Genomic DNA, 71921 nt, shown 5'->3' with positions numbered 1-71921 from the left:
TGTGTTCATGAGGTACAGATGTCCTTCTTTGTTTTAACTAACTGGGATCATATGAGACGCATGTGCTTGGCAGTTGGCTTTTTCCATTAGCGATATAGTTAACTCCTCCCTGTTGATAGATATCGAGGTTGTTTCCATTTTTTAAGCCTTCAAATCATCTAATACCATAACGAATATCCTTGTTATAGAAACTTTAGACCTGTACGTGTATATCTTTAAATCCCTACATTCTGGTGTTTGTTCCACAACTCTGGTAATAGTTTTAAAAACTGGAAACAGAGTCTGGTGGCAAAAATAAAGGGTACGACATATCCCTAGAATTGTCCTCTTTAGTCTCTGTCCTTAACTGCTATAAGTAATTGAAAGCTGAGTATAGGAAAAAAAGAGAAGTGGAAAATAAATACATTTAGGAAATACGGACAAAGTTTTCTTGGATGCCCTGAGGTTCAGCTCTTAAGAGATATGTGACTTGGTACTTTTCATTTGGTAAACTAAAAAAAGTGATTTCATTTGTCACAAAATGAGTTATTTTTATTTTCTTCTTCAAGTGTCTCCGCTGAAGGTTTACCTGTCATCTCAGCCCCACTTTTGCTCCTTCTAAGGAATGCCTGGGATGCTTATTACTCGTCCTGTAAATTTGATATGCGATGTATTTAGCCTTACATGTTTATCTTCTAATGCTATGTGTTCTGACGTGCTCATGTTATAAACATTTTGATGGCAAGCTTTCTATCTCTGTATACTTTGTAGCACCTCCAGGGTAACGTGCAGTGCTTTGGAAATGATAGTGAACACTTACTCACTTTACAAATTGATTTCTCTGGACTCCAGTCCTACCTTATTCTCTGTTAACACCAGCAGATGAATAAGGGACATTTTTTCGCCCCATAGCTCCTTCCTAAGGTGGACCAATGCTTGACATCTCATTTGAGTTTCCCAACCTGTGTTTCTAGGGTCTGGGTGGACCACAACATTTGGTAGACATTTTGGTAGACAATGACCATGAACCCATGAACCCATGAACCTTTGTTTTGTTTCTTTTCACAGGTCAGGCGGCCTTGGCTGGCACAGAAGTAGAAACAGATGTTGAGAAGGGCAAGGAGGTATGTGGTGCCAGTGTCTCAGTTCTGGGAAAAGGAAGCACTTCACAGGGAGTAGGTGCCACCCATAGGGGTTGTCGGCTGCCAAGCGAAACCAGTTTGGCTGAGATAGCTAAAAATAATTCCCAAGGGCATAAGGTGATGTTTGTTTATACATGTAATTGAATGAAGGGGTGTATGTGTGTACGTGTCTCTTTCTGTGTGTGTACTTGGTCCATGCTCCACTCCGGCGGAGCCTATTGACCTATTTATGAATCCCAAGTGCAGAATTGTTTTTAATTTAATGTTTGACCTGTTCAGAAGACTAGAGTTGTTAAATCTGTTATTAACAGGCAGAGAAGGAAGAATTTGAAATTTCCTTTGGTTTTCAACTATCTCACTGAGATTTGTTAAGCTTTCCAAAAAGGACTTGGGGCTTTGAAGAACTATGCAACTCCACAGAATGGTTGTTACCTAATTCCTCCTCCTAGCAGAGTTACGTTACATTTGGGGGATTCGTTATGCCCAAGACCATTAGATGCAGTTTCGTGCACAAGCTGTGTCTCTTTGGATAATTTACTAAACTTATTTGTGCCTCAGTTTTGTCATCTGTAAAATGGGTACCGTAGTGGTACATAACTCACGGGGTTATTGAGAAGAGTGAATGTTCTAAGAAAGTCTCAGTAAGTAGCACCTAGGAAGTTATCTGCTACTGTTACTATTTTACGACCATACAAATGCCGCTGCTATGACTACCACCACCACTCCATCCCTTCATCTTTCTCTCTCTCCCTTTTCTCCTTTAATTCACAAGGCTCTTCAATAGTTTAATTTAATTGTGACATTCCACTGAAATTTGTGAAACATCCTTGATAATGGGAATCTATAATTTTTTCTTTTTCTTTTTTAAAAGTTTATTTATTTATTTGGAGAGAGAGAGACAGAGTGAGAATCCCAAGCAGGCTCTGTGCTGTCAGCACTGAGCCTGAAGTGGGGCTCTAACTCACAAACTGTGAGATCATGACCTGAGCTGAAATCAAGAGCTGGACGCTTAACTGACTGAGACAGCCAGGCTTCCTTCCCATTTTTTTTTTTTTTTTGAAAGAGAGAGAGAGAGAGAGAGAGAGAGAGAGAGAGAGAGAGAGAGAACATGTGGGTGTGTGAGCCAAGGAAGGCCAGAGAGAAAGGGAGAGAGAGAATATCAAGCAGGCTCCATGCTCAATGTGCAGCCCAAAGCAGGGCTTGATCTCACAACCATGAGATCATGACCTGAGCTGAAATCAAAAGTTGGATGCTTAACCAACTGAGCCACCCAGGTGCCCCTATAATTTTTTTGATGTTGACATTTAACTCATGAGTCCAGATATCATGGAAAGATCACTATATTAGAAGCCCAGGGACTTATGGATTTAGTTCTAGCCTGGCTACTTACCAGCTTAGTCACTCTGGGAAAGTTACCTTATTTTTCTAAGCTTCTGCTTCCTCAACTGTAAAATGAGGGTGGGTGAATGAATGAGATGATTTCAAAAGGTCCCTTCTGAGAGAAACGAGGAGGTCTTGGACTATGTTTTAAGATCAAGATGTGGAAAAGCATTGTAATATTTTATACTAAAAGCAGAACTCAACTGTTAATTTATTTTGCAGAAGGAAAGTTAAAATGATCTATTACAAATGAAACGGCCTATTAGAATTGAACAAAATATTTTCTAAAATTAATAAACAAGACTAAAGATAAGGACACCAGACTATAAAATCTTCAATGGCAAGGAAAATGCAATATATATGTATTCTTGTTATCTCTAGGAGCTAACAGAGGGCTTGGTACATGGTATGTATTCAAACAAAATTTGTCAAAATGAATCAAGCAGAACTTAGAGTCATTGCGGCTTGTGAACTAAATAATATTCTGTTTAGATTGAACCCAGGGTTTAAATTGGAGAAAGCTTGAAATTTCTAATGTTGGAGGCTTTACATTAAAACAGGAATTCTCTTGTGGTTGCTGGACCAGCATCATCATGATCACCCAGGAGCTCGTTAGAAATGCAGATTCTTGGGCTCTACCTCAAACTTACTGCATGAGAAACTGAGATGGAGTTTAACAACCTGTGTTTTCATTGTCAGTTTTTAAATGGATTTTATTTTTACAAATGCATAAACAAACAAAAAGCAGAATCAAACCTATAAATACGGAGAACAAAGTGATGGTGGTTAGAGGGGAAGAGGGTGGGGGATGGACAAAATAGGTGAAGGGAAGTGGCAGATACAGGCTTCCAGTTATGGAATGGAGAAGTCATGGGGATAAAAGGTAACAACATACAGAATACAGTTAATGGTATAAAATAACATTGTGTGGTGACAGATGGCAGCTGCACTTGTGATGAGCATAGCATAACGTATGAGTTGTTGAGTCATTAGGTTGTACAACTGAAAGTAACGTCACGTTGTGGGTCAACTACACTCAAATTAAAAAAAGATAGATTTTTTTTAAACAGCAGTTTTAGGTTCACACTAAATTGAGCAGAAAGTAGAGGTCCCATATACCCCCCACTTCCATGCGCAGCTTCCCCCACTATCAACCTCCCAGCCAGCCATTTGTCACAAATGGCAAACATTGACACATCATTACTATCCAAACTTCCTAGTTCACATTAGGGCAGCACTTTTGGTGTTGTATGTTGGATGGGTCTTGACAAATGTATGCCATGTATCCACCGTTATAGGACCATGCAGAATTTTTTTACTGACCTAAACAGTCTCTGTTTTAAGAGGTCCTTCAAGTGATTCTCATGCATGTTAATATTTGACAACCATTGCATTATATGATAATATATATGATAGAATTTGTTAAGCCATTGCATTATATATGATAGGATATCATATATATATAATAGAATAAATATATATAATATAGAATATATTATAGAATAATATATTATTATTTTAGATAGAATAATATAGAATATAATATAGAGTGTATATATATATATATATATATATATATGATAGAATGTGTTAAAGCTAGTTGAAATAGCCAAGCAATTAAGACTGTCTTAAGTCGCACATCTACATTGAAGTTATAATTGATTTATCCTACTCTCCTCTCAGTACATATTTGGATACTAATGACCAGTCCAGTCTTTAAAAGAATTGGGAACTCTCAGTGTCTAAGCCTCTGCTTCCCTCTTTGCTCAAATTTTAGGACACCCTCCTCTCTCAGCATACTAACTGGAAAGTAGGATAGAGCTGTGGAAAGGACACTGATTTATTTTTAAGAGGAAATATTGTATTATTGAAAATTTCATACATGTACCAAAGAGCAGAGACAAGTGTAACAAATCCCCATATACCTATTGCTAAACTTATTATAATAATTATCAACTTGCAGCCTATCTTCTTTTATTTACATTCACATTCATCCCTCCCTCTATCCCAAATTAATTTTGAGTATCTAAGATAATAATACCATTTCACTTGTAAATATAAATGATACAGAAAAATAGAAGAAAAGGGAACACTTCCCAACTAATTTTATAAGACTACCATTACCATGATAATAAAACCAGAGAAAGATATTCCAAGGAAAGTAAACTATAGACCAGTGTTCCTCTTGAACATGGATTAAAAAAATCCTTAACAAAATAATTTCAAATCATAGCTAGCCAAATGTAAAAAAATAGCACATCATATCCAAGTGGAATGCAAGGTTGGTTCAACATTAAAAAATCAATCAATGCAATTTGCCAGTACAATCATATGATTATCTTAAATAGATTCAGGAAAAGCATTTGACAAAATTCAACATCCATTCATAATAATTTCCAATAAATTATGAATAGAGGGGAACTTCCTTGGCTCTATAAAAGGAATCTATGAAAAATTTATAACATTATAGTTAATAATAAAAGACTGTGCTTTTTTCCTCATGTATGGATATGAGGTAAAGATGCCCTCTTCCATCATTTCTATTTGACATTACATAGGAGATGCTAGCCTAGGTAATAAGGCCAACAAATAAAAGCAGAAACGTAGAAATAAAACTGTCTTTATTCACAGAAACATGATTATCATAGAAAATTCCAAAGAACTTACCAGAAAGCTACTGAAACTAACATGTGAATCTAGCAAGGGCAGAGGTTACAAGGAAAATATAAACATTAATTGCACTTTTTATATAGTAGCACAAAATAATTATATATTAAAACTTAATAGTATTATTTACAATGGCATCAAAGAACATGAAATCCTTTGGGATAAATCTATCAAAATATGATCAAGATTTGGATGCTGAAAACTATAAAGCACTGATGAGAGAAACGATACTCAAATCCATGATGATCCCCAATGACCTTGATCTCCTGATATTCAAGCCCTGGTATTAATGTCCTCCCACAGTGAATAGGGCCAAACTACGTAACTAGTAGGATAGTGTGCACATGACAGTGTATGACTTCCAGTTCTAGATCATAAAACACACTGTGGCTTCCACCTTGCTATCTTGGATCTCTTGCTCTAGGAAAGCCGACTTCCATGTCATGAGGACACTTCTGTAACCCTATGGAGACTGCCAACATTCTTCATACTGAAGAGTCCTTCTTCAGTAGTCATGTGAGTGAGTCACATTAGAAATGGATTCTTCAGCCCTAGTCAGACCTTCCCAGGACGGTATCCCTGGCTGACATCTTGACTGCAACCTCTTTAAAATCCCGGAACTAGAACCACTCAGCTAAACTACTCCCCAACTCGTGAACCACACTCATGAACAACAGAAACTTTGCAATAATGAATGCTTATTGTTTGAAGCCACTAGACTTTGGAGTAATTTGTCACGCACTGATAGAAAACTAAAACAGCTTTTGGTGCCTAGAAGTGAGGTGCTGCCATAATAAATATTTTAAAATGTGCAAGTGCCTTTTGAACGGGATGGTCAGAAGAGGCTGTCGGGACTTTGAGAAGTATATTAGTGAAAGCCTAAAGAATATTGAAGACATGATCCTTCATTCTGTTAATGTGGTGCACCATTTTTTTTTTTTTGTATTGATTTTTTGTATGTTGCAACATCCTTGAGTCCCAGGGATAAATCCCACTTGGTCATGCCGTATAATCCTTTTAACGTGCGGTTGAATTCAGTTTGCAAAATGAATTTCACTTTGTTGAGGATTTGTGCATCAATACTCATCAGGGATACTGGGCTGTAGTTTTCTTTTCTTGTGGTATCTTTGTTTGGCTTTGAGATTCTATCTTGGTTCATCTGGCACCAAAGCTCCCGGTCCCTCCACTATAGTACTATACTTCCCTTTTAAACAAATATGGAAGACTGGAAAGAGAAAAATGTCTTTAGGACTGGCCATTCAAGACTAAATATTCCTATGTTGCTCCTATAAGAAATTAATTAAACAAGTATTATTGGCAGCCTTTACATGTAAGTTAATGTGAATCCCCTATATATTTTGAGGAAACTCCTCCCTTCAAAGTCATGCAGAATATATTTTAAGGAATTTCCCCCCTTTCCAGTCATGGGGATAGTTATTTAGGAGCTTATAATGAATAAAGGACCTATGCTGAAGAATTGAACAGGCATCAATAAAAAAAAATTGCAACCAATCAGCCAATATAAAATAAAAAATATAATATAGACCAAACCTTATATATTGAAGCTTTCCCACGTAAAATTTTTGTTAAACCATTAAAATATATACATGTAGGAAGAATTGTATTTTTTTTTTTAAAAAAGGAATATTGATGACATTGGAACAAAAGCTTACTGGCATTTGAGAATGCTGTCAATGTGAGCCTAAAGGAAAATATTGCTGGACATTAGAGGCAGAAAGTTTAGCAGAAAGATCTAAGATGTCTCAGAGCTTATTCAGTCAAACTACTGAGCTTCTGGGGCACCTGGGTAGCTGAGTTGGTTGAACATCTGACTCTTGATTTCCGTCCAGGTAATGATCCCAGGGTTGTGGGATGAAGCCCCATGTTGGGCTCCAGGTTAGAGGTGGAGCCTGCTTAAGATTCTCTCTCTCTCTCTCTCTCTCTCTCTCCCTCTGCCCCTCTCTCCCACTTGTGCTCTCTCTCTAAAACAAATTAAAAAAATTTTTTTAAATAATTCAAATAATGATCATAAAACAGAACAACAACAACTGAGCTTCTAAGAAACTTCAAGGCTATTATTTCCCAGCAATCTCAACAGAAGCCCAAGGTAGAGAAATATTCACCTCAAAGAGATTCGTGGATGTGGATTTTGACGAATAGAGTGAATCTCAAGAAGCGTTGTAGGAGAACTACACAGTGTTTAAGAAAATTATGTCGGCAGAAATATTGCCAACTTAGAAAGATATCCAGTTACTATTCAAAATTCTTGATTGTTTCGTAATTTTAATTTCTGTCCACTTAAGGACACAGATTTGTGAAGCCAAAAGATATAGATTTAAATCCCAGTTCTTCCACTTACCAGTGATGTTGGCTGTCAAAGATGCTTAAATTTTCTGAGCCTCATAGGATTGTTTTGAAGAGAAAATACAATAGTATATTTTTAAATTTTTTTTTTAACGTTTATTTATTTTTGAGACAGAGAGAGACAGAGCATGAACAGGGGAGGGGCAGAGAGAGAGGGAGACACAGAATCTGAAACAGGCTCCAGGCTCTGAGCGGTCAGCACAGAGCCTGACGCGGGGCTCGAACCCACGGACCGTGAGATCATGACCTGAGCCGAAGTCGGACGCCCAACCGACCGAGCCACCCAGGCGCCCCAAAAATACAGTAGTATATAAAAAAAAGTTTGTACAGCAGGAGCATGATACATTTTAACTTTTAAAGTGAATTACTAATGATAATTTATGAGTCCTCTGAGGTCAAGATTCTGCTTCGGCATTACCATGGAACACAGGAGGAAAGAGAGAGAACTATTCCATTCCCTGTAGGCATAAGACCTTGCGCTTATGTTCACATTCTCTTACCCACCTGGGCAAATGGAATGTTAATAAAGACACTTGCAGATTAGAGAGGATGAGTATGGTCTTAGGCCGCTTTTTAAAAATTCAGAATTTATTATCAAGTTTATTGTTACTTCAATTATAATGTAAAATTACAGGGGCGCCTGGGTGGCTCATTCAGTTAAGCATCTGACTCTTGATTTCGGCTCAGATTCGTGGCTTCAAACCCGGCGTTGGGCTCCATGCTGATGGTGCAAAGCCTGCTTGGGATTCTCTCTTTCCCTCTCTCTCTGTCCCTCTCCCACTCGTACCCACCATACGGCCATACACATGCTCTCTCTCTCTCTCAAAATAAATACACTTAAAAAACTAAAAAAAAAAAATAACTTACCAATGAAAATATTCATAAAGTGTAAGAGTTTAGTGTAACAAATGAAATCTCTTCTCTGCCCCCATCGTCATCCTGGTCCTCAGGGGTAATTATTTTCAAGTTTCATGTGTGGCCTTCAGGACTTCTATGCATACATGTATGAAAAGGATTATGTGATTCTTGAAGAAAATATAAATCATCCATATTTTTCTTACTGAGGAATAATCACTGTGAAAACATGATGTGTAATTTTTTGTCTGTTTGCACACAAGCACGCACATACAGACATTTTAAAACTTGTTTTTGGACATTTTAAAACTTTTTGAAACACAAGCTCAAAAAGAATTTTAAAGATTGTTGTAGTCTGAGGTTCTCATTTTAGACCCTGGAGAATTCTTGTAACTGGATGTAAGAGCCAGCACTACAGATCGCTCCCATTCATTGGGATTTAGCTTTTGACTTTAGGAGCTAGGCAGGGGGAGCTACATTGCATTTAGCAGTGTTTCTAGATCAGAGAGTCTGATTGGAATGATTCATCTTTGTTAAAACTCAGTTTTGGTGTCTGCCTCCCTCCCAACCTCCCCCAAGCAGTTCTTTCATTCAGTATAGCTTTAACAAAAAACATAACTCAGAAAAAATGGGAGAATTGCTTTGGCAAATGTAAAAAGCTTATCTTCTGTTTGAAGCTAAGACCCGGAGAGTTGTAATTCTTTCTATCAAAATGAATTGTTCTTACCAGACTGTTGACTTCAGACCCCCACTTTCTTGGTATTTTCTTCAGCCATAGATAGGACCATTTCATGTAGTAAATATATTGAATTGTAATGTGAAATATTCAAGGGTGTTTTAAGACTTTCTAGTATTGTGGATATTCTTACTTTCGGAAGCTTCATGCTGGATCATGGCCGACACATTAAAATGCACTTACATTTCACATTAAATATATATATATTTTTGCTACGTTTAGCTATTTTCTGTAGTTAGTTTTTTGTTGAATATTTTTAAAAATTATTTTGAGTTTGCTAAGAATAAGTTATTTTGTCCTGAGTCATACCTTTACAATTTCTCACATATTTTTGGTACTCTTTAGAAAGCTCCCTGTGACGATAGGATTCAATGGCTGAGGTGTTCTGGAGCTATAATGTTTTTGCTTCTAAGTTGCGGAAGAATATTTTCTGTCCTCACGAACAAGAGTTTAACAAGATGAGAATGATTAGAATCACATTCGAACACACAAAACAGTCTGTTGGCCAGGTTTTCCTCGTAGAGATTCTGATTCATTTGATGTAGGATAGTGCCAGGTACCAGTTTTTTCAAAGCTCCCTGGCCTCAGGAGATTCTAAGGTGAAGTCAGGATTGAGAACTCCTGGTTTGACATTGATAAATAGCCTAAGAAATGAATTAAGAAACAACATTTTGAAATAAAAATAAAATATATTACGTAAGTATATAAATAAATGTAAAAAATATAACATAAATAACACATAAATATATAATTGTATACAAAAAAATGTAAATATATACCATGTAAATGGTACATTTACTGTATACAAATAAATGTAAATGCATACCGGGCAAAACCTCCCGGTATGGACATCTTGGGAAGACTCTGTCACAGTCACATGCTAGAAGAAATTCTGTGTTGCCCAGTGTGGCTGTGGAGAAGCACATGGCTCAAGACGCACATACAAATCTCTCTTTAAAAGTTCATGACTCATTGACTGAAGATAGGAGACTGGGTTGTATAATCTCTTGAGGGCCCCCATTGCTCTATGAGTTTCATCTCACAAGATGAATGGCATTAAGGAGTCAACTGACACACTGTCCCATGAGAATTATTGTTAGAAGGAACTCCAAATATGACCCAGCATTATTTCCTCATGGTTCTAATCTCTCATGGTTATGAGATGAAAGACATGAAACATTTGATATTGGACACTATGTCAGGAAGAAGAGTCTTGACGCACAGAGGATAGTTTGGGGTGAACATCTGAGATTGATTGATCCTCAAATATATTTTTCTAGAAGCCTAGTCAAGAGATGGTCAAAACTTAGATGGTCGATTTAATATAAGAACAAACTAGAAAGAACAGATATGTTAGAAAAGAGTAATCGACAAGAGTGTGAGATGTTCTGAATGGGGGAGTTGAAAGACAGGAAGTAGCTTTTGTGACTACCCAGGAGGTGTTTTATTGAGTGATGAACAAGTGTAAGAGTCTTCTCTTATGTGTAACTTTGGATTCATTCTGCTCTCACTCAAGCCCTGGTTCTACCACACAAGCTACATGGTATTGGGCAAGTTACTTAACCTCTCTGAGCCTTACTTTCCATATCTATGAAATAAAGAGAGTAATAGTACCTACCTTGTAGGTTGGTGGTGAGGATTAAATGAGTCAACACATATAAAGTGCTTACAACAAGGCTGACACATGGTAACTTAGTAAATGTTGATTATTGCTATGATAATACCATTGGATGAGGGGGATGTATTTCAGTGCAAGAATGAAAAGTCATGTCTTCAATTAATTGGAAGTTTAGAGAAAACAATTATGAAAACTGCACTAAGCCTGACCTCTATCTCACAATATGTTGGGGAAGACAAGACACACATAACCCAAATAAATCTGATGTAAAGTAGAGTATCACATACGCTACAACAGATACTGAATAATGGGTTCTTGGAGCATGAGGAACATTGTCATTGGTTGGTTGTCTCCTTAACAACCATTCCCCCTTGCTCTTTAAAAATCCTTGAGATTTTTCTTTCAGAAATAATCCCTTCTCCATTTCAATGATATGTTTTGATGTTATCAACCCCACTCTGAATTGCAGGGGTGGACTCTAATTGATCTAAGCCTACTGGCATTCTTCCTGCCTCCTCCGACCTGAATGTTCAGGTCCTCCCATCCCTCCATATCCATAAGTTGAAATTCTTACTTCCAAAGTTGACGGTATTGGTAGGTGGGGTCTTTTAGGGGTGATTAAGTCATGGGGGTGGAGCTCTCATGAATGGGATTAGTGTTTTTATAAAAAAGATCCCAGAGGGCCCTCTCAACCTCTTCCACCCTGTGAGGTTGTAGCAAGAAGATAGTTCCGTATGAAGCAGGAAGTGGGCCCTCAACAGACATCAGCATCTAGAACTGTGAGAAATAAGTTTCTGTTGATTAAGAACAACCCAGTTTATGGCGTCTTGTTCTAATAGCCTGAATGGGCTAAGACATGGCCCCTGGTAACTGGTGTAGGGATGTAGGCAAATAAGATGCACGGAGACACTTGCTGAAGACAAAGAGTCTTCCTCAGTATTTCTCAAGCACTTCCGGCAAAGAACTTTCTCTTTCTACAGACAGTGTGTTGTGAGGATGTGCAACCTTTTTTTTTTTTTTTTTTTTTTCGCAACTATGACGAGACTCTGAGAGTAGGATTGAGAAAATCACAGAAAAATGGCAGGATGACACGCTGAGACTCTGGAAAAAGTATCTGAAGCCACTCTAACTTAATGCGACATGATCCTATACATTTAAGCTAGCTCAGGTTGGCTTCTCTGTTGCTTGCAACCCAAGAAGTCTTACTGTTTAGGCAAAGAGACAGTAATTCACATGGGCAGGACAGGAAAGGAAGGAATGGAGGAAACTTTCAGGGCCTGGTTTTGAAGGGATGCCAGCCTCCTATGGGCAGATACCGGAATGCAGTACATTCCAAGCAAAGAGAACACCTTGGGCATAAGCCTGGTGGAGATAAGAGACTATAAGACATTTTCTGGAAGTAGTCAGTGGACCCTGTCTGGCTGGAATATACAATATGTATGTGGTATACTGGAAGGTAACCTGGAAAAACAGGAAGCAGACAAAGAATGAAGCCTTTGAACACCAGGCTTAGGGTTTGGGGCTTTATGCTGTGTGTAAATGCCAACTGTCAAAGATAAAAGACAGCTAAACCTTGTGTTTTAGAAAGATAACTCTGGCAGCAGAGTGATGGATGGATTGGAATATTCCAGGACAAAGAAAAAATGGTCATGAATTCATGAATCAGGGCAGTCTGATGAACAAAAAGTGGGGGTGGAATATGAGAGACGTAAAGAATGCAGACCAGATTGAATTTGGGTGGAAGGGGAAAGGCAGGGGAATATTCATGCCTGCAAGATATGAAGTATAAGTGTCTAGAAGGACTCTGCACTTGAGAAAGCTGGAGTAGAGAGACAAAGAGTTCAGTTTTAATACATTGAATTTTAGAGACCGGTGGAACATCCACTTGGAGATGTGTAGGAAGGGTTGGAGATGAGAGTCTGGAGTTACAGCAGGAAATCAGAGCTGGAAAACATAATTTTGCAAGTGATTCCCACAAAGGAGATAACTGATGGCACAAAGGAGGATGAGATCCCTGAGAAAGTCATGGAAAAGCACACAGGACAATGACCGAAGTAGATATGGAGATTCCCTATGTTTAGGGTGGAGCAAAGGAGCCCACTTCCCTGAAGGGGGTTGGATGGAGAGGTAGGCATGTACAGTATTAGGAACGTCCAACAAAAGCGGAGCTTCAGCAGGGGGTGGACAGGGGAATGGGTGGTGTGTAGATGCTGGGCAAGGTCAAGACCTAGAAGAAGCTATTGTGCTTGAGAAGAGAAGGTGAAGGATGACCTCTGCTCTTTCAAGAGCTTCTCTGATGAAGGCAAGGTAAAAGTAATAGACCACAAAGTAGCTTTAGAGAAAAACAGGGTCAAGCTGTCTTAGGGTAAGAAAATGTATGTGTTTTTGTATACAATCCAAAGACCATTTTAATGTCTAATATTTTCGATGTGTTGCTTTGTTACTAGACTCATTTTCTCCACATCTGGAACTTCTATTTATATTATGTGGTCAGATGCATGAAATGACTCCCTTATGGCCTTTCATCTGCCTATAACCAGCCTGACCAATTTTTGGATGATTATCAGTTAGATCTGAGTTTGTATTTTTTATCTTATTTAAAAATTTCCCTCTGTGTGAGGTTTTCCTTGGTGAGTTGTTTCTTTCTTTCCTTCTTTTCCTTCCTTCCTTCTTTTTCCTTCTTTCTTTCTTTCTTTCTTTCTTTCTTTCTTTCTCTTCCTTCCTCCCTCCCTCCCTCTATTCTTTCTTTTTCTTTCTTTCTTTCTTTCTTTCTTTCTTTCTTTCTTTCTTTCTTTCTCTTTTATGTATACCAAGGTAGTGAAGAATTAGAAATGAACATTCAGAAACACTGCTCAGAGAATTTTTATTTGTGTCTCAAGGGACTACTCACCAATGTTTTGGAAAGTCTAGAGACTATATTTATATACAAAGAACATAAAACTTTTCTGCTGTCATTGACTAGCTCTTAATGCTGGTGAGGTGACATTACTGGGAAACACTCTCTTCTGTCAACATGTGAATAGGATTTTTCACGTTTGCAAACACATATAACTAGGTTGGAAGTGTATACATTTTTCCTGTGAAGGATGAGTGACTTGTAACAATTCTCTGGGAAACAAAGGCTTTTTTTTTTTTAAATTCACTCTTCAGTTCTTGAAAATTTCGATAAGCTTTCAAAGGGTGAGATGGTCTTAATTCACTGGAAAATGGTTACAATCTGCAAAAGGCACAGACGTGAAATTCAAATCACACATTTCTTGCACAGAACATGCAAATCTAATAAACACTTTTTTTCTTTCCCTCATTACTCAAAATCAAAAACGAAACTCCAGTCACCACGGCTTAATAAATTAAGACCTTTTTCATTCTGTTTGTGTCTATGCTGCCGTTGTAGAGTTCTCCTTATGTCAACGACTCACTCTCTGTAAAGATAACTGTGATGGATACCCAAGAGGCATGCGATTCTAGGGAGGAAAGCAAAGCAGAAACAAAGACCACCAGAAAAGAAAATGACAAAAATTATTTGGAATTTGTCCACGTTATGAGAAGTGAGTATGCACAGACTCTGTTAGGTGCTGACAATGCAAAATGAATTTGATCTAATTTCTGCTTTTGAGGGAGAATCATTCATATAAACATATGACTATATTATGTATGATATATCATATCATATAAGTGCTGTGTGTACATAGGACAAGGAAAGAAATTTCCTAGCTCTGTGAATAACAAAATATTATTTTGTCTAGGACAAAGTATAAACTCAGTATAGCTCTGGATATATTTATTAAATGTATGACCATTATTTAAATGTGAATTTAAGGGGCACCTGGGTGGCTCAGTCGGTTAAGCGTCTGACTTCAGCTCTGGTCACGATCTCACGGTTCATGAGTTTGAGCCCCGCATCGGGGCTCTGTGCTGACAGCTCAGGAGCTGCTTCGGATTCTGTGTCTCCTCTCTCTGCCCCTCCCCCACTCATGCTCTGTCTCTCTCTCTCTCTCTCAAAAATAAATAAACATTAAAAAAATAAAAAAAATAAATGTGAATTTAAGAATGATCATGTAAGATACATACTACATACATAGCTAGCACATATAATTTTCACCCCATAGTTTCTTTGACAATAGCTCTATTTAATTAGACATATCAGCGTAAGTCTGTAGTAGACAAGATATATTTTATTAAATAAGCATCATCATCATGGATTTCACCATTCTTATTAAAACTTAGCAACCATTCTTTTAAAGTTTTATTTTTAAGCTTATTTATTTATTTTTGAGAGAGATAGAGTGTGTGCACATGAGCGAGCAGGGTAGGGGCAGAGAGAGAGAGGAGAGAGAGAATCCCAAGCAGGCTCTGTACTGTCACAGAGCCCAACGTCGGTCTTGAACCCACGAAACCATGAGATCATGATCCGAGCTGCTTAATAGGCTGAGCCACCCAGGAGCTTCTTAACAACCATCCTTTTAAACTCAACTACCTGCTCAGGTAAGATTTAAACCCTGCCTATTTCTTCTGGGAAGATTTCAATCAAAGAAAACAGCTGAACAAAATACTAAAACATACCACTTGGGAAGGACATTTGAGCTGCGTAATGAAGGTTGAATAAAAGTTTCCTAGGAGACTAAAGGATAAAAAAATCCATGATGGAAAAGAAATGCCCCAAATGCACAAATGGTTATGTATATAGGAATAGCTGCTACCTTTCTTTAGAGGAAAAGATCAGTGGTACAGAGGTTGGGTAGAAAGTGAAGATCAGTCAAGCTGGGACTCCTGGGGTGGGTGATGGGGAGATCTAATTACCTGCCTTTCATTCTTTCTTGGTCATTTGTCTGAGAGTGATTCTCTAAGTCACCCTTGGCTTCCCATCTGCTCAGGAAAATGGAAGTGATCATCCTAGAGAGGCTGAGGAAGCCACTGGTGTTGACTGACTCAGTGTCATCCCTTGGAAGGGACCTGCCCTCAGTAAGAAGCTGTATCTATGTGCTTGGAGGGGTCTGCCTTAAATGTTTAATACCTCTCTGCCTTTCAGTTCTGATTCTACCATTTGTTGTCAAATTACAGAAGAGTTAAACCTCGTGAATCTCACTCCTCGCCCCTGCCACAAGCCACTATGAGAATAATTACAGCATCTTCTACATTGAGATGGCCTTCTTACTGTGAACATTAAAGTAAGATAATCCAAGGAAAGTACCTGGCACATAATAAGTGTTCCCCAAATCTCTTTCTCTTTCTCTTTCTCTTCTTTTTAAAAAAAAAATTTTTTTTTACGTTTATTCACCCTTGAGAGACAGACATGGCAAGAGTGCTGGAGAGGCAGAGAGAGAGGGGGACACAGAATCTGAAGCAGGCTTTAGGCTCTGAGCTGTCGACATAGAGCCTGATGTGGGGCTCGAACTCATGACCTGAACTGAAGTTGGACATGCAATTGACTGAACCACCCAGGCGCCCCTCCTACTTTAAAAGCCCAAAAAACATCTTGACTTTTATCAGGTCATTAACTAATGGTGAGCAAACTATGCATCAATTGTTTGCAAACAAATAAGACAACTTTTTTGGCAAGACTTTTAGGAAGGCAAAGGAATACTCAAGTAGTTAAAAATAAATGATTTCTTGTTTTTACTTTTCTTCTTCACTAAGAATTGCTAATAGTGCTTGCTGCCCTCTTGGGAAGTTGTAAGGATAAAGCAAGGGATGAAGTATTCAGAACAGTGCCTGCTCAAAGGATGTGCTCAATGAGTGTTGTCAACTTTTGTTATTTTCTAACTTCTGTCTCCGTGCTGTGTGAATTTTCAGTTAATTATTTGAATTCCCTGCATGCTTTCTACATGTAAAAAAAGTGTATTAATCCTTATGTAAGATCTAATAAAAAACTATATGGGATAGTTTCAGGAGTGCACATAGACATCTATATTTAACTGGCATTTTTCCTTTGCAGGTGACAACTAATGAAATTCTGTTTCATGTTTCACAAAAAGGATGAGGAGTTTGCTTTATTTTATTAGGATGTAAGACTTTACGAATAAAGCCAACCAGTGATAGGAATATGCAATAGGATATGGCATATTGCATATTGCATATGCATATTGCATATCCACTGATAGGAATAGCCTGCTTTGTGGTGCCATAGCCTTTTTCCCTCGAACATACAAATTTATTTTGAGTTTAAGTTAAAGATATAAGTCACAGAGACGGTGAAATAAATATAAGTGTGTAATGAAGGTGAATGAGAGATGAAGGGTATGATAGTCATGAGTACTGACAAGCTATGAAATCAAGCCAACATCTGGCAAGGTCGTCACAGGCTCTGGTAAGTTACAGCATAAATGAATATTGGAAACAAATTAAATGAAGTAAACACGAGAAAGTGTTATGCAAATATGTAATCAACAAATGGCAGTATTTGAAAATAGAACATAGAGTTGATCTTGATTTATATTTTTTATCTGTAAAAGTAACACTTTCTCCTTTTGACAAAGTGTTATAGAAACATACGAAGTAAAAAGTGCAAATTCTCATCCATCTGCCTCTTTGCCTCAACCGTTTCCTAGAAGTAATGTCAAGACACCGACAGTGGAAAAGTTAGTGATAATGTAATAGATCAGGCATCAATTTGGTTATAGCTACTTAAAACAAATTTTTTTTTATCACAGCAAATTTTAAATATGTAAAAGTAAAGGCAAGAGTAAAATGAACCCATACATACTTGGCATCCAACTTCCACAATTATTAAACTTTGGTAGTCTTACTTTAACATATGAAGTCCAAAATACTTGTGGTGCCAGAACCAAATTTGGCATCACAGAGTATAATTTATGTAGGGTGCTCTGGTGATACGAACAATGTATATTCTGTGTACACAAAACCCAAAGAAGTGGCTGGAATACAGAGCACTCCGTGATTAAGTTAAATTTGCCCTGGATGGAGCTACGTGATGACCGCTCATTTATGCTCATATTGCCTTTATTTTCACCATTGTCACTCTAGTCTCTATTATAGTGCTAGCACATAGTAGGTGCTCAAAAATGGCCATTGCAGATTAATGAGCCTTATTTGCAGTGTAGAGCTCTGTAGCATGATGGAGGCCACGCTCTGTGGTATGACTGACCTTCACAGACTGCTTCCCACTGTATCAGATGCTGACTATGTGCTAGGTCTGGGCTCACCAGCTGTTAGGTCCTATTCTAAGTGCCTTACATGCAGTAACTCATTGAATTCTTACCAAAAAAACCAACAAAGAAGGTACTATTATCATCCTTCATGTTTCATAGGTAGGCAACCAGTAAGTGGGTCAAGATCACATGGATAGTAAGGGGGCTTAAGTCCAGTTAGTGTGGCCCCAGGGTCTGCACTTAGTGACGCTCTGCTGCCTCACTCCCAAATGTGTCCGAATCCCATCTAGGAGCACTGAATACACTTGGGCACTTTGATAGGGGGGTGGGTGTACCTGTACTGCAGGATTAACTCACAAAATCACTCCAGTGGTACCACATAATGGGAGGGTGTTGCCCAATGACTAGACCTTTTTCAAAAAAAAAAAAAAAAAGAGAGAGAAACAAAAAAACAGACTTTGTCATTTTTCATGAACATAAGGCACTTCTAAGTACTGTGTGGGAGGGAATGTGGTAGACTGATTTCATTGCAACCCTGCCAAATTCTGGTCTTGTGACCATCAAAGACGCATCATTTCCTCTAAGACTGCTAAAGGGGGCTATTACCATGGGCCTGCAGGTTCTGGTTTGCATTGGGAGGAGACACTATCTTCCTAAGTGAGACCTGGAAGAGGAAGTGTCATGAATTGTAAATAAGCCTGAGCCTAAAGAATTGTTTGGAGATAGAAATGGAAAGAAATGGCCTCCTTCAAACCAGTTTCCACCCCCCCTCCCCTTGCCCTCCCCCCACCCCCATCCAGCTTTGTCAGGTCCTGCTTTATTTGCTAAGTTTACTAGCAGGAAGGGAGGGGATTCTTTAAGGATACTCCTGACTCTGACAAATATAATTACCTCCTAGATTAAATATGAGTACATCTCTACAGTGGAGCATCGTGTCACTATTAAAAAGAATAAAATGGAACCTTATGGGTCAATGTAGAGTGAGCTTCAAGTTCTAATTTAAAGTGAAAGATGTCAACATGGTATTTATACCAGGGCCACCCTTGGCGATACACCTATACCTATATGTGCATAACATTTGCTTGGGAAAAAATAAAAAGGTGAAAGGCTTGCCTCTGCTGAAGAAGGGCTTTTCAGTCTCAACTGTTTCATATGATAAGAAATCTTAAGCATAGACATTCATTGTATTTCAGAATTAAAGTGTTTCAGTTGTTGAGCCTGCAAAGCAGAAGAGTAACTACAGCAAATATAAACATAGAAGAAGAAAAGCAACACTTCACGGTGTATATTTCAGGAAGCAGGGTTTGGCCTAGATGCAGAAATAATAATTCTACCTCTCCATCTCTCCTGAAGGATGGTGCCTTAAGACAGAGGGATCTGCAAGATCCCTATTTAATGAAGTTGGGGGTTGTTCCATGTCACTTGCTAAGTATGGGGAGGCATGGAGAGAAAAGAAGGGAAAAAAATGTCTAAAGGAATCTGCCTTCTCCAAACAGCTCCACAAGGAGTCGACACATGCAGAGAGAGTCGTGTGAGGAGAGGTTTGGTAAGCTGTTCTGGATGCCCCGGGTCTGGGACCAGGGAGCATTCTCTTCATTGCTTCAGTGAAGCCGGCCTTCTTCTCCTGGGCCTATGGGTATCTTGGCTAGGAGCTCTGTTCTGGAAAGGGGCCTGCTCAAAAGCCCAGGAAGAGTCATGTAGTCCTTGTCAGGTAACACGGTGGACAAAAGCCCTTTCTCAAGGAGAACGTCACTCACTCACTCACGGGTGGGTGGCTCTCATGCCACGATGCTAGGGCCCTGGCTACCGACAGCTCCCTGGAGTCCTGATGCAGGTTTTTGGTGAAAGCCAGGGTCTCAAATTTAAATGCCTTTGGGGGCTAGGCTGGTAACTTAAAAACATTTGAAGCTGCCAGGTATAAGAGGAAATAGGGGGAACTTTGGAGAACTGAGCATGTGTATATTCTGACTACAGACATTCAGATTCAGATTTTTAAACTACAATTTTGCTGGCCAAGCAAAACACTCAGTACTGGCTGGAGTCACTGCCTGCCGGTTTGCGATCCTGCATTCGCCTGGGTTCTGTATCTGCTTTTCCCTGGTTGCTTCAACCTGCTGCTGCTGATCCACAGCCTGTCGCCCAGTCACTACGGGAACGCGCGGGCGCTGAAGACGGTCCCAAATTCTGGCGCGCCTCCTGAAGGCTCGGTGTCCCTCGCCTGCGCTCACGGCGCTGTCCCCTCCTTCTGCACCCCTACCCTCATCTCGGAGGGCCTCAACCTACTGAAGCTTGGAGTTTCTCAGAAGCCATTACGGGCTACATTTTATCTCTACGGAGATAAACAACGGAGTTGTTGCACCTGGGACGTTCTGCCTCGGGCGACCCGGGGCCAGATGCAGTCCCAGGCCAGCGGGGAGACGGGGAGATGCAGTGGGCAAGGGGAGCCGGGGATCCAGGCCCGGTACCCGGCTGAGAGGCGGGACCTGCGGCAGAGGGGAGCCCCGCCCCGGCCCCGCCCCTCAAGACCCCGCCCCCAAGCTCTAGAGTTTCGGCCTCCGCTCCCACCCGGCACTGAGTCCCGGGACCCCGGGAGAGCAGGCGGTGGATGGTTGTGTTTCCTCTGCCCGCGCGGGGCATCACTTGCGCGCAGAAAGCCCAGAGCTGTAGCGCAGCCGGGATTTCCTCTCCTCCTGGCACCCGCAGACGCCCCTGCAAGTCGTGGCCGGAGCCAGAGCACCCTCCCCTTTGCGCCTCACAGTCCTGCGCTGCGGCGCGCGTTCCACCTCCGCGCCTTCTTCGCCCGGCAGGCCCGGGGAGAAAGAACCGGCGCCCGAGTTCTGGGCAGGGCGCTCGGCGCGAGGTGCGGGATGGAGAGCAAGGCGCTGCTGGCCGTCGTTCTGTGGTTCTGCGTGGAGACCCGGGCTGCCTCTGTGGGTAAGGAGCCCACTCCCCAGAAGGAAGACGGAGAGGTCGGGTGCGGGCGGAGAGATGGGGATGCGGAGAGGTCCTGGAGGCCGGATCTAACTCAGACTCAGAGAGCTGGAGAGTTGGAAGTGACTTGACACTTTGTGGTTTTTCATTTACCAATGAGGAAACTGAGGCTCTGGTGGGCCCAAGATGATCCAGAGAGCCGGTAGTCTCCGGAGCGCAGTTCCTTTTCCACGACTTTGGTCTGCGACAGGGGCCTCGGCTGGAGCAAGTCCTGCGGAGCCGACACACCCTCGGGCTTTCGGGAGGCGGGGGTGGGAAGGCGGGCGCCCGGGGCTGGCAGGGGAGAGGTGTTCCCGCAGGCGGGAGCAGGCTCTGGAACGCTGTCCGGCTGGGCGCACCGCACTAGCCCGGACTCGGGGAAGGAAGCCTTGCAGGGAGCGCAAGCCGGTTCGCTCGGATCTAATCGTGCACTAGGCTCTGCCTCTGTAGGAGTTGAGCAGGGACCCTGGTGTGCCGTTCCCTTCTGGCTGGAACCCACAAACACACCCACTGTATGAGCTGCATTTCGGGGAGGGAAACTTTTTTTCCTTGCTTGGTGCGGGATGCCGCTCTCCTTGCAGAGAGAAGGTGAAATTGGGCTCGGACTCGGGATTGTGACAGCTTCCCAAAGTGTCTCCAAGAAACACTCACCTTTTTATGTAAAAGAGTGACATCTTTTAAAGCTTTGGTCTTTGGGATAAGCGCATGATCAGAAGTTCACGATCTGAAAACTTACTCTGCGGGACTCCGTACCTGGATACAGCGCCACTCGCCACTTTCCTTGCCACCTAAAATTTCAGTCCCCTTCAGGATTAGGAACACACATGCTCTTGGTGCAATGAATGTCTGTCTTTCTCTCTTCGCGTTCCCCGTCATCCCTGCCCGCTCTCTTCTCGTATCTCTTTTCTGTACCCACAGTTTGCGGATTTCCAGATTACCACTCTTTGGAGGGTGAGAAAGGAGAGAGGGTGGAGAAAAGGAAAAAAAAGAAAAAGGTCAAATGATTCAGGGAAAGTTCCTTATATTGAAATAAAAGAGTCTTAAAAAAGACACACTCGTACACTGTTAAGATCATCTGTCTATAGTTATTGAATTTTCTTGATAATGACTTGGTTCATCAGGGCCAGCTTCGCCGTGGACACTCATTTGTCCCTGACAAGACGTCTCTCTCCCCCTTTACAGTGTGGAACATGTGGTTGTTCTGTATCCCACAAAGAAGTGAGTTGCTTCTAAGCCTGGGGTGTTTCATAGCGCAGCAGTGTAACTGTAATCGGGTTGCCCTGAATATAATGATGAGGTTGCCCTTTTGGAGTGTGTGACTTACTTAATTGGATTGGACTATAATTGGTGCCATCAAATTCTAGAGACAGAGGCACTGTTGTTTTTCCTTCCTGTCTTTGAGCTGGAAGGGTAATAGCACACACATGAATTAATTTTGGTTAGGGGATTTGAACATAGAAGGGCTTTTTATGGACTAGCAACATATGCGCTTCTTAGAGTTATTTCTTCAGAATTTCTGAAGAGCGGAACTTAAACCTGCCAATGAAAATGAATGAAGCTTAAAGGAGCAAAACAAATTGAATGTTGGTTGGTCTATGGATATGAATTTGAAATTATCATTATTGATACAGTCTAGCTGAAAAAGATTTTTGTTGTGTGCACGTCTCTAGAATAGTGTGGTGTTGTCTTAGCTTCCTGTGAATGGAGAACATATCTTTAATGAATTTTTTTAACATAAGAAAGTGTGGCTAGAGTGTGAGATAATCTGTGACGATAATTTATGAGAGATCTTCAAGAACTCTTGTTTTGGCTGTAGGGTGAACAGAACTATTTAGAACTTTGCCTTTTACTACCATTTTTTTCCCTCACATAAATGTGCCCAAATAATGGGCTCTTTCTCATTTGGATCATTGTACAAATTGTTTTAAGTTACTGTTTTCAACACGTTTCTCAACCTAGTGCTTCCCAGTCATGTTTGATATTTGTACGCATCCAACTGAGTTGTTTTCATTTTCCTTTTCTTAAACAAAGTGAGACTCCATTGTTGGGAGGCTTTTCTATTGCTTTTAAACACGTTGCTTTATTGTTTGTCTACTTTGGGGCAATTATTTCCTTCCATATTGAAAAATGCTATGCTGATTAACTGATCCTGATATCCCAGATCAATAGCTGTCCAAGAGGGTCCCGTAGACCATGTATGATCAAGTCACCTGAAATACTTGTTAAAATGCAGATTTGTAGGGCTAGGGATATCTTACACATCCTAAAGTTTAAGAATTACTACCCCAAACACAAGTCAGTACCAATACCAATTAGTTTCTGAGATTTATTGATATAACTTAATTTCTGGGTTTTTTTTTTTTTTAAACAAGGATATTGATCAACAAATCTACAATTATATCAGCAACTATTTTGCACATCTGGGTGAGTGTGTAGAAATATGTGTGATCAGTTGTTCATTTTACCTGTAGCTGTTCACACTGGGGCCCACAGATTCAGTATATTGGGTATTTGCACTCAGTATGTGCTCATTCTGTTTACTCATGCTTTTTCATATTTGCTAATACTGTCTTATTTACCCAACAAGATCAGTGCCAGTTTAGGCTTAGAGAATCACCGGTTCTCTTTTGAAAATTATTTATTTATTTATTTTGAAAATTCTAGTGTAATTAACATACAGTGATATATTAATTTCAGGTGTACAATATAGTGATTCAATAATTCTATACATTACTCAGTGCTCATCATGATAAGTGTATTCTTAATCCCCTTTGCCTATTTCATCTACCCCCTACCAACCATCAGTTTGTTCTCCATATTTAAGAGTGTATGTTTATTTGTCTCTTTTGATTTTCCTTGTTCATTTGTTTTGTTTCTTAAATTCTACGTATGGGTGAAATCTTTGGTACTTGTCTTTCTCTGACTTAGTTCACTTAGAATAATACTCTGTAACTCCATCCATGTCCTTGCGCATGGCAAGATTTCATTCTTTTTTATGGCTGAGTAATATTCCTTTGTATATATACCACATCTTCTTTATCCATTCATCTATTGATGGACACTTGGGTTATTTCCATATCTTGGCTAGTGTAAATAATGCTGCAATAAGCATAAGGGTGCATGGATCTTTTTGAATTAGTGTTTTCATTTTCTTTGGGTAGAGACTCATTTGTTCTTAGCTGATGCGACTTAAGGACCATATTAAGATTGGTGCTTACCCAGCATCCATCACTTTTTAAGGTGGTGTTTTGGAGATCTGGATATTAGTTAAGGCCCTATCATGGTGGGCAGTTTTTCTTTCTCTGACAGTTTTTCAATACTTACTAGCTCTTTGCATTTTGTTCACAGAGAACTCTGTTTTTTCTTGTTGTGGAGTGACCCATGGTGAGAATCTGTCCCGTTGTATTTGTAGGTAAAGACAGCTTTCTTGTGTTACAAGCTTGGTATCAGAAAGCTCAAAGTTTTGTTTAATAAGTTGAGATTCCTCAATTGTAATTCATTAGCATCATACTTTTTTAGTCTCATTCTCTGAGGAAAAGTATATTAATGGGCATGTTACATGGACACTGGCAAATGTTCTCTTTTCCTCAGTTCTTCTCATCTAGTTTTAATGTACCTACCATCTTCCAACTCATTTACCAGAGGAAGGGCACTAGAAAATTGATAAAGGAAAATGAGACAATGTCAGGGGCACTCCTCCCCCCTTCAGGGTACATAGACGAACTGTATAGAAATCTCTCTAAGTAGTATTCATTAATCAGCAATTTAGTCAAATGTGTGCATCCTATGCTTTATAAGAAATGTCAGTGGGTCCTTTCCCAAGGGAGTGAGATCATCAGATGAAGGTTCATTTGGTTTCAATGTCCTATATCCTTTTGTAAGACCTTGAAGTTGGCAATGCAGGAAAACAGGAACTCCACCCTAGCTCCGTGAATTGCAGAACTTTTGTGTTGGTTTATGACCATCTGCCCATTCTTCCTGTTATGACACAGCTTGTGAACTTTTACTGGGAATGGTGAAAAGTAAATTCACAGTTTTACACAATGAATTGCTGAAGAGGCCTTTTAAAGTATAGAGTGTGCATTGTTTATAGAAGGTGTTTCCTATTGGGTCTGACTCAATGGCAACTACATTCATTTATTTAATTTGTTTCTAGGTTTGCCTAGTGTTTCCCTTGATCCACCCAGACTCAGCATACAAAAAGACATACTTACAATTATGGCTAATACAACTCTTCAGATTACTTGCAGGTAAGGATTAATTTTAGATTCAGATTTCCCGTGTTAAGTAACTCAATGTTTATTGAGGGAAAATAATTTCCTTAAGCAGAATTATAATAGAGATGTAATTATACATGATGAGGTTTCTAATAAATGATTTAATAATGAAAAAATGAGAACGCACTTCTCCCACAATTTTTGTATGATTTTGCTGGCATTTTTTTCTGCTGCCCTCTGCCAACACACACACACACACACACACACACACACACACACACACACGCAGAATAGCACCTGGCATATAGTATATAATAGACGTTCATTAAATATTGGATAAACAAGTGGAATTGAGGACTTATCCTTAAGGGATGCAGTTGAAGGAATTTGGGCCCTATTTATTATATTCAGGATGGCTCTTGGACATTTTATTTTATGGTTTTCCGAGAATTTTATTTTATGATAAAATTATGACTGGGGTAGCAATTTAATATTCAACCATTAATATTACTGAGTATGTGTTCTGCACAAGTAATGGACTTCATGCTTTGGCTTGATGTGGTGGAATGCCTCTCTTCTCATTTGGTAGCAAGAAGTTCTGCGCTTGATTTTTGCTAACTGGGGAAGCAGGCTTCTTTGAAAAGAAGAAGAAGCATTTAAGTTTGTCTTACAGCCCCTGCCCCAGAAGGAAAGGTAGAAGACTTTGGTGTTTAACGTAGCGACCCAGAGGCTTTGTAGGAACCTCTCAGTGTGTCTTTGGCAGAAACAAACAGGTGGAGAGATGGCTGGAGGGGATGCTGCCCTTTGAGAAGAGAGCTGGGGGTCCACAAAGAATCTTGGGCAGCTTACCGCCATTGAGAATGCTTGATGAACACCAGGTGTTCACCACAATGACACAGATCTATTTTAGACTGCAGAGGTGTAAAGGATACCCTTGTCCCCTTATCAAGGGTGGGTCACCAATACCCAGCCCTCGAGGAAAAAACACGGTAACAGTGCTATTTCTCTAGCTTTGCTATTTGAAGACATATTTCTTAGTAGACTTTCCTTGTAACCATCCTCAATAACAGAGGTTATTTAAAATCCCCACAGATCCCTCATTCCCTTTTAAAAGTCATTCAAAAAATTTTTCTTATGTCCTAAAAAAGCTATGGAGTGTGTTAAAGTAACTTCATTAATGTAGCTGCAACTTCATGGAAATTTCAGATTCTTTGAAAGAAGAATCAATGATGTTGCATTCTTCTTTATGTGGACTGTCTTTCGTAGGGCTTTGCAGGGAAGTGCTGCAGTGAAAATAACCTTTGTTTGAATGCAGCCTGCGTAAGATCTACGAGGCTCTTAGAAAGTTGCACCCTCTTCCTTCAGAGCCTCACTTCTTACCGTCCTGTGTGCCCACTCTTATCTGACCACTCTGGCTTCCTTGCCATTCCCCTGATACTCCAGATACTCCTGCCCCAGGGTCTTTACGTTTTCTGTTCCCTCTGCCTGGAACACTGTCCCTCCTTACATTCAAATGGCTTCATCAAGCCCCATCCCTCCAGAACTCTTTACTCTTTGCATATTCTATATTTGCTCCATAGTACTTATCACCGCCTTACATTTTATTTACACCATATATTTTACTTACTTTTAAAGAATTTCAGCTTTAAAGAGGTTTACTCACTAAGTCATTGCCTGTTTCTTCTAACTACACTAAAGTTCCATAACGGCATAGATTTTTGTCTGATTTGTTCACTGCTGTATCCCCAGACTTTGTCAACATGTGGCACATAGCACATGTTGAATGAATATTTGTTGAGTGAATGAGTTAATTAATAGTAAACGCAGGAATTCTTATCAGTGATGTCTGAAGCTGAGTTCATGGCTTTTTGTCATTGGTGGCTCCAGCCTGTCATTGTTGGTAAAAAAGGCTGTGAATCTGTCTGTTGAGTTTATAGATGTTTGAGAACCAAAACCTTCTGTTTTCTTAGAAACAGTCTCCTAGTGTGGCATTTCACATGAATACTTCCCTGGAATTAATTTTTCAGGGGACAGAGGGACTTGGACTGGCTCTGGCCCAACAATCAGAGTGGCTCTGAGAAGAGAGTGGAGGTGACGGACTGCAGTGACAGCTTCTTCTGTAAGACGCTCACGATTCCAAAAGTGATCGGAAATGATACTGGAGCCTACAAGTGCTTCTACCAGGACACTGACGTAGCCTCGGTCATTTATGTCTATGTTCAAGGTAAGTGGGTAAATGGAATTCATTTCCCAAGTTGATTTGCCAGTTATAAAACACAAGAGGCACAAAGCAGAGTTGAGTACAATGGAGTACAACAAAAGGCTCACTCCAAAGGCTGTCTGCCAACAGGAATACACAAAATTCTCTCTCAAGGCTTCCCCCGAGGATAAGACTCACTGATTTGTTCTGGAACTTGGGCCCTGTTGACATCTCTGTTGCCCACTTGGTGTGGTTCTGATCTTTGTTTCTGAGGGAAATCTGTGTTCACAATTGGCTACGGGGATTTATACAAAGCCTTCTGATGTTTGAGAAAAAGAACCTGCAATCCTTGAAAAGGAAGATTCAGGAGTGAGTTATGGAGAGGTTTCAATGGAGAGATATGTTATCTAAAACAGGGTAGGAGATTTTCCCAGGAATGCACCGGGAAACAGCCAAGGGCGCTGAAGCTTTTTTTCTACCTAAGAACTTTTCTTTTCGCACTTCTACTTTGTGAAAAACAATTTTCATCCTCTTGTGCAAATGAAGACACTATCTCAAAGAGCATTTCGAGGACAGTGTTTCTTTCCTTCACTTGTGTGGTCTGAGATCTTGGATGATGTGCCACATCTTTCTAGAGTTTGCAATTTGGGATTGACATCATGGAGGTCAATTTAACATCCGTGTAGAATAAAACACAATGTTACATGTATTAAGTATTTATGATATAAATGATTTTTTCTTTTGTGTTTCAAAAATCTTACACTACCTTAATTTTCCTATGCAAACCTAGTTATAATCCTGTCAGATAATTTTGGGGAAGGTAAGTGTTATGTAGTATTTTGCTTGGATATACTAAGTATTTTCCTTTACAGTGAAAATGAGCTGTTAAGACATTTTATTTATACATTTATATATATTTTTTATATCCCAGAGGATTTGAGGCAGGTGAAGATGGTTTAGACTTATTTTCAGAAGCATCTTTTACAGAACAGGAATTTCATTAGCTTTGGGAAACACACTTGTGTCTCTCCATTTACATTTCAATAGTTCAGTATGGTCAGTGCAATGGAAGACCGGAGACTACATCAAAATAACGTTATGTCACTCCTGGACTGCACAATATTTGAGAATTATTTTTGCCCAGTGTAAGCACAGTCCAAGGTAGATTTCTGTGCCCTCCTCCTTCCTTTGCAGAATTTGAGAGAGACAGGGCTCAGATCTTCGAGAATTTCTGGCTCCTTTTGATCTGGCAGTCTTGGGAGATCAGGCTTTCTCAGAAGATTGCAAGGATTTCCTGCTTTTGGCCTGTCTGGAAGTACTACAAGATGAACCTCTCCCATAATATCTCGTTATTTCCTTCTCCCCGAGTCAGGAAACCTGGAGACATGTGAAAATTCATTTCATGAGTTACAGTAAATATTTTATTTTGAGAGGATGGGTGGTTGTTTGGGTTTCTTTTGTTTATTTCCTTTTTTTGGAATACTGAAATAGAATTGATTTACTGAATAGCTTTATTCTTACATAAGGGGTTAACTTAGCTTCCAAAGACTTGTTCTGTAAGCAAGCTTGGTAATATTTCATAGCATGTGGCTAAAAGGTAGGTAATATTAAGAAGTAGCAATCTCTGGCACTGTTTATTTGTGCACTGCCTGTCTTTGAGTATACCATTAAATTCTGCTTCCTGTCTAAGTCTAATGTTCTAGGAGGTGAGCAGTCCAAGATTTTGGTCATGAGGTTTAACAATGAGAGAGAAAGGATTGAAGTATTCCCTATGGAAAGCCCTTTAATGCCCCCCCCCCCCCATCCCTACCTTACTTCCTTAGTCTTCTGACCCCATTCCCTCCAGCAATGGATGGAGCCAGGAAGTGGGTCTTGGCCTCATAAGATAATGGGTATGGCATGTGGTGGGCTGGATTGGCTGCCTTTCTGTGCTTTCCAGCTGGGAAGGAAATCAAACCTCTGCTGTTGCAGGGAATTAGCTGCCTTTCTCTCCTTGGTTTAATTAACTCTTTCTCTACTTGGACCAACCACCCTGAAGGGCCCCGTAAATGCTTGATCACGTTTGTTGGGCATAGCAGTATGAACCATTATCTCTGTGAGATTTCAAGTGCAGTTTCACACCACAGTGACTCTATCTCTGGGGAACGGAGTAGTTTCCCAGCAGTGTATTAACATTGTATGAACCGGGGCACCTGGGTGGCCCAGTTGGTTAAGTATCCGACTTCGGCTCAGGCCATGATCTTGCAGTTTGGAGTTCAAACCCCGCGTCGGGCTCTGTGCTGACAGCTCAGAGCCTGAAGCCTGCTTCAGATTCTGTGTCTCCATCGCTCTATGCCCCTCCCCCACTTGTGCTCTGTTTCTCTGTCTCTCTCAAAAATGAATAAACATTAAAAAAAATCAAGAAAAAAACCCCCATTGTATGAACAATGTTTGAATGACATGAAAATCTCCTTTGTTTTCTTCCCACTTTTTGCCACGGTGGCTTTTTGAGTTTTTGTCATTGAAGATATTAATGACTGCTGAAATCTAAGCTAAATTCAATAACCACTGAACATTATTGTATAACTAATCTTATATCTAGTCTTCACAGTCTTAAAATACTCACATAAATTTTTCTCTTGAGTAATTGAATCCAAAAATGGTTAGTTATTTTCTGCTTATTTTAAAGATCCTTTGGAAGCCATTAGTTTATTTTCATGGTACTTAGACGTTATTTGCCTAAAGAAAGACTATGAATTCTTTTTAACATCAGTAAAACTCAGTAGGTAAAGTGTACACATTTAACTTTAAAATTACTTTAAAATTAAAAAAAATTACTTTAAGATTTATGTACTTGAAAAACGTTTAGTGTGTATGAGGAATGCATATGTGTATATGAAAGTATTTATGAAAAATGAAGTATGCTTCTTCATTTTGAAAAACATGGTACTGATCAATCTGTTTAAATGTGCAGCCTATAAAATATACTCCACTTGTTGACGATCCTAGGGAGAAGAGTCAATTTTATTCTGGGAGTTTTCTTTCAGATTTTTCACACACACACACACACGCACACACACTCCGACAGCCACATATCCCTGGAGCTGGATAGTTGCCAGCAGACCAACCTGTGGATTCCTTTGCCTGGTGTGAAATGTCATTCTTAATCGTTCACTTCTCCGGTTAGAGTTTATGAACTTGAAACAAGACCAACTCTTCTAGTGAGTACCATTAACAAATGGAATTCGATTTTCTTTTAGATTACAGGTCTCCATTTATTGCTTCTGTTAGCGACCAACATGGCGTTGTGTACATCACTGAGAACAAAAACAAAACTGTGGTGATTCCATGTCTTGGGTCCATTTCCAACCTCAATGTGTCACTTTGTGCAGTAAGTTACATCTTCTTCAATCATCTCTCATATTTTCATAATAAAAAGGGCAGCCTCTATATAATATATTATCAATCATGTGTGTTAAAGATCCTTTGGGAAGGGCCAACATGATAATAAATAAAGCCGATTTGTATTCTTTACTGATGAATTCTTTAGTGATCATTTTACATGGTTTTCACTTTTGGGTAGCACTTCATTCAATATTTGGCATTTCTTTCTCTACCCAGAGGTATCCAGAAAAGAGGTTTGTCCCTGATGGTAACAGAATTTCCTGGGACAGTAAGAAAGGCTTTACTATCCCCAGCTACATGATCAGCTATGCTGGCATGGTCTTCTGTGAAGCAAAAATTAATGATGAAAGTTACCAGTCTATTATGTACATAGTTGTGGTTGTAGGTAAGTGGACAGTTTCTTTCCGTATCATTAATATTAGACATTAAAGATTGGCTTCCTATATTAAGATCTTGAAGATTAAAGTATAGGGGGAAGGACAAGGGATATTGAAAAAGATATTAATTCAAGATCTGGTATGGCGCAATTCATTATATCTGCTCTTCTCTACCAAATAAACCTCTGTGCAATTGAGTTTTTCGCCTCTCTTGCCAAGACCAAGGATGGAAAAGAGTGTTATTATCGGAGCGTATTTTATGGAAAATTCAATGTTCAAAGCATTGCTTGGCATCCGTTCTTTTAATTATACCTATCTTACGGAAAATTCAGTAATTTACTAAAGCTGGCTTCATTGGCTTTTGACTACTCAAATTTTACTGCTTTTCTATCCACCGGGCAACATCTTTGAGATTCCTGCAAGTCTGCTTTGTAAGCCTCTGTGGGTGATTTTGCTGGGAGTTACCAAGTATTGCTGAGGCCCTCAGGGAAAAATGATGTGGCACGTTTTGAAGCTGCATCATTTTTGAAAAAAAATCCATGCAAAGTTATATTTGTTTTCCCCCTCTTTCTCTGTGTTTTCAATTTACTTGCTCCAGGGTACAAGATTTATGATGTGGTTCTGAGCCCCCCTCATGGAGTTGAGCTGTCTGTTGGAGAGAGGCTCGTCTTAAACTGTACAGCGAGGACTGAACTAAATGTGGGGATTGACTTCAACTGGGAATACCCTTCTTTGAAGGTAACACTGACAGTTCAAAGCCAGACCTCTAAATACTTTGATAATAAGCTCCAATGGAGTTTGCTTGAGAGAGATAGGGACTTGTCTGGCCAGATAAAATGTAAGGGCCTTAACTCTGTCTCTCTCTCTCTCTCTCTGTCTGTCTGTCTGTCTGTCTGTCTCTCTCTCTCCCACACACACACACACACACACACACACACACACACACTTACTTTAAAAGAACTACAGAACGCATAGCACCCATGGAAAACAGATGCAATGCCAAAAACTCGGTTCCACTCTGCTATAATCAGGCAGTGAAGATTAGTTTTTTCTAGGTGATTACATCTTTCCAGGTTGCATTATTTCTCTGTGCTCCAAAGTCTTTGATCTGTTTTCCCTTTAAGGGAATTTGTCTTTAAGAGGTGGCATGAGACATACTTCTCCTTAAACAGTGGTCATACTTGCTTGTGTTTCTGTGGTACCTGTCCATCTCATTCCCACTATGTGAGGCTTCCAAAATCTTAATTCAGTTGGTTGCATTTATTTCTCTTGAAACCAAATATATTGGTAGCCTAGATGGTGTTAAAAGTTCTGAAGTACCTCTTATTAGCACGAATCGCATTCACCAAGGGCCAAGACTCGGTCCTGTGGGTATCTAGAAGCTACCAGGGGATGTTATGCTGGACTTTGAAAGTTCAGTAAACTCTTTTTCAGCATCAGCATAAAAAGCTTGTTAACCGGGACCTAAAAACTCAATCTGGGAGTGAGATGAAGAAATTTTTGAGCACCTTGACCATAGATGGTGTAACCCGGAGTGACCAAGGGTGGTATACCTGTGCGGCTTCCAGTGGGCTGATGACCAAGCGGAACAGCACGTTCGTCAGGGTCCACGGTAAGCGACGCTGTCCTTTGGAATCATGCCATGCCTTGAAAAGCGAGATCATCTAAATGATGTTAGGTCAGCTAGAGATTCCTGTGTTGTTCATTCAGAAGACATGTCTGAGCTCTTGCGAGGGAGGCCACATGCGCTAGAGATCAAGAGCACAGCTTGGGTTCAAATCCCAACTTTAATGATGAGATGAGCCGAGACAGCAAGTGCTCACTAACTTTTACTTGTTGCAGTGTTTGTGGCTGCCGTTACTACAGTATACTAAGCAGAGTGTTGTTATCTACGATAGTTTTTGCATTTTCATTTTATTTCGAGGCTGAGGGGCCTGTGTGAATAAGCAAGGGCTTTGCAATTGAGGAAACCTGGATTTAATTACTATCTGTGGGGCTTTGAGCAAAATAACTTCGTTTCTTTTTTATTCGCCTTCGCTGATAATCATGTCACATAATAACACGTCAGTGTCCGCGGTTAGGTGGTAATTCATTTGGCACTCAACCTTGGGCCTGGGTAATGATTTTGGATTTTATAATACGGGCATTCATAGAAGGGCTGGAGCCGAGAGAGCCACGCTCTGGTTGACGTTTCCGTAGGATTGCTGCGTCTTTTTTTTTTTTTAATTTTTTTTTTCAACGTTTTTTATTTTTATTTTTGGGACAGAGAGAGACAGAGCATGAACGGGGGAGGGGCAGAGAGAGAGGGAGACATAGAATCGGAAACAGGCTCCAGGCTCCGAGCCATCAGCCCAGAGCCCGACGCGGGGCTCGAACTCACGGACCGCGAGATCGTGACCTGGCTGAAGTCGGTGATTGCTGCGTCTTTTATGTGAAACACTTTAGGGAAGAAAGGGCAGCAGTAGGGAGACCAGATAGGAGGCTTAATTGCATTTATCCCGGTGAGAGCTGGTGAGTGGCTTGGACTGAGTGGTAGAGACAGAAGTGGGGAGAAGTGATCTGGTTCTGGATATGGTTTTGAAGATAGAGTCAACAGGACCCACCCATTGACTCAACGGCTGAGGGGCCTAAGAGAAACAGAATGCAAGCTGACTTGAATCGTTAGCGTGAGGAGGTGAATGAGTGGTGGCTTTATCGACCGAGATGGGGAAGACTGAGAGGGAAGTAAGATTTGGGGCGACGGTGTTGGGTGTGTTTATTTGGACAGGCCCATCAAACGTCCGAGTGGAGATAGTTGATATATAAGTCTGGAACCCGGAGAAGTCAGGGGTGAATGGCACTTTATGGCTGAGCCTGGAGGAAGGTGCAGATAAAGAGAAGGGGTCCGAGGACTGAGTCCTGGGGAAGATGGTGGGTAGGTATCGGGTGCAAGGGGGATGGAGGAGAAGGAGCACCCGAGGTTCCTGGAGGACTTAGAGAAAACTTCCCAGGGGAGCAAACGCTTGAACTGAGACTGGAGCAACCAGTAGGCTTGCAGTGGCCGCTCAGAGAGAGAGAAAGGTAAATCCAGAGGCCAGTTGATGGGGAGAAGCTGGACCGTGACCAAGGACAGGCAGTGTGGAGAATCCCTGAATTGTGGCAACTCACACTCCCTAGATCACGCACTCTTCATTTGAAATGAAAAACCAAACCAAATGACCATTCACTGAAGAAGTTGACATTCGTAGGAGTAATTATTTTTATTGTTTTCCAGAAAAACCTTTTGTCGCTTTTGGTAGTGGCATGGAATCTTTGGTGGAAGCCATCGTGGGAGACCGTGTCAGAGTGCCTGTGAAGTACCTTGGTTACCCTCCCCCGGAAATAAAATGGTAACTATTAGGAATAAAGGCAAAGCATTGTTCCCCCTGAAAGCAAACCCTTAAATTATACTAATTCCCGAGATTTTTTTTTTCCTCCACAGGTATAAAAATGGAAGACCCATTGAGTCCAATCACACAATAAAAGTGGGGCATGTACTGACTATTATGGAAGTGAGTGAAAAAGATACAGGAAATTACACTGTCATCCTTACCAACCCCATTTCGAAGGAGAAACAGAGCCACGTGGTATCTCTGGTCGTGAATGGTGAGTTTGTTCCGCTTTCCTTCTCGGCCCCAAACCGATTATAAAGGGTACGATTACGGCTTCCTACACAGCCAGGCCACCAGTCCTTTGTCACACCTGCTGCTTCACTCACATCAGGAACAGGCTTCTACGTATAAAAATGATCCAGGGGCGCCTGGGTGGCTCAGTGGGTTTAGCGTCCAACTTCGGCTCAGGTCAGGATCTCGCAGTTCGTGAGTTCAAGCCCTGCGTTGGGCTCAGTGCTGACAGCTCGGAGCTTGGAGCCTGCTTCGGATTCTGTGTCTCCCTCTCTCTGCCCTCCCCTACTCACTCTCTCTCTCTCTCTCTCTCTCTCAAAAATAAATAAACATTAAAAAATTTTTTATAGAAATGATCCAGAGCAGTAGAGTTGAGGTGAGGTGTAGGACAGCACGCTCTGGATGTACGTGCTTAAGAGGCCACGCAACTGAACTGTTCAGCAGTCACATGCAGCATTGATGTAGATGATACATTCAATGGCTGTATGCTGTGAAATAAGCACCCCTCCGGGAACAGTTGTTGTGTTGCCTTTGACCTTGTCTCACGGAAGTGTGCACCTGGCATGCAAATGTTTAAGAGCCTTTTTGAATTTTGTGGGAAGCTGCTACTTTGAGGCATAGGCAGATCCCAGCTCAGAAGGCTTTTGCAGGTTGACATTGGCTGGCTGGAAGTTAAAAAAATTTTTTTTTTTTTAAAAACAGGAGTCTAAGATCTATCTGACTCTGAGGCTATAAAGGGAAGATAAAAAGTTTTTGATCTAAGGATGATTTGAACTTTGTTCTTTCAAGCTGAAAGTGTCCTGGATGGGGAATAAAATGGTATTATGGTCAAGGAAGTGTTTGAGATGCTAAGTCAATGGACAACAGGTGTCTATATAGCAGGACTTATCAGGACCTTTAATATGCTTATGTATGTTGCCATTCTCCAGGGGGAGAGACATAGAGTATTGAGAGTTTAACAAAATTATTTGAGCCGAGCATCCCCCTCCAACCCGAGAAATCCACTCATCTCTTGCTCTAGACACAGTTTGGGAAATGCTTCTCTGTTGGCATTCTTTGTTCTCCCTATGGGCGCAGCACATTACAACTTCAGGATCTTCTCTTATAACGTTAGGGTGCTTCCCCACATATCCTGCCGCTGCTCTGTATGTCTGCTGAGGTTGACTTCATTTCTTTGCTGGGACGTCAGCTTCAGGGAGTATTTTAAAGAAAATAGGTTGCAGAAATGTCATTTAGAAGCCACTCGGGAGGAGGGGATTTGGGAAAGGCGAGAAGCTAGAAAGCTCATAAGTAGGGTAGGGAGAAGCAAATGAGCACAAAACAAAGATGTAAAAATGGATAGTGTATAAGCCCATCTCGAGAATTCATGAAGCCACTAACCATTTGATTCACCTTAGCATTTACCCTGCCAGATAAAATGAACATAAAAAGTCAAAATTTGAGAGTATAATCCGAATCTTTAAGTTGATGATGATGGGAGAATAGTTTTGCATTAATGACTTTGGAGCCAAAAAAAGGAAAGAAAAAAAAAGGGTGAGAAAAAGGAAGAGGGGGAGGGAAGAAAAGGAAGGAAAGGAGGGAGAGAGGGAGGAAGGAAGGAGGGAAAGAAGTGGAAGAAGGAGACGGGGAGGGAGGAGGAAGAGAGGTAGGTGATCTTGGGCAAGTCATTCGACTTTTCTGTTTCATTCTTATGTGTAAAAGGGACAATGATAGTGGCTATGAGGATCGAATGGATTATTCTGGCTAGAGCACTTAGAACGATGCCCGGCACATAATAAGCGTATTTACTGTGCTAGTCACAATGATTTTATGCCTTTCCTGTCCTGATCTCTTGAGACTGGAAGCACAGGGAGAGCTATCCCCAACATGTAGGGATAACATGTAGGGATAACAAGGCAGAGAGAGGGTGTCCAGACTTGTGCAAAGTCCTCCGCTGGCGAGGAGGATGACTTTTGCTAGAAGTTCCGTGTCCTGTTTCCAAGTCTAGCTGTTCTTTGAGAAAGAAAATGGGAGTGGAATCATATGCTTATAGAAACATAGGCCTTGGTTGATGAAAGCTTCCCCCTTCCGCTCCTCCAAGCCGATTGACAATTCAAAAGTGACTTTTCCCGTCTCCAGTCCCACCCCAGATTGGCGAGAAATCCCTGATCTCTCCGGTGGATTCGTACCAGTACGGCACCACGCAAACGCTGACGTGCACGGTCTACGCGGTCCCACCGCCACATCACATCCGCTGGTACTGGCAGCTGGAGGAGGAGTGTGCCTACAGGCCTGCGTGAGTAGGACCCCGTCCTCTTTTGCCCTGCTGTTCTGCATTTCATGCAGCCATGCTGCGGTGTGATTCCATTCCCCCGGAGAAGGCCCTTCCTAAGAAAGTTCTGCCCCAAGCGGTGCTTTCCATCTTTCTCCACGTCTTAACATTTTAGGAGATGTCTTTCGTTGGTGTCCCACTTTGAGATCAGCTAGCTCTCTGTTCCTAGGTTGGCACACCTCTCCAAATGCAGGCCCTTCCCTCACATTGCCGATCGCCAATCTTTGTTTCTTTCCCTTACTCCAAGCAACTGGTGAATACCACGTCTCTCCTTATCTGGGAGAAGGTCCATCTCAGAGGAAGAGCTGATGGATGAGAGCCTTTGGCTTCTCAGGCCCAGCTTATCAGGTTCTAACACGAGTCCAGACATCCTTAGGAAAAAAAAACCCAGGCCACCCACTATCACCCTGAGCCGTTCACTTCCTGTTGTTGTTTTTGAGACGGCCTCTACTAGTTTCTTCCTCAGATGCTGACCATTTCCTACACAAAGGCCACAGTCCCAGGGAGATTGCTTTAAGAAGCCCAATGACTTCTTAGTTTCCTTGTCTTCCTTTGAACTAAATTAACTTGAATTGTCTTGTCGATTCAATTTATGAATGGAGGTTTGTTCCCAGAATAGCTGTTTCCCTCCTGTATCCTGAATGAATCTACCTAGAACCTTTTCCTTCTTTGCTGAGGCCTATTTTTATTTGGCGCCAAGTCTTGTAACATGGCAGGGTGCGCTGAAAGTTATTTCTAAGAACGTAGTAACCAAAGTCTGACTCCTTTCCTCGCTATGGATCTGAACTAAAGGAAAGTTAAGTCGTAATAAGAGCTGTTATTTCTTCCTTATAGCCAAGCTGTCTTAATGACAAACCCATACACTTGTAAAGAATGGAGAAATGTGGATGACTTCCAGGGGGGAAATAAAATTGAAGTCAACAAAAATCAATTTGCCCTAATTGAAGGAAAAAACAAAGTGAGTTTGAAGTTCTTTAAATTGAAAATCTCTCTCTCTCTCTCTCTCTCTCTCTCTCTCTCTCTTTGATGGAAGGGTGGGAGGATGGAGTGGAAGCATGGTGTAATCATACGTGAGGGATGTTAGAGATTGATAGTCACATTAATTGTACGATAAAATACTAACATATTAAGTCAGTTTGAAAACACCATTGACTGTTAGAAGCACCATCGCCTTATTAGTATCTTATCAGAGAAAGATAAAACACATATGCTGTTAGCTCTGTACATCGATTGTAAGGTGATTCTGATTTTACGAATATGGAAATGAGAAAATGTGTGCAGTGTTAGGCTAAAATACATGATTTCCCTTTTGGTTTCCAAAGTCTATTTTGTGTAATGTGTGAGCCACACCAGGATAATGATAATTGTGTGGATTTGAGAGAGGTCAGTGCGGGAGTATGAATGGAGTAGGCGGGTCTTACAGGTTGAATTTGAGTCTGAATGCATGCGCATGAACACAGCCTCCATCGTTTACGGCCTGGGATTTGTTTTTTTCATAGACTGTAAGTACCCTTGTTATCCAAGCGGCAAATGTGTCAGCTTTGTACAAATGTGAAGCCGTCAACAAAGCTGGGAGAGGAGAGAGGGTTATCTCCTTCCACGTGACCAGTGAGTACTGCTCTCTGGGGGGGGAGGGGGCGTTGGATCTCTTGCCAAGGGGGTGCTAAGCTGTCTGATAGTCTGTGGTCCTTGCCATTCTTGAGTGGCATGGTGGTTTTGGAAAAGGCCTTGGACTGACACTGGGGATGCTTTTGTTCGTAAATGAAGACTTCTCAGGGAGCTCCTGGGCTCATGTGAAATCAGCACAACTGACTCCTGTTCGCTCAGGGGAGAGAATGGTTTTACGTATGTTTTTTTAATTTTTAAAAAATTTATTTTAGAGTACGAGTGAGAGAGAGAGTAGGGGAGAGGGACAGAGGGAGAGGGAGGGAGAGAGAGAGAGAGAGAGAGGGAGAATCCCAAGCAGGCTCCATGCTCAGCACAGAGCCCGACACGGGGCTTGATCCCATGACCCAGGGATCCCAAAATCAAGTGTCGGATGCTCAACCAACTGAGCCCCCAGGTGCCCCTGTTTCACATATTTTTAGCCACTAGTCCTGGGTACTAGTTATGTCCCCACCATCTGAGTCTAGCATAGTGTGTGGCTTCTTGGGGTTCAATCAGTGTTGGTGGGCTTGCTGCTGAGCAGCTGACAGCATTGACTGGAGGTAATTGTAATGACATAGGGACAGTTTCCTCCCAATGCTGCTGATTCTGCCTGTTCATCTTAGCTTTATGGATAAGCTTTAGCTGACTGCACTGGGTGAAATAGTTTAACGTGGGCTAATTCGTTGTCGTAATTATAGCCTTAATGTCATTGAGTGTGATGTGTTGATGAGGAACTCATTTTTAAAATTCCGTGTTATAATTATCTGCTGTAAATAGGTCTTGGATTTTTTATTTTCGTCTCAAAAACTGTGTTTAGGGCTCAAAGTGGAGATTTGATACATATCTGAGGACTGCACCTTAGTAAAATAACCTATTTTGAGTCCCGAGCTGTCTCGTGCGGTTGTTTCCCTGTGTGACATCGTCTGGGATTGCGAGGGCGTCACTTTTCTTGGTGCTTTATAGCAGTCTAGGGGCGGCAAGAAGGCAAAAGCGCGCTGCCCAAATTAAGTCGCCATTTTCTAGCCATGGGTTTTGTATTTCAGGGGGCCCTGAAATCACTTTGCAGCCCGGCACCCAGCCGACCGAACAGGAACGGGTGTCTTTGTGGTGCACTGCAGACAGAACTACGTTTGAGAACCTCACGTGGTACAAGGCTGGCTCTCAGGCTCTGCCAGTCCACGTGGGAGAGCTGCCTACACCCATCTGCAAGAACTTGGATGCCCTTTGGAAAATGAATGCCACCACGTTCTCTAATGGCACAAGCGACACTTTGATCCTGGAGCTCCAGAACGCATCCTTGCAGGACCAAGGAGATTATGTGTGCTTTGCTCAGGACAGGAAGACCAAGAAAAGACATTGTGTGGTCCGACAGCTCACGGTTTTAGGTAGGGAGGCAACTCTGGATCATCAAAGACTGTTGGAATGCCTTCAGTGTAGGGCTTTTGGGGACTGTGAGAAAATAACTATCGTATAGGAGCCTATGAAGTAGACGGGTACACACTCAGCTTATTCACTGAAAGTCCTTGAGGCAGAAAGAGGCGGATAGTGGTGAAATGATGTATTAAAAAGAGAAAATAGCATGGTTCCTGCCAGCTCTAATGATAGGATTTCATTAGGATTTCTGAGGGATGAGCCTAAACTGGGGAAATTTCTACTTTATCCTTGGACATTTATTTATTTTAGTAGACACATGTTCATGGAATGCCTACTGTGAGCTAAGAAGGTTCCAGAAATTCAGAGTGGTGAGGAGGTAGATAAGATAAGAACACAGGCAACCACCAGGCGGTCGTAGCACATTGAGGTCTTGGTGTCCATGAGGAGAGGAATTGTTTTGTTTTACTCCTTATAGTAGCTCGCATCAGAGAACACAGTGGCACATGCTAGGTGCTCAGTAAGATACCTACTACATGAAGAGTGTGACAATGGGGTTGTTTAGGGCCTGTGAGAGCCCATGGGAGGGGTGCACCACTCACTGCTTGTCCCTCTGGGTCATCCCGTGTAGTCCAGCATAAGATCAATGGGATGATAATTTTAGTGAGCAGATAGCTTTGTAAATTCCACATGGAGCCACTCTCCACACCTTATCTAACCTTGTGTCTTGCGCAAAAGCTATGCGGCCATGCCTCTGTCTCTGGGGAAATCAGACAAACTTGGGAAAGTCTCTTTGTGCCGACTCCCTCCATTTTCTCCTCTCTTTAGTGTCCCTTTCCAGTTTCTGGGATGTGTGCATTCTCTGATTTTACTGTTAAGATGGGGAACTGCCCAGGTGAATGAATCTATACTAAGGTTTTGGAGGAATAATGTCTTCTTCAGAGGCCTTGGCATATTTTAAGAGGTATCCTCAGATAGACACTAGGGTAGTGTTTGCTAGTGTTAAGACTTAGGTGTCAAAAGAAGGAATTTTTTTGGGGTGAAGTCATTCCCAGGGCCCTTTGTATCTTATCACATATATGACCATCTTGGGGACCGGTCCTGTTTCAAATTAAAGGAAGAATTCAGAAAGAGATATGAAAGAGACCATGCCCAGGAAATATGTGCTCACAATGACCTGGTTTGCTTCTCTAAGGACTCCTAAGTCGTTTTCCTAAAATTATCCTTAGAAATAGAATAGAGCCCAGGACATTTGCTTAAATCCCAGTGTAGTTCACCACTGAGGTGATCCCATTTTGCTAAATATTGCAGTGGATTCTTTCAGCAAGATTGCTTTCAATTGCTTTGGACAAGATATTTCTATAATGCTTTGATGAAAGGGTACATCTGAAGTTTTGCTGTACATTGAAACAAATACCCATGAGCTTAATTTTTGAAATCTTTGACTTTCTTTAGGGATTATTGTCTTGCTTGTTTGTGTTTTAGTGGAAATGGCACCAGACTAGTCTTATAAGCTCATTAGTTCAAATGTTCACTGAGTTATAGGGACTTGGAGAAGTTGTTTAACCCCCTTAACTACAGTTATTTCATCTGCAAAAGAAGGTTAATATTCTTGTCCATTGTATGATTGATAATGAGCCACAGAAATAGTGTAAGTGAGTTTTGTAAAAAGTGCCAAATATACATAAGGCATTCTTTGTTGAATTACACTGAAGGTTTGCACTTACCAAGAGAAACATGCAGAATTCAAGGGTGTCACTGTCTCGAACTTTCGTGGGAGGGAAAGTTTCCCCTTGGGGAAGCTGTGTCTAGTTAGAAGAAAACCCCATAAAGGTGACAACCTTTATTTTGTGATGTGACGACCAGCTAGAATCACTAATAAGGATGTCCAAAGTGATCTCTGTCAACTGTCCTGACTTATTTCTTCCATTAACTTTATTCAGTGGCCAAGAGTAATGTTATTAGCTTCTATGTATTTTCAGCTTAGTAAATCAGTGGTTTACTGTTTATTAAGTTTAAACTATAAGTTTACTGATGCTAAAACCATTTCAGAAGTTTTAACTACATGTTGTATGATTTTTGTATGTGTGTGTGTGCACAGAGCGTGTGGCACCCATGATCACAGGAAACCTGGAGAATCAAACAACAAGTATTGGTGAAACCATCGAAGTTTCGTGCACCACGTCTGGGAATCCCCCTCCACAGATTACGTGGTTTAAAGATAATGAAACACTTGTTGAAGACTCAGGTGAATAGACTATGTCTATCTCTGGTTGGTTGCAGAATTCTCAGAGATAGGATCTAAAACCCACCTTATGCCTTGATTTGTTTTAGGTAGGAAAAAAGCAATATTAGTGTCCATGGTCTGGCTCATTTCATAGACTCAGAATTCAGAGCCTTGTTGAATTCTCATGGAAGCTGGGACTGGTGATGAGTCAGCAGTGCCTCCTGTATCACTCTTTGGAATTAGATGCTCATCCAAGAAAAGACATCATTTATATTTTTAAATTTTTTCCTAAACAACTCCACCACATCACCTCATAAATGGAAACAACCATTTTTCTTTTCTTTTAGGTATTGTACTGAAAGATGGGAACCGGAACCTAACCATCCGCAGGGTGAGGAAGGAAGATGAAGGCCTGTATACGTGCCGGGCATGCAGTGTTCTTGGGTGTGCAAAAGTGGAGGCATTTTTCATCGTGGAAGGTCAGTGGAAATTCATGGACACATCGGGTGTTTTTAGAAAATTAGCTTGTGTTGTATATATGCTCATACACTTTGGGTGGGAGGATTATAGGTGATTTTTTTTTGTTTATTTTTTTTTTGAGAGAGAGAGAGAGTGCATACACGTGTGAGTGGGGGAGGGGAAGAGAGAGACTCCCAAGCAGGCTCTGCGCTATTAGCATGAACCTGACTTGGGGCTTGATCCCATGAACCGTGAGATCATGACCTGAGCCGAAATCAAGAGTCAGATGTTCAACCGACTGAGCCACCCCAGTGGGAGTATTTTGGTGATTTTTTATATTCTTTGTACTTTGTAAATTTTCTGCTCTAAGTATATATTATTTCAACTAGAAAAAATAATCAGTGTTATTTTAATTCTACTTGAATCATATTTCCCATCCTGGCAGTACTCGCTATGGGAAAATTCTTAGCCAGGCAGGTAGAATATCCTCCTTTCCCTTGTTTCTTTTCTTCATTTGAATGGATCGATTAACTTGTTGTAGAAGTGATACCTCTATATTTTCTTGGGAAAACACTGGAATTACTGCTTAATCGTCAAAATCAGTGCTATCCAGACAATCACAAGGGTTCATAGTTTTCACTGGACTGCAGATAATTAAAATTGTGAACAACAGACCATTGCTCCAATGGCATGGAAATTTTAGGGTGTCTAAATGTGAAAGGAAACTCCTATGTGTGTGCAGGAGTGATGTGAAATCTGGCATTTTCCCAGATGGGAAAGGTAATTTGTGACAGAAAGGGGAAGAAAGAAGGATGGTGACAGAAGGAAAAACGGATGGATTTTTATGAACTCGTCCTCACTTGTCTCTCAAACTCTAGATTTTATTTCCCTCAATCTATCAAATCTTGCATCTTGGTGACTTGTTTTCACATTTGTAGGCTTCTCACCATTTTATAGATTGCACTTGCAAATAAAGATTTCAAGTGTGTGAAATAAATAAAAATTTCAAGTGGCATGGTGCTTTTGTCACTTCCAGAGGGCTTCATGTTAAGGGCAGGTCCTAGTGGGGGCTTCCAGCTCTTTCTCATGCCCTGCCGCATCTCCCTGAGCTGTTTGCAGCGGGTTACCCCTGCCTAAGTAGGAAACATTGGCACAGAACTTACATTTACTTAGTTCCCAAAAAGAATAATACTGAGAAGGAGAGAAGTAGATATTTAATGTGTCGGTTAGTCTTCCTAATGTTAACATGGAGATAATATTAACATGGAAGTTATAATTACAGTAAAACCTTGAATTGCGAGTAACTTGTTCTGCGAGTGTCCTGCAAGGTGAACAAACATTTCTAATAAGTTATTCAATAACTGATTGTTTAACTTGATAAACGAGTGATGTCTTGCAATATGAGTGTCACATGATCACAACTGAACCAATGGTTCTTGAAATTCTCTTTGAGATACACATGCTTTGGATTACAAGCATGTTTCCAGAATGAATTATGCTCGCAAACCAAGGTTTTATAGTGTATTAATTGTTAATTATATTAATATTAATTATATAGACAATTGAATCTTTGAACTCTTTACTAGGTATAATGGACTTTAAAATCTGTGTGTATGGGGCGCCTGGGTGGCTCAGTCGGTTGAGCGACCGACTTCGGCTCAGGTCACGATCTCACAGTCTGTGAGTTCGAGCCCCATGTCGGGCTCTGTGCTGACAGCTCAGAGCCTGGAGCCTGCTTCGGATTCTGTGTCTCCGTCTCTCTCTGCCCCTCCCCTGCTCATGCTCTGTCTCTCTCTGTCTCAGAAATAAGTAAACATTAAAAAAAATTAAAAAAAAAATCCGTGTGTATAAAAAGAAAGCCACGAGGTGCCTGTTTGCTGAGTCAGTTAAGGGTCTGACACTTGATTTTGGCTCAGGTCATGATCTCACAGTTGTGAGACTGAGCCCAGGTTGGGCCCTGTATTGGTCCCCACACTGGGCTCCACATCAGGCTCCGTGCTGGGCATGGAGCCTGCTTTAGATTCTCTCTTCCTCCCTCTCCCCCTCCCCCTTCCCTGCTTGTGCTTACACTCTGTTTCTCAAAAAAAAAAAAAAAAAAAAATTAATAGAAAAAATTAAAGAAGAAAGTTTCTTCAATAGAACCACCAGAGAAACAAAATCTACTTCCAGGCATAGTTGGTACTTGTCCCCAGACTGTTAACTCTTATTCGGCTAACTAGTTACTTACTTGGACTTCTGCCTTTTTCAGGCTGCCTTGGGCCACTTGAACGGCTTATTTGATTCACTCTGCACTCATCCATCGGGAAGCCCCATGTGCTAATTGCTTCCTTATCACCTCTCTGCTAATCACTCCTAGCTCAAAAGCTCTGGCATTTAATTTCTCCCACTCAGAGCGTCATCTGCCGCTTCCTTGCTGACCTCTACCTTTCCTTTCGTGGGTGGTTTCAACTCATCTTGCCAGGCCATACGGGACGCCCTCATCTTGGATTTCTCTCTTTTCTTCACTCAGACTCCTGCCAATCAAGGGCAGGGTAGTGTAATGGTTAACTGGTGTTGGACAGACTTGTTTAATTCTTCGCCATTCCACCCACTTGCTGTGTGCCCTTGACGGAGTAGCTTAACCTCTTTGAGCTCGTTTCTCCATCTGAAGACTGAGAGTTGCTGAGAACATCAAGAGGGATGACATATTTAAAGGACTGAGCACCTAGGAGGTGCATGGTAGCCAGTAACTTGCTGACCACTTGTTTTCTTATATAATCCTTTCTCAAACTCCATTCAGATGAAAACTGAGACTCTCCGTGCAAAACCGGGTATTTATTCCATCCCCTGCCAAATAACTACTTTTCTCCCCTGTAGAATGGAATCTGTTTTCTTTCCATCGAAGACTGCTCTTCCTTCAACCCTTCTTATGATTTTTTTCTTTTAAGACATCAACATTTCTATCCTTGATATCCTTAATTCCTGTCTTTAACTTTAGAATTTTATCGTTGGAGGGGCGCCTGGGTGGCTCAGTCGGTTAAGCGTCTGATTTCGGCTCAGGTCATGATCTCACAGTTTGTGAGTTCAAGCCCTGTGTTGGACCTTGTGCTGTGTCTCTCAATAATAAATAAATGTTAAAAAAATTAAAAAGAATTTTATCTTTGGAGGTTTTCATGAGCAGTGTTTTGCAAACTTTAAATTATCCATTAAGAATGTTATAGACTCAGGGCACCTGGGTAGCTCAGTCAGTTAAGCATCCAACTTCAGATTGGTCATGATCCTCCCATTTGTGAGTTTGAACCCCACGCTGGGCTCTGTGCTGACAGCTCAGAGCCTGGAGCCTGTTTCAGATTCTGTGTCTCCCTCACTCTCTGCCCCTCTCCCTTCCATGCTCTCTCTCTCTCTCTCTCTCTCTCTTTCTCTCTCTGTCTCTCAAAAATAAACATTAAAAAAATTAAAAAAAAAGAATGTTATAGATCCCTTCAAGTTAGATGCTTGTGACTATTATTATCTAGGATTTTTTCCAAGTTGGTAAACTTGAGATCTTGCTTTATTGTTGAACTTTGTCCTCTTATATCAAAAGGTATGAGTTTTCAGCATTCCGTTGTGTCTTTCTAGGTGCCCAGGAGAAGACGAACTTGGAGGTCATTATTCTAGTAGGCACAGCAGTGATTGCCATGTTCTTCTGGTTATTACTTGTCATCGTTCTACGGACCGTTAAGCGGGTAACAAAATCATTTCCCTTCCATCCCATGTACGTTGGTTTTCATGATTAATGAAAGCTGACTGGGGCTCTTTGAGTTGTTTCTTCCCATTGTTATTGGCTCAATGGGCACAATTTTATTTCAATACAATAACATTCTTTCCCACTTTCTTTTGGCTGGACCACTGGGCTTTAATTGATAGAAGCCACTAGAGGAGAAAAGGGCTTGGACTGTCCAATGTAATTAAGATTTAAGTACTTCATTTGGAGCTCATTTGGGGGTTGAGGGGACACTGGATGCAGGATTATAATAGGACTGACTCTCAAACTCCATGAATTTTATTTGAAAATGAGACATCAGGAATGGGGCTTCCATAAACAACAATAATAAGCACACAAAAAAACAACAGCCAGACAACAGAGTGTATGTGACTGGAAGGAATAATGATTTCCAGGCCAATGGAGGGGAACTGAAGACAGGCTACTTGTCCATCGTCATGGATCCAGATGAACTGCCCTTGGATGAACACTGTGAACGTCTGCCTTATGATGCCAGCAAGTGGGAATTTCCCAGAGACCGGCTGAAACTAGGTGTGTTTTCAAGTGATATTAATTTGGTGTTGGGTTTACCAAGCCATCTCTTCCTCCTTTTGGACAATGACAGATATAGTCTATTCACATGTTGGATTCAGGTTCAGAATATTCATTCTGTCTGTGGAATTTGAGTCATCATCCTTTTGGTCACTTAGAAGTAGGGTCCCTCTACAATAATCCAAAGTAGGGCATTTGGAGAGTGAAGCGGGGGAGATATTATTCAATGATTAAGCCAAGACAAGGGAGTGAGCTGGACTCTCCAAGTTAAACTGGGGTGTGCGGGTGATCCGATCTAGTCGGAATCTCTGTGTCACTTTGATGCTGTAATAGTCCAAGTCTGTTTGGTTTGGTGTCGTTGTTGACTATAGGTAAGCCCCTTGGCCGTGGTGCCTTCGGCCAAGTGATCGAAGCAGATGCCTTTGGAATTGACAAGACAGCGACTTGCAAGACAGTGGCTGTCAAAATGTTAAAAGGTAAAAGCAAAATTACATGGTGATGTATCTCTCTATCTGTTTCATCTGGTCTGCAGACGTAATGCAAGGCTTGTATCAGCAGCCCTGCAGTTAGGTGAGCCCACTAGCCAAGCAGGTAGCCAGCTTATGCCTTTGTGCAAATTGGGGACAAGTTCCTCTTTCATAGCGTCCTGCCAGGGTACATGGCCTTCCAGGCAAAGTTGAGGATGGGTTTCAGCTTCATCCACTTCCCCACTTTGCCTGGGAGCCCATGCACAGCTGTACTTTGTGGCCTGACTCTAGGAAAAAAAAAAATACCTTGATTATGTAAAAATTGTTCTTTAATCTCTTATGGTGCATTGGTAAGATAATTATAGACCATGTAGAGACATGGAAAGAAACTTAATATAATAAGTAAAAATAGTAGAGTGCAAAAATAGCATGTCTCCTAGGATTGGAGTATGTAAAAGATTTTCCCCTGTAAAAGATAATGGTTGCACTAGGGACAAAAGGACCATGGGTGACATTTTAAACATTAAAAGCCTTGTAAACAATTGTTAATCCTAATGGTAATGGTGTTCTGGCCTTGTCGTTTTAATTTGGGGAGGTGGTGCATGTAAAGCTCTTAGCTCCAGTTGTGATGTGCTTTCGTTGATGAGGCACACTGACCCTTGGCCCATAGGTCTTGTGCATTGCAAAGCCATCTCTCTCTCTCTCCCTCCGCCTCGTCGCCCTTCTGGCTAAGGGAGTGTGCCATTCTGAGGTGGCTCATCAGGGTCTGAGGTGTGGATCGCGTCTGTGAATTAGAGGGAAGTGTACAGGATCACTCTCGCAGTTTTAGCCTCATCGGCCTCATGGGCCAACTGGCCTTGCCAGCTGGCCCTTGTGAAATTTCCTGCTTGGCACCGATTGGCGGGAACTTCAGCATAGCCCCTAACACATAAGGATATTTAATACATGGTGTTGCTTCCTTACCAGGAAGCACTGAAATAATCAGGCCCTAAGAAGCATAGTCAACCTGATACATGAAAATCCAATTTTGTAAAGGAAAGAAAATCTGGGTGTGATTCCATTTGCAGATGTATTCTCTGCTTTGCAAAAGACTTCACAATGGATTCCTTTAAATGTCAAACATTCTGGGTGCACTTACAGTAAGAATTTGATTTAGAATTGGAAAATATAATTTATATTTGACTTTTAATGCACTTAATCTGTAAATTGGGTTGGTTACAGCTGTGTTGTCCCTGGAGGGTAAGTTGCACACATGCATGCAGTGGGGCACTGATCCTCTTAAGCTAATGCCCACATTTATGATTTCCCTGTTTGCTGTGTATTTGTAGAAGGAGCCACACACAGTGAACACCGAGCCCTCATGTCTGAACTCAAGATCCTCATTCATATTGGCCACCATCTCAATGTGGTCAATCTTCTAGGTGCCTGTACCAAGCCAGGAGGTGAGTATCTGTGGAGGGTTTTGGTTGCCTGATGATTCTGGCATTTAGTTCTCTGCTGGTGTTTCAGGGAAACCACTCAACTCCCATGGCCTTGATTTCCTTAACTTAGGATACTATGCCAGATTCCTAGATACGAATATATTTCATGGAGGTTTAATGGGCTCTATAAGTTCTTCTGGAACTTCCTGTGAGTTAAAAAATGCTGCCTCACTCTACTGCAGTTTGCTACTTGTGTAATAGATGTTCAGATGAAAAAAGTAAACCTCTCAAAAAACTTGAAAGCAAAGACCTTAAGAGTAGTTCCCCCTGAAATGGAGTCCTCTTAGGTGATTGTGTTGAAAAGCAAGAGAGTGGATTTTCTTCTGAAATTTTGGTTGATCAGGTTGTGGGATTGCCTTTTGGAAAAAGAAAAGCTACGCTGTAAGGGCATTGTGACCCACTGATTTCTGTGATCCTGTCCCCAGTGAAAGGTTGTAGCATCTTCTATGGTATTTTCTTGTTCATCAGTGTATTAAACACTTGATGAGATACATGAGCGGAAACATTTTTCTCTCTGACATGCTGTGCTGTCTGCAGGGCCACTCATGGTGATTGTGGAATTTTGCAAGTTTGGAAACCTGTCAACTTACTTAAGGGGCAAGAGAAATGAATTTGTCCCTTACAAGGTATGTCATTTCTTAACTCAGCTCTGGTCACATTGTAAAACGGAAGAAAACACAAAGTGATACAGGTTAATCTTCTTTTGTTAAAACCCCGTGAAGAACTTGTGAGGGGGCGCCTGGGTGGTTCAGTCAATTAAGTGTCCGACTCTTGATTTTGGTTCAGGTCATGATCTCAACAGTTCATAAGATCGAGCCCTGACTCGGGCTCTGGGCTGATAGTATGGAACCTGCTTAGGATTTTTTTTCTCTCTCTCTGCCCCTCCCCTGTTTGCGCTCTCTCTCTCTCTCTCTCTCTCAAAATAAATAAATAAATAAACTTAAAAAAAAAAAAAGAACTTGTGAGGAATCTTCTTGGCTGTTGGAACCTCTTTTACCTACTGGGGAACATATCTTCTCATGTTTTATTTTTTTGTGATTCTAATTTACTGAGCCATTATAGATGGTGCCTGAGGGGGCAGGAGGAGGAGGAAAGGGAAGGATGGAGAAAAGGATGGCTTTGGATTATATTCTCTCTCTCCTAGCAGTATTTGGCCCCATGGAATGTCAGCCCCTCTGTAAAGAGCACCCTAATGTTGGAAGTGTATCTGGGATAGACTTGAAACAGGCATTTATCTCTAAGCTAAAGAAGGAGCAGGGTGCCTGGGTGGCTTAGTCGGTTAAGCGTCTGACTCTTGATTTTGGTTCTGGTCATGGTCTCATAGTCCGTGAGTTCGAGCCACGTGTTGTGCTCTGCCCTGATGGTGCAGAGCCTGCTTGGGATTCTTTCTTCCTCTCTGTCCCTCCCTGCTTGCTCTCTCTTTCAAGACAGGTAAAAATAAACTTAAAAAATAAAACATAAAGAAGGAACTAGGCTTCATGGAAGAAAATTTATTATGTAGAACATTTGCCCAAAATTTCAGCCCAGAGATTCCATATTCTTGCAATTGATGTCCTTCTTGTCTGCTTTTAATAGTTACAATTATTTTTATAGTTTACTACATTTTAGACATCTTGTTTGCATTCAAAGAATTTGTTCATTTGCTTCATTGTAGACCAAAGGGGCACGATTTCGTCAAGGGAAGGAATATGTTGGGGAAATCACTATGGATCCGAAACGCCGTTTGGATAGTATCACGAGTAGTCAGAGCTCAGCCAGCTCTGGATTTGTTGAGGAGAAATCCCTCAGTGATGTGGAGGAAGAGGAAGGTACCTGTCATTGCTTTCTTCATATGTAACGCATGCTTTTGCAGAAAAGAGAAGGTGATAAGGTGTTATGAGGAATTTTGTCATGGGAAAAGTTCAGTACTCCCTAAAACTTGAAAGAGACCTGAATTTTGAGACTCCCACCATTCAGTCTTTCAAAAGTGAAGTGTGGAAGCCCTGAATAAGCAGCTGACTAGGTTGTGAGGCAAAGCGCAGAGAGCCTGAGAAATCTCAGGACCCCACGAGGGCTAAGCAGTCGACCATTAAACCAGTGCTTTGAAACTCCATTCAACATGGAGTAGCAGGAGGGGCTCAGCGCTCTGTTCCTGAGGGACAAAGGAGGCTCTCTGGTGGTTGATTAGCCTCCCCATTACCCTTAGCAGTTCCGCCCCATCCTGCCTAAGTCACCAGCACAACCCAAGACTTTCAATTAAGTATACCCAACCTCTCTGAGGTGGTGTAGGGGTCACCCAGTCCAGGTGACTTATCAACCATACTTCCTCAGAGGAGTCTTGGTAAACATATTTTTCTTTATTCAGTTATGCTTCCAATGATATTTTAGTGCTCTCTGGGAGTAGAGCTGTATTCCCAAACTTCCAAGACTTCTTTCAGCTCCAGGATACACTATCTGCTTCCCTCAGAAGGAGCAGAGACATCTCCATAGATATAGAGATGGGGCTTCCTGACATCTGGCTCCTCTTGAGGCACGAGCTTAAAAGAACCCAGTCGTGAAATAGTGGAAGAAACCTGCTTCCATTTCCCTTGACGCGAGGCTACAGATAGACCTTAAATCTGGCTTCTTCCTCTTAGAAGCCAAATGGGCTGTGCCAAGCTGGAACTTGGCCTAGAGGAATGTGGAGAGGCTATCTGGACCTCATGCAACCTCTGTCCCATCTTTCTCACAAAATGGTGGTCAGGGCACAGGAAACCCAAAGGATTGAGGAATTAAGTTGGAATAGAAAGGGTGATGGCCTGGAATGTGTCCTCCCATTTCTTCATTTGGAAAATGGAAGGGTTTCGCTAATTGTTCACTGAGCGCCCTCTGGCCCTTAAGCATAAAGAAATCCTTGAGAAAATGGTTCACGGTCTTTTTAATACTTACGAGATTATTATTTCAACGGAGTTTTCATTTACTCCGGTATTTGTCTCTAGGAGAGAAACCATGTCTTATCTTATCTGACCAAAGTTAAGAGATCATGTCAAAACACCCATTAATGTCTTCGTGTTTATTTGTACCAGTTGCACGGAAGTAAATGCCACCAGTTTACGCAAATCCATCTTTCCCTCGAAGTTCCCGTCATCTCTCATTCATATCCTTGGAGGGAAAAAAAGCATCCTCTCAGCCCTGTTTTAAAGTGTTTACAGCACTTTCTCAGCTTGAAAGTGAGAGAAGTAAATATATTTCTGGTATTTTTAGTTATCTGTTGTCGATTATAATCCGACCTTTGGCCTTTGTCCCAGGACAAAGCCTGGAGAGAACAGATTCAATGACCCTGAATATTGTTGTTTTATTTTTAGAGTTCTTGATAGGAAACTATTGTTTATCCCTCTGGGTACATGAAAAAAAAACAACAGTTTGAAACAGCAAACTTGAAAAAGTCCTCTCTCACTCCCTGCTATCTTTGCCAAATTTACCTCCCTTCTGCCTCCTGGATTTGCTGGTTCCATTTGACTAAGATGGAAAAACCAACATTTTTTTGCTAAGGAGTATGATGCAAGCTAATAATACTGGGATTCAGCAACCTTGCAGAAGATACAGGCATTTTCTCTCTGCTTCTGTTTCCAGAAGCTTAACTCCCAAGTTTTCAAATGAAGATTTTTCTCACAAACTTAGAAACGCATAGTTTCTGGTGGCAATACTGATCTCTGTCCTTCTGCATCTTCCAACAGTTTCTGAAGATCTGTACAAGAACTTCCTGACCTTGGAGCATCTCATCTGTTACAGCTTCCAAGTGGCTAAGGGCATGGAGTTTTTGGCGTCACGGAAGGTAAGACTGCTCAGGGGGAAGCAAAGTGTGTCTTCAGATCACAGATTCGGAAGTAAGGTGTTCAGTGCCAGCCGCTGATGTGTGTTTCAAACTGTAATTCATCGTCCATTCCTGGGCCTATTGGAAGAGTTCTGTTGGGGAGACCCCACTTCTGCTAACTTCAGGAGGTGTAGGGATTTCATGATATCAGTTCATGTGATCAACACTTACTGAACATCTACGAAGGGCAGGCGGTCTTGTAGGTACTAAGAAGACTGTGTGAACAAACAGGCAAGATAGGAGTTCACGTCCTATCGGGTGGAGCAAACGGTGAACAATGTAAACAAGTCAAATACATAGTAGGTTGGATGGGAATAAGCACTGTGGGGAAAAATAAGCAGGAAAGGGCTATAGAGTATACAGGACTGGTATGTTTGTGTGTGCATAGGCTTCTGTGTTTGTGTACATCAATTTTAAACAAAGTGAACAAGGAAGGCTTTATAAGAACGTGACATCTGAGCAGTGACCTGGAAGAGGTGAGGGACTGAGCCTTGCAGATATCTTAGCGTAGGAGAGTGTATTTTTAATTTATTTTACATTCATCACCATCCATCAAAAAGTATTTGTTAGTGGTATAATTAGAAACCAGGAAGGACAGGCCTTAGATGTGAGCGATTAAAAAAGCTAAAATTAGAAAAGTAGGCCAAACAAAGACTGAGGTGGGGACGTGACAAGTTACAAATATTCCAAAGGTTGTAAACACCACGGATTCCAGCCTCTGGAAAGGGTAGAATGGATGGTTTTATATTAAGCAAGAAAAATTCAAATTAAGTTTCAGGAAAAGGGATCAGTTGACAAAATGCATTTGCTGCACCCTCCTGGTGGGGGAAGAAAGACTTAACGTTTTTGTTTTTGTTTCTAAATTAGAGTGAAATCTCTAACCCATTTTTCTCTGAATCTGAAAGCTTGTCACAGCTTTTCGAGCCTCCAGATCTCAGATGTTTCTGTGGGGGGAGGTCTTGTCTCCTTTTTCCCAAAGGGAAGGATTTTCCTATGGAGAAAGGCCCTTTGCCTTTCTTGGAGATTCTGATTTTATTTCACTATTTTTTTTTTAAAGGCCAGAGCCTGCCATTTGGTCAGGATATCTTTCGACTGGGAAGGGAATCATGCAAGGGACCTTTAACTTTCCTCACATCTGTCGGCTGGTTTCTTGAACACCACCTGGTTGTTAGAGTAAAAAAAGGAAGCTCTTTGGTTGGGGGAAAAGTAGGGAGGACTGCCTGTTTTTTGGAATCTCCTGTCTTGCTCAGTCATGCTTGCCAGTGTGCTTTTGAATATGCCTCTTTCATTAAAAAAAAAAATTTTTTTTAATTATCAGTTTTTGAGAGAGAGAGAGAGAGAGAGAGTGAGTGTGAGTGAGTGCACAAGTGGGGCAGGGGCAGAGAGCAAGGGAGACACAGAATCCAAAGCAGGGTCCAGGCTCTGAGTGGGTCAGCACAGAGCCCAATGTGGGGCTCAAATTCAGAATCGGGTGACCGATTGAGTCACCTAGGTGCCCCTGAATATGCCCTTTTCAGAGGGGAGTACTATACAGACTCAAGGTGTGGGTGTTCAGCAATGCCTGGCTCCCATGGTCACTCCTGCATGGACTTCAGAATCCTGTGAGCCTTTCATTCATTTATAAGTGTTCCCTGAGACTCTATTTCCTCATGAATCTACCAGGTGGAGCTAAAGTTGCTCAGTAGTAGGAGGCTACATGACGATGTGGGATATCGGGAAGGGAGAAACTGAGCAAAGGAAAAGAGGAGAGAGAAAGCAAGAGGAACTCACTTTTCTTCTTTGGTGCGCCTGAGAGCCAACTTGACCATCGAGAGGCTGAAATGTCTTTTGTAGACCTTTATGATGATTCAACAATTTGAAAACAGGATGAGCCCCACGGGGCATGGTTTATCAGAGCTGCTCAGCTTCAGTTCCATGTGGAATGGGGAAACCAACAAAGGGCACCAAACCGATGAGAGCCCCTTGTTCCTGGTTTCCGTGCATTCATTCGAAATAACTTCCATTCTAGGGCCTCCTTAGAATAACAGGTTTTAGCCGTATATGGTGCCAGGCCAAAGGGATATGTGGATGTGACCAGAAACACATTCGTAATTGTGTCCAAGAGAAGTCTATTTATGACTCCATGATCATACTATAACTTAATTATTTAATTCCAGAGTCTGGGGCTGTTTATGGAATAAGCAGATGCGTGTGTCTCAGCGAAAGTCAGACTTTTTTCCTGAAGTGTTGATGAAAGACATTAGCCCAGTGCTTGTTAATCAGTTAGTTTTCTGATGTGGATTTTTTTGAGCATGAGGTCACAACAGATGCAGAAGAGATCAGCTGTTCTGAGACCTAACACACACACGATTCTTTTTGCAGTGTATCCACAGGGACCTGGCGGCACGAAATATCCTCTTGTCGGAGAAGAACGTGGTTAAAATCTGTGACTTTGGCTTGGCCCGGGATATTTATAAAGACCCAGATTATGTCAGAAAAGGAGATGTAAGTTTCAAAGATGAACCCATTGATCTGTTAAATTGCAGGATCCAAATTCCTCTTTGCAAGCTTCAGGACCTGTGTTGGGAACAAAGGAAGTTTTTTCTTCAGATATGTGCTACGTTGGGTTCTGATTCCTTGTCTTCTACCCTCTTAGGCTCGCCTCCCTTTGAAATGGATGGCCCCAGAAACGATTTTTGACCGAGTGTACACAATTCAGAGTGATGTGTGGTCTTTTGGTGTTTTGCTCTGGGAAATATTTTCCTTAGGTAAGTCACTTCGTTTTGTCCCACCATCCATATTCCAAATAGAATGATATAAGTCAGTGGCCTGACACACACACACACACACACACACACACACACACACACACACACATATATATGATGTTCAAGAATTAGGCTGAGGGTTTTCTATAAAAGAAAATCAAATCAAATAATGTCCTATTCCTATTTTATTCTAGGTGCTTCTCCATATCCTGGAGTAAAGATTGATGAGGAATTTTGTAGGCGATTGAAAGAAGGCACTAGAATGAGGGCCCCTGATTATACCACACCAGAAATGTAAGACTTTGGAAGTGTCTTTCTATCCTTTCTTTTCTTACAAAAATTCTCCCTGCCCAGAAGACTTTTCATGATACAGACCTCTTTTATGACCCAGTCTGTGTCCTACTTCTCCCTGGAAGTCTTCCTTGATAGTCTGAAGTAGAGAGTCATCTCTTCTTGAAACAACAACCCTATATCGATACCCACCAGTTAGCTCCTATTAGATGTTGATTTATAGCATTTTCTGTGCATGATACTCCAAGTGTAGGACTCTGTGTTTTATACAGTGCGGTGTTACTGTTTAGCATCCGGGCTCATGGTGGACGTTTCATAGATGTTTACTCGTTCAAGTGTTTAGTTTCAACATCAGATGAGGAAGACGGAGGCAGTTAATGACATTAGTGTTTTGCTTCTCTAGGTACCAGACCATGCTTGACTGCTGGCATGGGGAGCCCAGTCAGAGACCCACGTTTTCTGAGTTGGTGGAACATTTGGGAAATCTCTTACAAGCTAATGCTCAGCAGGTTCGTGACCTCCACCCAAGAAGCGTATACAAGGGTTCCTCTCCTCCCTAGATCTCAGCGCCACCACTCTGTCCTCTCAGCCAATGAAAAAGGAGCCATATTCTTGCAGATCTGAGCAGCAATGATTTTTTAAAATCTATAATTTCTCTTTTAGATAGATGAGATCCTAATGAGGTCCTAATCCATAACCTGGGAGCAGACCACTCGTTCCTCCTGATGTATCTTTTTGTTGTCTTCAGATGCTCTCCTAAAGTTAAAAAAAAAAAAAAAAAATCGTTGACCCACAGAATATCAACAATGGGTGGGATTTCAAGGAATTTAATACACTGTGAAGGCAAAACTGCATCTGAACCCTGCAAAATACAAGGCATTTTTCTTAGTAAAATCCCAGGCCCCCATAACTTTCATTGGAGGATTTTAGAATTGTTAACCTTTACCATTAGAAAGTTATTTAATCTCCAGTCAATGCCTCTTACCACCAGGAATGGAAGCCAATTTCCTCCTGCTTTTCTTTTGAACAGGTAGGGAACAATGGGTCAAATCTGTTTTTATCAGTAAACCTTTTGAACGTTTAAAGGTATCAAATTGCCCTTTATTTCTTTCTCTTGATGAAATAATGTTAAATTGTGCAACCTTTTCTCAGAAGACCCATTTTCCTGCACATTTATTGCTTTTCTCTAGCCTGTCATCAGATTTTCCATTGCCTTGAAATGTAGAGGCTAAAATTGGATGATCTGCCCTTTAAAAGACCTGGCTCGCGTAGGTAGGGCTTTGTGAAGAAATGATTCCTCAGCTCTCCGTGCTTTGCCGCTACGCGTATGGCCCCAACCTGCTTTGTCTCCCTTGTAACCACAGTCCTCTATGGCTCCCTTACTCATCTTGTTTTTATATTATCTCTTTTACCGTACTTTCATATACGTGTCCCTTTCAAGTGCCCTTTTGTTTTTGACAAACCATTTTGAATGTTGTCTTAAAGTTCTACAGTCAGATATGAAAGCGACCTGCCCGCTAACCAAGAAGCCCCCTTGGCCTTTGTTTTTCATGAAAAGGCTCTTGAGGGGCTGAAGCCATAACAATAGCATCGCTGTGTTTGTTGTTTCAGGATGGCAAAGACTATATTGTTCTCCCGATATCAGAGACTTTGAGCATGGAAGAGGATTCTGGACTCTCTCTGCCTACCTCACCTGTTTCCTGTATGGAGGAAGAGGAAGTGTGTGACCCCAAATTCCATTATGACAACACAGCAGGAATCAGGTACTGTATATGGTCAACATCCCCTAGGGGAGCTGGCATGTCAAGGTTCTTTGGGGAGGGGATGGAAGGAAGGCGTTTTCTAAAGCTGCTGCACCCCACTTCCACATTTAACCTTAGCCCCAAGGCTGCTATAAAGGGAAGTGCTCCTTGAAGAGGGCCGGGGTAGGTGAGTTTCTTCCCATCTGTGGTCCACATTGCTGCCATAGCTGTTCCCTTAGAATTCTAAGCCCTGCAGCTGCAAATAGCTGGAATGCCATAGTTTGTTAATCTCCAGAAAAAGAGGCCAGTTTTATATAGACATCTGTATTTAAATTATCCCCATGTACTCTTTTATTAATGTGAATTAAACGGCTTAGGAAAGATTCAGGAAGGAAGAGTTTTATGCATATATGAAAACACACTTGTGCCTCTCTGGCTAGGGTGCAGTCTGCCAGGGGGATGTGTCCTGAATTTGACTGGACAGCACATCTTCCGAAGCCCCTCCCCAGTCTGATTTTCAGCATTTTATTTGCATAATGGGACTTCTGGGCTTATTTGAAACACATGCACTGCAGTCCTCGCCTGATTTGTAAAGGGGTTCTGAAGGCAGCTTCCTTTCTTCTCTCTCCCAGCACCTGTGCATGAGGCAAGAGTCGGTATGGTTTCTGCCATATAATAGTCAAATTGTCTTTTACTAAGCCTGGGACGTCGTGTCTTTGCTTTGTTTCTTTTCCCACTCTTTTGGGTGTTTTCTTCCTATCACTGGACCCCCTGACAGCACAGTCCAGCCTGCCCTCTTGAGTGTGCTGTGGCTGTAGGGAGGGGCGCGGAGCTCTAGGTCCGCCAGGCTGCCAGGGAGTGGGGGAGGAGGCCCCCTGGACCCCTTGACCTGTGGGATCCCACGGGGTGGCAGGAACACTGCCGGAGTGGGTAGAAGCTGACAGGCAAGCTGCCCGTTGAATCTGTGTCAAGAACTTTCAGCATTTCTCGAAGAACTTTTCCTTACATTATCGGATTTTGCTCACGGGATAACTCTCAGTGTTAGGCAAGGTAGAAACTATGATCTTTTCTTGATGTAGATGTTGAATGTGAGGATTCAACACAATTGAGGATTGCTCAGGGCAATCGCTTGGTGGAAAGAAAACTTGGTGGTTAAAGATCCAGATTTTAGAGGCAGGTAGAACTGGTTGGACCCCAAGTATGCCTCTTAGTGACCTGGCGCACATCTTCACTGGGACCCAGGTGAAGACACTGGTGTTCAAAAATTATTATTTTGAGAATTACATGGTATATTGTATTTCTAAGTGGCTGGCACTCAGAGCACTCAGTGCACGATAGCGATTAAGCAAGCTGCTTAAAATTGCATCTCCCAGACAAATCCAGTTCCTCTGATACCTGTCTGAGTCCTATTGTCTGCCACACCCAGTGGGACCCTCAGAGAGAAAAATTAATGAACTGAAAACCAGTAATTCCACTCTCATGCTTAAAAACCTTTAGTTCAAAGAGCTTGGGTGGCTCAGTCGATTAAGCGTCTGACTCTTGGTTCCAGCCCAGGTCACGATCTCACAGGTGATGGGATCGAGCCCTCTGTGCTGACAACGTGGAGAGACCGTCTGTTTCTCCCTGTCTCTCTGCCCCTCCCGCCCCCCCCCCCAAAATAAATAAACTTAAAAAACAAAACAAAACAACACCAAAACCCTCTAGTTCAAGCTTGGCTGGCCTTCTGGGGGTGGTAGTTATTCCTGCAACACCACTGCCTTCTGCCCGATCAGAAAGCCATTTGATCATCAGCCATATTCCTAGGGTTTTTTGTGACCAGGTGGAGTGAGGACCTGAGCCGGCAGCCTCTTGGCTCGCTTGGACGCTTTGCATATGGTGCCAAGAGTCGATGAAGTCATGTTGGTGTAATGGAAGTGCCGAACGCAATGCCGGATCTAAGTCAGGGCTGCTAACACTTATCCCCAGAAGCATGGACAAATGTGACACCACACTCTGAGCATAGGCCTGGCTCCGATTTTCTGTCTGTGATTTTCGAATTGGCCTTTTCCAGTCCAGTTTCTCTTTTAGCCAGCCGTAATTTGAAAAATAAAATGGAAATTGGAATCTTTTGTCTGCACCCCCTCTCAGCTGCCTCCACCTTTTTTCCTTTTGTAAAAACAAGACTCCACAGTCACGGTCGAATCATCGGGGTTAAAAGAAACCCAGAATGGAGGCATCTGCACATGGCATACCTCATGTTGAGGCTCTCTTTGGGTTCTGCTTCCCTGGGGAAGACCAGAGGTGAGGCTGGGGTGCTTCTCGGCGGGCTTGTTCTCTCTCCTTTTTCACATTTCCAGTCAGGTCGGAAAGCTGAGGAGTCTTTCTCATTCGTTTCCTCTTTATAGTTTTCAGTCTCATTGCATTATAAATAGAGCTGGACAGAGGCACTGCTGTGGGCACCGACCTCCTGATCCGTGGCCCCTTTAAATTACTTAAAAATATTTGTTCAACATTTATTTGGGGAAGAGGCTGAGAGGTGTGTGGGGGAGGGGGGAGTGGGACAGATCGCTGGTGTCTAGACTCAGCTTTGCCTCTAATTTCCCGTGTGGATCAGCTCTGGCCCCAAGTTTGCATGCCTTCTGCAAGAAAACACATATTAATTGGACTCATCTTTCTATGAGGGCAGTTTGGGGACCATCTGTGCTTGCTCCATCATTTCCCCAGGGAGTTTCACCTCCTACTCCAAGCAGCTTATCAAAGATTTCTTTTCTCTCCCAGAGAAAGGTTTTGGCACATACCATTTTTCTTCATTGTGGTTAATTGCTGGTGATGATTAAGCGCTCCTGTGGATTGATGTCTGGGACTGCCTCCTGGCTAGATGTTCCTGAATTTGGCTGTGAGATCAGATTGCTTGAAATGAAACTGTCCTTTCTCCACCTTCTGTCTGTCCGCTCCCCCGCCCTGTTCCCACCGCGTGGTCAGTGGGTGCGTGGGAGAGAGCAGTGCTGTGCACATAGTAGGTGCTCAACAAAGACTCGAGCAATCACATCCATTGTTCTTTTCTACTTTTTCCTTCCTGCTACTTTTCCAAGGGAGTCAGTGTGGAGTAGGGTAGCAAAACAAAACGAAACAATGGGCTTTAGAATCTGAAGGCCAATTTCATATCCCAATTCTAGCCATTTCCTCCCTAAGTCTCAGCTTCCTCGACTTTTTTCTAAGACAGCTGCATTTTTGCCCAAGCTTACCCTCTCTAGTTGATTCTATATCCTGAATATCTCTGGGATATGTCTACTTCTCCAAACCCTGTCGGCATCACCTTTCTTAGGCTGCCCTACTTTCTCCTAGATAATACGTGGAAAAGAGCCCCCTAATTGGTCTCATGGCCTCTGTTTTCACCTTCCTGTACCCAGAGCCATCTTTCTAAAGGGCACATCTGACTTTGTTAGTCTCAGGCTTCAAATCTTTCAGTGGCTGCTTATAACCCTCAAAATAATAATCCAGATATTTTAGTTTTGTGATTTTGGACAAGTTCCTTAACGTTTTGATGCTTCGGTTTCCTCATCTGAACTTGGCATAATAATACCCACCCCTGACAGGTACAGGTACCATTTATGAAGGTGCTATGAGGTAACAGTTGAGGAGCATTTTAGCACAGTGCCTGGCATGTGGTAGATTCTCAGTAAAGGATTCCTGGATCAGGGAATGAGCAAATGAATGATTAACTGTATGGTACCAATAGTTTTTGGCAACAGTCCGGACTGGACTCAGGAGAAGTGGGCTTTTCTCTCTCTCCTTATTTATTAGGTCCTCCTTTAGGTGGAGTTTCCTGAGGGAAGATGTCACTGGTGAACCTCATTCTCTTCTCTCCGTAAGGGGAGGAACCAGCCTCCTGGGGCAGGGGAGGGAGACTCGATTTCCATTCTCCTCCTTTGGCTCCAGCAAGTCCTCACTCCACTTGGTCACAGAAAACACAAGGAATACGTAACATGTCCAGGAGCCTGCCTGGAGGGGGTGGGCAGTATGCAGGGACGAGCGTGAGAGTGAATTTGCTGTCCCTTGCTGTGAAACAGACGGACTTCCTTTCTCTCCACTTGGGCTGTCGGTGATCTTAACAGGATCACTCAAGACTCACCCAAAGCCACATGGTAGGGAAGGAGCACCCCCAGAAAACAGGTGATATGGTGTCTGACAAGTCCCATTCTTTGAACTCCTGAAGGAAGCTGGTATCCTTTGGAATTCAAGGAGGAAAACAAGCTTTGGCTGATAGAGCGTCATTCCTTCTGAGAACATTTGCCACCCGCCTCATCAGTCCTCCAGATATCTTTGTGAGTGAGGGAGAGAAACCTATTACCAACACATTTTAGAGGCAGAGCCACCGAGGCAGAGAAATATTCACGACTTTCCCAAGTATGTGTAGTCAGTGGTAGACTTTGAAATAGACACAATATCTCATGACTCTTAAACCACACTGCCTTTTCCCAAGACCAACAATTCTGTGGGCTGAAAATAGGGGATTGTGAGACAGCCCGCCATCCCATCTACGCACTAAGCCTCAATTACATGCAGAAGGAGGAGGTTGTCTCCAGATCCCGCTGGGTTCAGTGTCCTTTCCGGAACCCAGGTGAGATTCAGTAAGATCTTCAGGTGTCTCCTCTGCCCATCTTTCACTGAATGGTTGCTCTGTGAGCGTTACCTAGAAAAACGTTTCTGGAGATGGCCAGAAAGATATGTAACACTCGGCAGTATGTTGAGAGCCCGGTGGAGGAACCTCAGGCCATCAGGAAGCCAAGCAGAAGGCAGTTGATCACTTGCTTTGCTGATGTTGTCTTTAGTCCAGCCCTGGTCCTCAGAAATATGATTCAAAGGAACGGGAGCTCATCTAGGCCCCTCACTTATATTATACTTTTAAATAGGCTTTTACAGGAAATTAAGCCTTCAGTGTGCACTAGCAGAGAAAGATTTTTGTTTTGTTTTGTGTTTCTTTTTCCAAAGGATGTTTTGAAGGTTGCTATTAAACTTGTGGTTGAAAGATAATGAACTTAGGTATCACTTTTGGTATCTGCAGCCAAATATACCACCACTAAAATATAAATATTTGTTCTTTTGCAGTCAGTATCTGCAGAACAGTAAGCGAAAGAGCCGGCCCGTGAGTGTAAAAACATTTGAAGATATCCCGTTGGAAGAACCAGAAGTAAAAGTAATCCCAGATGTAAGTACATCTTTTAAAAATAGTCTTAAAAACAATACAAAGGATGAAATGTTAGCTAGATAAATATTAGCCTAAGCGTTAGAGTCTTGGGGCCTCATTATAAGGCTGTCCTTGAGGGTATGTGTCATGGGCTCATTATGGAGGTGGCACTGATCAGCGCCCCCCTTGCTTTTTACATAAGTACAGTCCCTGGCCCACGTTTCTAGACAGTCTAGCACCATGCACAATTCCACTCAAGTGTAAATAGTATCGTTGAGAAAAGAGGGATGGAAACAGGTCTCCTCAGCTGCTTCTTCCTAAATTCTTTTCTTCCGGGCCTGGGTTTACTACTAGGAAGTGGTTGTTCTCCTTGTAGCTTGTACAGTTTCGGGCTATGATATCTTTACCTCCCCCTGTTGAACCCTGGAGAGTATTGTCTGATAGATGGGTTAAGAAATCAATTTAATTGGAGCTCCTGGGTGGCTCAGTCGGTTAAGCGTCTGACTTCGGCCCAGGTCATGGTCCCACACTTCGTGGGTTCGAGCCTCGCATCGGGCTCTGTGCTGACAGCTCAGAGCCTGGAGCCTGCTTCGGATTCTGTGTCTCCCTCTCTCCCTGCCCCGCCCCTGCTTGCACTCTGTCTCTCTGTCTCCCAAAAATAAATAAATATTAAAAAAAAAAAAAAAAGAAATCAGTTTAATTAATTGGTCAGTGTGCACACTCATCAATTGTGCCATCTCATTGTCTCTTAAAAAGGACAGCCAGACGGACAGTGGTATGGTTCTTGCATCAGAAGAGCTGAAAACCTTGGAAGACAGAACCAAATTAGCTCCATCTTTTAGGTAAGGCTCAGCCACATAGAAAAGACAAAGCTCAACAGGAATTTTTGGAAGGAACTTAGGACTTTTTGTAGAGACAGTTTTCCCTTTTTGTGTCTTTGGTAGGTAGTCAGATTTGCATCAGCTGAACCAATAAAGAACTGAAACTAATCAAACAAATAAATTACCTGGCATACCCAAAAAAGAATCTGAAATTAATTAGGGTATTTGGTCAGTTTTTATGAGAATTTATGAATACCACGGTATTTTTATATTTATATGGTCAGTGGTTTGTATGGTACTGGCTAAATAACAAAGGTCATTGGATGCAATCCATCAAATTGAGATGATGAAAATCTTTGTGGACTCTGAAGAATTTTCAAACCTGTACATAAGTGAGTGCATCTGTCTTTAGAAGTATGATGTATAAAAAATAAGCCAGTATCTGTTTGTTTGAGATACTTAAATATTATTGGGTGGCTTATTTGGCTTATTGTTATTATTGGCTAATTTGTGGGGAAAATACAAAATTTCGTGTTGAATATGATTTCCCCCATGTGGTTTTGTAGGAATTTGTAGTTGTTTTGAATAGACGTGTCTGCTTTTAACCTAACAAATAAATGAAAATCTGTGTAAAAATAGCGAGATGAAGAGCAGTTACCTGTTTGTGAATGAGCTCACTCTAGGTAAGAATAGAGAAGACTTTGATCTACTTGTAATTGAACCATTTTATAAAATGGGAATACCTACGGGTTATGAGGGATGTTCACTTAAAGAAAACAAAAATAAAATGAGCCACTGTGCAATTTTTTGTTGGCTTTAGGCCCAAGGTAAGAAATTGTTCGAGCCAATCATGTGTTTCATTCATTGATTTAAAATGTGTTTATTCAGCAGTGACTATGTGCCAGCTACGATGCCATTGTTTGAGGCATTAACCTCATTTGACTGAGGTTGGATTGAAAGAGAAATTGTGTTTCTAGTTATTTGAAATAACTTTAAACTATATATGAACATAGAGTGAATGAAATATTTTTTTGGTAGTTTTTAACACGGATAATTTGGTAAAACACGTATTCGGGGGGGAAAAGACCCGTACCTCAGAATGGTTTGAGAAAATGTAAATCCTGAAGTTTTCCGCTTTTAGGCTTTGACATGATTATGGTTTGTCGTGATGCCATGCCACTGAAAACATTCTCTCGTTGCTGCTGAGTGATCCAGGCCCCCAGTCCTTCCAAAGAATGTGGTTTTGATGAGTAAAAAGCAGTTTTTGACAGTCTGGCTTGATTGCACACACACGCTTCAACGTATTCAAGTTTAAAGTTGCTCAAGAACTTTATTAACACCGTGCACATGCCTTGTAATCCCTAATTGACAGTGTGAGGAAAGCAGAAGTGGACTTTCAGAACCTCCCAATTTCCTTTCCCATCATGAAAGAGTCCCTTTGGCTCCTATCATTGTATACAAACCTGTCAATCTGCAAGGCCATAAAAACGTTCCATTGGTTGGAGCCTTTGCATAACTCAGGAGAACTGCCTTTCATCTCCTCGCAGCCTTGAAAGACTTGGACCTGAATAAGAGGACTTATCTGAAACTACTAGCTCATGCTAGTACCTGAAAATAGACATCGTCCGAGTGAACCTGATACGCTGATTAACAAGTGGGAAAGATAGGGGTCGGTGTCTCCAGGGAGATTACAGCCCCCCCACCCCCACCCCCGGGGTCGAGAACGGGGTTAGGATGCGAGGGGCAAGGACTGCTTCTCTCCGCCAACTCATTTGGTTTCCATGTCTTCCACAGTGGACTGATGCCCAGCAAAAGCAAGGAGTCCGTGGCATCCGAAGGCTCCAACCACACGAGTGGCTACCAGTCCGGGTATCACTCCGACGACACAGACACCACTGTGTACTCCAGCGAGGAGGCAGAACTTTTAAAGCTGGTGGAGATTGGACCACAAGCTGGCAGTGCAGCCCAGATTCTCCAGCCTGACTCTGGACCCGCGTTGGGCTCTCCTCCTGTTTAAAAGGAGGCACCCACGTCCCCCACTCCTGGAAATCAAACGAGAGGTGCTGCTCAGATTTTCAAGTGTTGTTCTTTCCACCAGCAGGAAGTAGCCACATTTGATTTTCATTTCCTAAAAAAGGACCTCAGACTGCAGGGAGCCAGTCCCCTAGGCATTTCCTAAGAAGATGTTTGTGACTCAAGAATGTGTTTGTGTTTTCTCCCAGTGTTGACTTTCTGTTTATGCGTTGAGAAAGCATGTCTGATGCCTCTTATTCTGGGTCTCTCCGTGGGTTATAACAAAAGGAGTTCAAGGAGTGGCTGCATCTTTCATGAAGTGGCAGGACCTTGGCAGCTGACCCGTCTCTGTAAAACCAGAAGATAAACCAGATGATGTGAGTGCTTTAGGTGTTGAAGATGGGAAAGACCTTGAGGGCTGAGTCCGTCCGAGAAGCTCTGTTTGGGACACGTATGGGTCCTCAGCCAAGTCTTACGTGTGGGGTTTGGGTTGGCAGAAAGGAAGATGTTGGCTTGCTCTGAGAGCGGACCGGAGCTTTCAGATGCATTGTGTCGGCCCTGGTGGAGGTGGGCACAGGGTCTGTTAGGAAATGTAAAGGCTTCAGACGAGGTTACTGGTTTTAGAAGGTTGCGTGCTCTTCCCCGTTGGGCTAAATGAGAGCTCCTTGGGCTGTTTCCGACTCCTAATGAGAGTTCCTTCCGGACTCTTACGTGTCTCCTGGCCGAGCTCCAGGAAGGAAATGACGCAGCTCTGGCTCCTTGTCTCCCAGGCCGATCCTTTATTCAGAATGCCACAAAGAAAGGACATTCAGACGGAGGCTCCCTGTCGTGTGGAAGCGTTCTGACTGTATAAACCAGCTTCTGGTTTCTTCTGGATGAATACCCACCTATCTGTCCTGATGCGATATGTCTGAGCCTGAATGCAGTAGGTTCCGTATCAAGCTGTGGTGTCAAAGCTTCAGGAAGGATTTTACTCTTTTGTTCCTTCTCCCCTCCCTGACCCTTCCCTCTCTTCGCACCCCTGATCGGTCAGCATTTTAGTAATTTGGCCTCTACACTCTAGTCAAAGCTGATTTGGTTTGTTCACTCTCTGAATGACTGTTAGCCAGATTTCAAAATCATTTTATCACCAAAGGTTTAACCCCATCTCTTGTATTATTTAGGCTTCTAACACGTAAAGCTATTTCTACTGGTTTCTGCCCTTGTTCTTCCCTTTTTAAAAAAGAAAATGTATTTTTCATTTGGTATCATAGTGTGAGATGCTGGAACCATGACTGTAAAACATGCTGTGGCACATATATTTATAGTCTGTTTATGTAGAAACAAATGTAATATATTAAAACCGTATATTATATATGAGGAACTTTGTACTATTCACATTTTATATCAGTATTATGTAGCATAACAAAGGCCATAATGCTTTCAGCAATAGATGCCATTTTATTAAAAAAAAAAAAAAAAAAAAACTGAAAAACTCCAATGAGTCCCTTTGCAAGGTTGTGTTTCTGTTCTTCTCATTTTGCTCACTTCTAAAGTGGAGGAGGGGGCGTCAGAGATAGTTGCCATGTGGTTTTTCATTTTTGCTTGTTTCCTTATTCTGATAAAGGATATTTTCATAAAGTAGTTTATATTTTTGAAACCAATAAATGTATTCTCAGTAAAAAAAAATAACACAACAGTGTAATATGATCGCAGCTATTTGGAGGGAAAGCACTTCTGCCTTTACCCCTTCCTCTTTCATTGCACAAATAATTCACGCACATGTGAACTCTCATTATATTCTGAGCATTTTTGAGATTCTTAAAACATGGATGGAGAGATATGTTCTAAGCACTCTAACAGTATTTGTGGCCTTCCAGTAAACCCTGTGCCTGTCACTAAAGCCAACCATGAACATCAGAGAGTGAGAGATCCTGAGACAGGTGGCCAGACCCAGGCACTGGCGGGAAGTGTGGAGCCTATTTGTCGTTTTCAATGGTGTTTTACTCTATACTTAAAGTGTCAGGACATCAGACCCAATGCCGCCATTTTGAGTGATTATTTTACCTGAATTCGTTGTGTGATTATCTAAAGATCACTGGCATCCATGAGTGTCCCTACTCTTTGAGGTATTTTTTAATACAAGAGTTGTAATGTTTAGATAGTCAAATACACCTATCATTTTTTGTGGCTTCTGGGTTTTTTAATCTTAGTGCAGAAGTTTTTCTCAATGCTAAAATAAGTTCTCAATGTTCTCCTATCACACTTATGTCCATGTGGCATTCATTTTTGTATATGGAGTGAAGAATCTAGCTCTGTTTTCTTCAAGCGGTCATCAATCATGGCAGGACCACATTAAATATACCTCTTGATTAAATAACCTCTTTTCCTCCATGGTTGGGGAAATACACGTTGTACCATTTTCAAACCCTATCATCTCATGGAGGCATTCTGTACAGCTTTATGATGGAGAAGAGGATGGCCATGGGTGTCTGTGACTCCCGGGGCAGAGCTTACAGATGTGGGCTGTTGACCGGGATTAGTGGGTTAGGGCCTCTGAAAGACTTTGTTTCACTATCCATCAGGCCTGACCTCGTCTTTCCCGTTAAGACAGTGTCATCCAGTAAAGGAATGGAAGAAGAGTCTAGGCAGTTCAAGATAGAGACGACCTCATAGGAAAAGAGAATTTTCTTCATTTTAGGAAAAAAAGAGATTCTGTTTCTCATAAGCAGCCCCTGGCACTGTCTCCAATGCCTGGAATTTGGATTCAGCTGAAACTTCACACTTTATAAAGAAATGCTTTCAGCACCTCAGGCAGAATGATTAGGAGGTGAGGTTTGGCGCTCTCCTTCCTCTCTCCTCTGTCTTTCCGAGACCCTTGTTCTCAGCTCCTTTTCTCTCCTCATTTGCCCCTGTATTTAAGGGAACCTTGTGGCCTTTTAAAGTGCTTCCTTCATGGTCTTATTTTCAGAGCTTGAATTGGAGACATTTGGTGTATTTTAGGTACGGCTCCGTCCCCACTTGGCTCCTGGCCCCTCTCCTTCTCTCCCTTTTCTTGCTTTGTTCTTCTGCCTCCTTTCAAACTCCTTTGGCCCTTCACCTTCTGTTTCTCTCTTTCCACTAACCTTCCTCTGCTCTGCTCCCTCCGGCTCCACCCCCTGCAGCCTTTCTCTTACATCATGGCAGGACAGAGAGAGCTGTGGGGGATTTAAGTTCATTACCCCACTAAGTTTTCCTATGAAGGCACATTCCTTTGTCTTCTTCAATGAAAGAAAAGAAGAAAAGTAAAAGTCCCAAACCCACAACTTCGTAGTTAACCCTATTTTCCTGTTTCCCCCAGCAAGTCTTTTTACCTCTCGCTCACGTATCAGTCTCCAAGATGATACAATGTAGGCAAACCCAGAAAACTAAAGCCTTTGAGAGACTGGCTTTTCAGATACATCTTTGCACATTTGCATGCCCTTTTCCTGTAGGGGCAGTAGGCGTATAACGTCTATGCTTTCTCCCATATGTAGTAAGCACTGCTCAAAGGGGGTTCTAATCTGTTTTTATAACATTGTATTTTCTTTTTCTTTCCTCTCTTTTTTTAAAATTTAAATTCAAGTTATTTAACATGCAGTGCAGTCTTGGCTTCAGGAGTAGAACCCGGTGATTCATCTCTTACATATGACACCCAGTGCTCATCCTGAAAAGTGCCCTTCTTAATGCCCATCACCCATTTAACCCACCTCCCACCCCCTACCGCCTTCCAGCAACCCTGAGTTTGTTCTCAGTATTTAAGAGTCTCTTATATGATTTCACTCATATGTGGAATTTGAGAAATATAACAGATGAACATAGGGAAGGAAAGGAAAAATAAGACAAAAACAGAGAGGGAGGGAAACATTGCATTTTCTACATGAATTTCTTCCACATAAGGGCTTATACGTAAGTGAAAATCTGGGCAGTCCTTTTTTTTAAAAATTTTTTAATGTTTATTTAATTTTGAGAGAGAGAGGAACAGAGTGGGAGCGGGGGAGGGGCAGAGAAAGAGAGAGAGAGAGAGAGAGAGAGAGAGACATAATCCAAAGCAATTTCTAGGCTCTGAGCTGTCAGCACAGAGCCCAAAGCGGGTCTTGAACTCATGAACTGTGAGATCATGACCTGAGCCGAAGTCGAGTGCTTAACTGACAGCCACCCAGGCACCCCTGGGCAGTCTTTTTGAAAGCAGTTTTAAGTCCAGTTGTTTTGGAATATGTTACAGAACTCTCTTAGGTGATAAAGAAATTAAAAAAGGCAAAAAAAAAAAAAAGTCATTTACTCTGGGTTTGGTGAGAATACAGAGAAGTGGAAGAATCTAGGAGGAGGACCCAGAGAGAAATCAACAGCCAGGATGGCCAGAAGCTCTGGAGCGACCCTAGTAGAACATACCAGTCCCAGCAGAGGTCTGCTCAGAGATAAGGGCTCTGAGTTAGAAAAAAGTAGTCTAGGGACGACCACGGAGAAGGCAACTATTACGGTAAACTGTGATTCATATCAAACAAATATTAGTGAGAAGACATCAAATTGTGCCTTAGATTTTATTTTCTTCAGAATACTATGTGTGACCTCTGTGTCACTTCTTGACACAATTAAATTGAGTAGTTTCACTCAAATGTGTTTGTTTAAAAATAGGAATGAAAATCTGTGATTTGGTTTTTTAACTTTGACTTCATTGGTTTATTTCAAGGACTTTAGAACCTAGGAACAGGGTACTTAACCGATGACAAACGTGCTTACTAACACCAATGAGCGCATACCCTCATACCTTAATTGTTTGAAGCTCAGCTTTTAGATACATCACAGCAGAAAAAGGGCAGGGAAGAAGAAAACCGGACTTTGCTCCAATATTGTTCCATTCTTTGCTGTGTTCGTCCTCTCCCTTCTTCAGGAAGTGACATTTAGGGAGAATAACCTCAGGAACGTGGGTGGGTTCTTCAGCATTACAGGTTCTCTCAACTGCCTGAGCCCATGTGGAGCTCACAGGATATGGGGCACAGAAGGACTCATCCAGAACCCTCTGTGCTATCATGGAGCATCTCTGAAGCTGACATGCCTTATCCCGACAAAGGAGGTTGAAAACATTCCATTCGTTGCCACAGAGAGAACTTGAATGGAAATGAAAACCCAGATGCAAAATAGGGAATTCTGACTAGATATAGGGTGAGCGATGATATCTCACCTTTGTCCCCTCTCGCTGACAAGAAAATTAGCAGATGGTATCTTGCAGCATAGTTGGCAGCAAGAAAATCGAACCCTTGCATAGAAATCAAGTACCAAGATTCAAGTACCTTGCTACTAAATTTTTAAAGCGAGTAATATTTTATTTATTTGTTTGTATTTAACTATACTTACAAGAAGCTTACGATGCGTCCGATACTCTTTTTTTAGAAGTTTATTAATATTAACTCGTGTATTTCAAAAGGACCTTAAAGAAAGATGGAGGCATCACAAGGGAGACTGGGAGATGTGCAGATCACCTAAGCAGGCAGTGGTCCTAACTATTCCCTTAGCTACATGGGTCAAGAGTTACCAACAGGACCATCAAGAGGAGGAACCCCAATCTTATTCCACAGCTCTCTGCATATCCTTATGATCTTGCCTTAAATTGACTGCAGTTCTCATTATTGGCACATTCTTTATTCAGTCCTTCTTGAGTAAAGACCTGAGTTCAAAAACCTTTTCAGGTATTATAATACATTGATTCCACCATGGTGGGGGAGGGGGAACTCAACCTGACTTTAGAGTCAGGGTGCGCAAGAGAAAAGCCAGGTAAGAAGCCATCTCACAGAAGGTTGAAGAAATTAGGTTTATATTTGTCTGGTTCGCCTCATGTTGCAAAATTTGCATTTGGCTTGTAAAGCGAGATGAGATTCTGATAGGGCTCCAGAATTCCATGTTGGCAGGCATTGTATAGCAACACAGAAGGAATCTTTGGTTTCATCATAAGTAACATTGCATTGTCCTTTATACTACTGCTCTACGTTATAAACTTTTCCAGGAGGTGAAAATGCAAAGTGCAGAGAGAATACATTCCATCACTGTTGTTAGTTTTACTAGGAATTCTTCAAGAGGGATTATTTTATATAATGACTTCTTCTTGGGCATTTCAAACTATTATCAGGTAACATGCAACATTTCATAAGCACATCTGTTTCACAGATCAAAGTGTACTCCTGCATAAACTGCCCTGAGAAGCTTTTAAGTAGCCTGTGCTTGAAGTCAATAGAAGTGAATTTTCTTTTTAGTCAATCATCGAATAGATGATTGTGCCTTTTCCCCCCCTCTCTCCTGTGTGGTATGGTTGGCAACTTGCCTTGAGGATCTGTCACGAAGAGAGAAAAAAAGATCCTCATTCTTCTCTTATCACCTTCTTCATCAGTGAATTTCTGTGTTCTGCCCAGCTTTCGTTCTCGTAGTCGTTTGCACCAGAGGA

At 41.8% G+C, this 71921-nt stretch overlaps 1 protein-coding gene across 1 annotated transcript; it reads left to right on the top strand.

The window, feature by feature from the left end:
- Positions 1–20422: 20422 nt before the first annotated feature.
- Positions 20423–67155, top strand: KDR (kinase insert domain receptor). Its single transcript, XM_060654992.3, has 30 exons — positions 20423–20784; positions 24977–25070; positions 27065–27261; positions 30477–30607; positions 30838–31006; positions 31597–31736; positions 32433–32610; positions 34252–34366; positions 34459–34622; positions 36758–36914; positions 37785–37908; positions 38450–38558; positions 39641–39982; positions 42070–42216; positions 42543–42674; positions 46252–46358; positions 46792–46927; positions 47299–47403; positions 48723–48836; positions 49413–49501; positions 50530–50683; positions 52571–52668; positions 55069–55191; positions 55343–55454; positions 55649–55748; positions 56149–56254; positions 57357–57508; positions 62576–62675; positions 63411–63496; positions 65270–67155. Exons 1-30 carry the CDS (start codon positions 20718–20720, stop codon positions 65490–65492), a joined length of 4071 nt encoding a protein of 1356 aa, XP_060510975.1. The 5' UTR covers positions 20423–20717; the 3' UTR covers positions 65493–67155.
- The last annotated feature ends 4766 nt before the right edge of the window (positions 67156–71921 follow it).

Source organism: Panthera onca, chromosome B1, assembly GCF_046562875.1.
Source record: "Panthera onca isolate mPanOnc1 chromosome B1, mPanOnc1 haplotype 2, whole genome shotgun sequence".
In the NCBI taxonomy this organism is placed as follows: Eukaryota; Metazoa; Chordata; class Mammalia; order Carnivora; family Felidae; genus Panthera; species Panthera onca.
Note: the sequence above shows the minus strand (reverse complement) of the source record. Positions and strands in the feature narration are given on the sequence as shown.

Excerpts from the sequence above, each read along its gene's own strand:
- KDR (XM_060654992.3), top strand. The coding sequence starts at position 20,718 with ATGGAGAGCAAGGCGCTGCTGGCCGTCGTTCTGTGGTTCTGCGTGGAG. Across the intron at positions 20,785-24,976 it reads GACCCGGGCTGCCTCTGTGG|GTTTGCCTAGTGTTTCCCTT; the intron begins GTAAGGAGCCCA and ends ATTTGTTTCTAG. Across the intron at positions 42,217-42,542 it reads AACACTTGTTGAAGACTCAG|GTATTGTACTGAAAGATGGG; the intron begins GTGAATAGACTA and ends CTTTTCTTTTAG.